The sequence below is a fragment of the Pelodiscus sinensis genome, chromosome 10, assembly GCF_049634645.1.
Source record: "Pelodiscus sinensis isolate JC-2024 chromosome 10, ASM4963464v1, whole genome shotgun sequence".
NCBI lineage: Eukaryota > Metazoa > Chordata > Testudines > Trionychidae > Pelodiscus > Pelodiscus sinensis.
Window position 1 is genome coordinate 31,709,574 of NC_134720.1, and position 71,659 is coordinate 31,781,232.

General features: G+C 43.6%; 2 protein-coding genes across 3 annotated transcripts; one reads left to right on the plus strand and one right to left on the minus strand.

Annotated features, from left to right (window-relative positions):
* Window positions 1–10,635: 10,635 nt before the first annotated feature.
* On the plus strand, window positions 10,636–50,144 carry MFSD1 (major facilitator superfamily domain containing 1). Of its 2 annotated transcripts, XM_075937797.1 has the most exons (17): window positions 10,636–10,897; window positions 15,170–15,222; window positions 20,109–20,221; window positions 25,578–25,620; window positions 27,530–27,597; window positions 29,904–30,012; window positions 30,566–30,668; window positions 31,818–31,916; window positions 32,892–33,003; window positions 36,728–36,784; window positions 37,249–37,405; window positions 40,146–40,243; window positions 40,786–40,898; window positions 41,460–41,507; window positions 44,900–44,960; window positions 48,351–48,462; window positions 48,745–50,144. In XM_075937797.1, exons 1-17 carry the CDS (start codon window positions 10,747–10,749, stop codon window positions 48,802–48,804), a joined length of 1,557 nt encoding a protein of 518 aa, XP_075793912.1. In that variant the 5' UTR covers window positions 10,636–10,746; the 3' UTR covers window positions 48,805–50,144. The 2 variants fall into 2 exon arrangements, with proteins under 2 accessions (XP_075793912.1, XP_075793913.1); XM_075937798.1 differs by lacking the exons at window positions 48,351–48,462; window positions 48,745–50,144 and adding an exon at window positions 47,343–48,182 and having other exon boundaries at window positions 10,639–10,897.
* A 4,316-nt stretch (window positions 50,145–54,460) lies between these two features.
* Window positions 54,461–55,431, minus strand: LOC102445320 (P2Y purinoceptor 3-like). The gene is made up of 2 exons (XM_075938367.1): window positions 54,526–55,431; window positions 54,461–54,478 (listed from the first exon to the last, which is right to left on the minus strand). The coding sequence occupies exons 1-2, from the start codon at window positions 55,405–55,407 to the stop codon at window positions 54,461–54,463; spliced, it is 900 nt and encodes a 299-aa protein (XP_075794482.1). The 5' UTR covers window positions 55,408–55,431.
* Window positions 55,432–71,659: the final 16,228 nt, after the last annotated feature.

The window sequence follows — 71,659 nt, forward strand, 5'->3', positions numbered from 1 at the left end:
CAGCTAGCGTCAATCTGTTTGACTGTATCATACAAAAGCAGGAAACAGCATACTTTTTATCTGTGCCTGTTACACAGTAAATGGATATAATGAACTTTTCACTTTAAATCTGGGAACACTCTTCGCAGCTTAAGTCTACAATTTTATCAAGTGCTGTTTATACTGACATGCTGTGGGAGAATGGGGACTCTGTGAAGCTACTGGGAGCCTCTTATTAAAATCTTATAACTAAATTATAAGGGAAATTGAGGCAATTTCTCTGATGCTGATGAGTGTTTGTCACTCCCTGAACTCTTTAATCTCATACCTGGAAATGGTGACGTTTTCTCAGATACATTAATATATTTCTGAAGAGCATCTATTCTCGTCCTGATGAAAACCTGGTGTACTGGTGCAAATGGAAGTTTCAACGGAGCCAGGATTTTCACCTCTGTATTATCAAAAGAAAAGTTTTCACTGGCGAATACTTGAAGACTATATGCTCTTTGGGACTTGGCCCATCTTTTTGTTCTGTGTACAGCAACTAGCACAATGGGGTCCTGGTCCAAGACATAGGCTCCCAGGCACTAATACCTTTAGTTTGTTGCAAGGGAAGGTACCAGGGTTGGTATTAGTGTGGTATGTCCTGTGGTTGTTGGTAAGAATAATCTTGAGGTTAGGTGGTTGTCTATAGGAGACTATGGGTCTGTCTCCCAGAGCCTCTCGGAGTTTAGTATCCTGTTCCAGTATAGGCTGTAGTTTATTGATAATGTGTTGGACAGGTTTAAGTTGGGGGCTGTAGGTGATGACAAGTGCTGTTCTATTGTTGGTTTTCTTGGGTCTGTCTTGAAGTAGATGGTTTCTAGGTATTCGTCTGGCTCTTTCAATTTGCCCCGTTGCCAGCTTTGTCCACATATTCACTCTGCTGATACCATTATTGGACCTAACCAAGTGAGTTATCAGATCAAGAGCACATATTCCTGCGCATCCAGAAATATAATTTATGCTATCATGTGCCGAAAGTATCCGTCTGCTATGTACATTGGACAAACGTCTCAGACACTTCGCCAGAGGATCAATGCCCACAAAACAGATACTAGACAGGATCACAAAGAAAAAACAGTTTCTTGCCATTTCAACCAGAAAGGGCATTGTCTCAACGACTTGATAACCTGCATCCTGCTTCAAAGGCCTTTTAAGAATACATTTGAAAGAGAATCCTCTGAACTGTCATTCATGCTCAAATTCAACACTTTACACTTAGGTTTGAACAAAGACTCTAATTATCTTACCCATTACAAAGATAGATTCCCCAATTATCACCTCTAATATCATTAGCTCACAGACATTTACCTTCCCCCTCCCCCATCTCCCTTCTGTTCTGAAATTTGATTTGTCCTTTTCATATGTGTTCATTTTTTAAAATTGTATCCGTTGGTATATATGGTTATGACAATTTTCTTCCACTATTTGATCTGAGGAAGTGGGTCTGGCCCACGAAAGCTCATCACCTAACAAACCATCTTGTTAGTCTTTATAGTGCTACATAGTCCTGTTTTTTGTTTAATCTACATTATGGTATTTTTGAGTGTTAATAGGCTACTTCCTTCCTCTTGCAGTAAAATCTACAGGAAAGGAGGGGAGGGGAGAGAAAATTCTGTCAAATGGGCAGGGAATCCTCTGTAACAATTAATGTTACCTAAATCCCCTAGTCTAATCTGTCTGGTCACAAATTACCCACTAGCTCCCCCAAGTGGATCAGTAAGTTATAAAGCTTTTTATGTTGCTTTTGTTATGAAATAGTGCACAATAAAGGTCAGCAGGGGTATAGTGAGGCCAGGGGCAGTTGTCCACAGGTGCCACGCTAGGGGGGCACCAATTTAGCTGCCTGTGAATAGCCCCTGCAGCGCAGTCTGGGCGAGACACCGAGACCCAACTTCTTTTTACACTGAGCCTCTGTGCAAGATCAGAGCAACTCTACTATGGCGACCCTAAATTCAGGGGATGGAAGGGCAGCAGCTGGAGCTCAGGGCTAACTCTGACTTCTACCCTCTCTCGGTCCAGTTGGAGGCTGGGGTGCAGCTGCAGGCTGGGTAGACCTCAGAGCTACGAAACCCCCAAGAGCTGCAGGGGCACTTTCAGATGAGGGTCGACCCCCTAGATCTAGGCCTCTCCACTTGCTGGAGGGGAGTAGATGGAAACCCAGGCCAGCTCCTGGAGTCCCTTGCCCCTGTGAGGATCCGCTGCGAGAGCTGTGTCACACTCACCATTGGCCAGTCCCAGTAACCTATCCCTGCCTTTCAGCTCCCTGCTTTGAGCCCTTCACCTCCCATCCCTGACTCCTGCACCTTTGCCCCTATCCCTGAGCCCGCCCCCAAACCCAACCCCCTGCATGACTCCTTAACTCCACCCTTGCCCCTCCAAACACCAACCCCCTGTCCCAAACCCCCCTTCTGACACCGGAACCCCATGCCCTGAGTCCCATCCCTCTGCTGGGGACATTGCTTGGCTCTCTACAGAGACTGGCTCCCACTCCAGCTACGCTGCAGTGGCTGCTCACAACGCAATGCCAACTGGAACCCGCACAGCAGTTTTAACCCGGGTCCCTTTGCAGCCTGGCCTCGTCAACCTCCTTCAGAAGCCCCGGGTCCCGAATTTCCCACGAGCCACCGTCGTGCTGCCAGGCTTGGCGCGGACATACTGGATGCACAGAGTGCACTGCCCCCACACAAGTAATTCTCTGGCCTTGGCTGCCCATGTGAGTGCGATTCATTTTCACCCCAAACCGCCGGGCCCCCGCTCACCTTGCGGGCTGCGAGCTCCTGCTTCCTATGTGGCAAATTCTGCACTTTGGCTGGACGGGGCAGCACGGAGGGTCCAAGACAATCCCTGTTCACACATTCCCCGCCCAGCACAGATTGGAATGTGTAAAGTCCCACAAATTATTGGGGGGTGCAACTTTTGCCTTCATCCCTGGGCACATAACACCCTCGCTACACCTCTGAAGGTCAGATCCTCAGCTGATGGAAAGTGATATAACTGCATTGAGTTTGGGGGAGCTATTCAGATTTACAATAGCTGAATATCTGGTTCAAAAATGTCATTCTTTTAATTACCATGTCCTGTATTTATATAACAACAAATGTTCTGGTAGCACTTTATAGACGTTTTGTTAGTCAATAAAGTGCTACCAGATCATTTGTTGTTTTTTAAGTTTATCCTGTACAGACTAACTTGGCTATCCCCTGAAGCTTCTGTACTTAAATATTAGACTAACCAGTTCTTTCTTAGCATGTATACAGGTTGAATCTCTCTAGTCTGCCACTCTTTGGTCTGGCATGATTTTAGTTACCCAGATATCTGTTTATCATGGGTATGGCCAAGTTTCATATAGTCCCATAAAGTTTGTTTACAGCCACCAGTCCTGGCTCTCAGTGTTAGTGCTAATTTACCCTAAATGTCTTTTAAGAGCTCAGTGAACAGCAGAAGTGTTGGTAATAATGCTAGACAATATTGACCATCCCTGATCTGACAAATTATCTAGTTTGGCGCTGGACTAGAGTGGTTCAATTTGTAATTCAAAAATGGAGATTTTTAAGTGAAATTTTAGTACTCTTGAAAGTTGGCAGATCAACAGCTGGAAATATGTATGTAATATTTATTGGCAGAACAGATACAACACAGGCAGTGTACAGTTAGGTATATTTAACAAACAGTAGCATACCGAAGAAGTATAAATAAAATGTGTTTTTAAGAAACTTAAAATTCCAGATGTGTCCTCCACATAGACTATGCCAAATTATAAGAAATGCCTTTATTGCTAGTTTTCTGAAGCAAAAAAGTGTCTTCTGTTTATAAACTAATGGATAATTTGTGTCATGAAAGTATTGGCAAAAACGGTTACTACCATATTATTTCCTCCTTCAGTACAAAGGCAGGACTTCTGGTTATGGTACTCATTTGGGACTCAGGAGATTTCAATTCAGTTCCAATTTCTGCCAAAAATTTCTTTGTGAATTCAAATAAAACACTTATTCTTCATGGGCCTGCTTCCCTATCTTCTGTTTGTATGTCACAACCTTTTCTCACACCTGTTCTGTCTGATCTCAGGCCCATACATGGGGGAGGGGTGTGAAACCAACCCTTCCTGGTCCCCCAAGTGAGTGAGATGGGGCTCCATGGCTGCCCTCCAGATGGCCCATGGCTTGAGCTCAGCCCCCCTTCCATCCCCTGCAGCGGGGAGCACGTGCTGGCGCTGCAGCTTCGCCCTACCTCCCCCCCACTCCCCACGAGGTAGGCTTCCTGCCTTGGGGGCTGGGGGAGAGGAGAGAAAGCCCAAAGCCTTGCTGCGCTATCTGGCTCACGGAGAAGAAGCACTCCCCCAACGCTGGCTGGAGGAACAGCAGTGTGTGGACGTGCTGCTTGGAGGCTTTCCCTGCTACTTCAGTTGCCCAGAATCCAGCCAATGGGAGCAGCGGGATGCGGTGCCTGGGACCGGCGTGGGGCCTGAAGGCAAGTAAGTGCCCCACATCCAGCCCTCTCACATATACCCACCGCACTGCGACCTGACACCCCAAGCCCATTCCTACCCCACAGCCTGCTTCTGTCCCGTCCCCTCTGGCCAGACATCTACCCCCAACCTGCTCCTGCCCTCTCCCTCCTGGCCAGACACTTAACCCCAGCCTACTTCTGTCCCCTCTCCCTGGCAAGACATGTACCCCCAACCTGCTCCTGTACCCATCCCTGCTCCTGTCCTCCTTCCCACTGGCCAGACACACTACCCACTCAGCCCACTCCTGCACCCACCCTTTCTCCTGCACTTTCCCTCCTGGCCACACACTGCACCTTCCTTTGCTCTTGCCTCTTCACCTGGCCAGACACCTTACTCTCAGTCTGCTCCTGAACCCTACATCCCATCCAGACCTCACCCCCTCATCTCCTTCTGTACTCTACCTCCTGCCTAGATCCTGCACCCCCTTTCCTCTCACTGGCAACCCTGTCCTGCATACTGAATCCCCCAACTGCAAGGCTTCGGGGAGTCCACAAAATCCACTAACCCTGGAACCCCAGAAGAGTAAACCTGGCCTATGGGGAAGCCTTGAACCTCAGTCCTCCCTGTCTCTACCTCCTTGGGACAGAGGAGTGAAGTGTTTCAGTTGAGGGCCATATCAATGAGAATTGGGAGGCTCTGGAGGGTTTTTTTTTTTTGCTTCTCATTTGTGTGGACTCCAGCTGATTTTTCTTTGGGTCAATGGCAGTGTTCCCTCTAAATTGCGTGGCAGCACAGCTTCACAGATGATTAATCAGCTCTGCCCAGTCTTAATCACCCATGAAGCTGTGCTTAGAAGGAACACTGGTCAGTCGTCCCCCTGACCCAAAAAAGGTTCCCCGTCCCTGCAATAAATAAAGAAAACATTTTCCCTATCTGCAGCACTAGCAAAATGGCTCAGGCATAATTGTGTAATTAATGGCAAGTTTCCATTAGCAACAGTGGTCCATGGAAAGGTTTGCATTGAGCCATGTGGGCCATGGGCCAAAAAGTTTGAGAACCACTGTTAAGGGGATGGGAGAGTGCTGTGTTACAGGGAGATAGGTGGGCAGAACGGTGTCCCCCACCCATGAGAAGTGGTTCGGGCCCAGCCCCGATGGCCAGAAGCCCAATCTGCTCTCACCTGGCGCTGGCCTTGCGGAGCAGGCAGAGCAGCAGCAGGCAGAGGTGGTTGAGGGAGTGGAGAACCATGGCAGCTGCACTGCCCGCCATGGTCCCAAAAGGTGATTTCTATAAAACCCTTATTACTGTGTAAATTTTTAGTGTGTTATAGTAAAATCATTTTACCATCACTGTTTGCACTCAACATTTTCATTAACCTCTCATATGCACACTCATTGCATCACTATTTTGAACTCCATTATCTTTAAAAAAATTGTGGTCCACATTTACAAAAAAAGCACATTTTCCCCCCTAGAAATTGTTACGTACGGGTCTGGATCTACATAGCATCTAACGTGTAAGTTCTACCAGACACCAATTACTGTGTACGGGTACGTCTAGACTACACCCCTTTTTAGAGAGAGGCTTTTTCAAAAGATAATTTTGAAAAAGCCTCTTTTGATAAAGAATGTTTAGATTGCACTAAGCAGATCGAAAAATCAATCTGCTTTTTTGAAAAAAGGGAACCTGGAAACACTTCTGCCAGGGCATAGGGGCAGCCTTTACTTCCGGGTCCTGCAGCATGCTTTTTGCAGAGAAGCGTACTTTAAGGGACCCCCCCCTGAACAGCCGTTCCTCTGCTCCTGCAGGTGGCTTGCCTACCTCCAAGAGGGACAGGAAAGCTTCTGTAGTGCTTGCCTGGAGTCCTCTGCTTTCTGGGACACCACAGATTTTTTTTCCTGGTTGGTTTTTGTGCTTTTAATTGTTTTTTTGCCATGGAGCTGGAGCTGTCCCCTGGGCAGGCGATGGCCTCACACTGTAGTGCTTCAAGTTCTGCTGCAATTCCATGAGACCTTCATGATGTTCATCAACTTGGAGCTGCTGAACAGGATTGTCTACCTTGGAGACCTGGACACCATCATGACCGGCTTTGTTGGGCTGGGATTCTCAAACTGTGGAGGAGAGCTCGATGGAACTCACTTCTCGATCAGTGCACTGCCCCATCGAGCAGCCTGGTATATCAACAGAAAAGGGTACTTCTTCATGGTGTTGTAGGCCCTGGTTGACCACCATGGACTCTTCACTGACATTTGTGTGGGGTGGTTGGGCCGGGCACATGATGCTCGGATCGTCCAAAATTCCTACCTTTACCGCAGGCTGCAGGCTGGAACATTCTTTCTGCAGTGAAACTTTGCTGTTGGGGACGTGGAGATGCCAATCTACATTGTGGCCAATGCGGCATACCCCCTCACGCCCTGGCTCATGAAGCCTTACACTGGGTATCTGAACATGAGCAGGGAACAATTAAACGCGCACCTGACATGGGCGCGCTTACAGGTTGAATGCGCCTTTGGCCGGCTGAAGGGAAGGTTTAGGTGCCTGCTCACTCGCCTCGACATGGGGGAATGCAATATACCCTAGGTGGTGGCTGCGTGTTGCGTGCCCCACAACCTGGTGGAGAGCAAAGGGGAGGCCTTCCTCCCAGGGTGGAGGACATGGGCTGATGTGGAGGGGAAGCGGTTCAAGCAGCCCTGGACAGCTGCCCTCCACCGAGCCAATCAGGTGGAGGTCCACATCTGGGAGGCTCTGCGTGAGAGATTCTCAGCAGGAGCCCAATGACTCTCCCCAGGGTTGTGGGGCCTGTTGGCCTGTGTCCCCCACCCCAAGAACTTTCTTCCCACAACCCATCACTGCACCAGTCTCCAGTCAGTTAACACACTGTACCGGTGCGTCCATACCCGCGCGTCCCCAGAGTACTCGGGGTTGCCCCCGGGGTTGGCGCGGCACCTCCCGGTGCCCTGGTGCCCCGCTCTCCTGCGGGGGCTCGGCTCCCCGCTGCACGCTCAGGTGCTTTGATCCTGCTCACAGCGCCAGTGTAATTTCCCCATGGATGGGTGGGGGAAAGGGGGGCCCGGGCCCGCCCTCACTCACGGGCCCCAGCCCAGGGCCCTAAGGATGCGGAACTGACTGGCTCCGGTCCGGCTGACGGGGCTCCGGCCGTAACTCGTCAGCCCACCAGCTCAAGTGAGCTCTGCCCTGGGCTGCTTCCTTTCCCCCTCCCCCCCCGACGTTCCCCGCTCGGGGTGTTTACCTTCGGTTTGTCCGACAGCCTGCCGGCCCTGTAGCACCTCCGCCCTTCCGCGACGGGGGGCTGTGCTGGCGTAGCGCGAGTGGGGACAGGATCCACGCTCCTGGGAGGTCGCCTGACTCACCCCCGCTCCCTGTTCTGCCCCGCTTCTCCTGCTAGCCCCCGCCGCCTCAATGGCGGCGCGGCGTTTCCTTTTAAACCTCCCGCCGGAGGCTTCCCCTCCCCCGTCACCGGCCGAGGCGGGACTGACAGCGCCTGTCTGGTCCCCGGTTGGTCCCCTTCCGCGTCCGTCAGGGCGGGGGTACTCCTCCCGCCCTCGCCCCGCCCCTCCTGCCGCGTCTTGGCCGCGCGCCGATGGGGTTGCCGGCGTTTCAAGCCCCGGCGCGGCTTGTGTGCAAGCCGCGCACTCTCGGGCCGGCCCCCCCCGGAGGCCGAGCAGCGCCTGCTCGGCGGCGCACAGGGGACGGGGAGGGGTCGCCCCGTCACACACACACACACACACCAGGTTTTATATCAAAGACATTATGTTTATTAACAAACAACGTGCAAAGAAATAACTTTTTGTAACAAAATAAAACTGCACAAAATGTTTTCAAAAATAAACTTTCTTGTTCAACTAGCAAAGTCTTTTTAAAACTGGGGAGGGAGGGCGGTGGCCTGGGCACCCGATTATGACATCACGGGGCGCTGGGGCACCCCGTGATGATGTCATGGCCATTGACGGCCGTGCAGGCAGGGGCGCCGATTGCGCCGCCCCACCTAGGGTGCCGGCTGCTGCAGCCGGCCTTGGGCCGCTCCTGCTCCCTTGGCAGAGAGGCAGGGAGAGCTGTGTGATCAGAGGCTTCTCTGGCTGCCTTCCTACCATAATGGCTGCGTAGGGTGCCTGTGCCTTTAAAACATGACTACAGACAGGAACAATAGAGGTTTTTCCTGCAGATGGACTGTCCACCAGGGCTTTTCCCTGGAGGTCTGTTTTAAAAAACAAAAAAAAACCAAAACCAACCCCCCCCCCCCAAGTCCACGCACGCCTTTTTTCGACAGATCTCTATCAAAAAAGGCGTTATTCCTTGTAAAATGAAGTTTACCGCTGTTGACAAAACTGCCGCATTCTTTTGATTTACTTTCGAAAGAATGTGGCAGTAGTGTAGTTTTTTTGAAAAAAGGCAACTTTTTTGAAAAAACTGTGTAGTCTATACAGACCCTTACTGTGCTGCTATAGTACCTAGGACAATAAGCACCCAATCTCAGCTGGGACCTGTAAGAATTGATATGCTGCAATTGTATAACAATATCTAATAATAACATATTTGGCCAGAGAAAGCATTATTTATATGGGCACATCCTGATCTAGTGGATTTTATTAGTGTTAGATGAGTTTTCAAAATGCAAAATGTTAAAAATACTATGCCTTTAGCTAACAAATTAATCAGATTTGCAATATCTCTCTTAGAAGCAGTTGCTAGTTTCTAGTAGAAATATTTCAAACTGATTTTATTGAAACCCAGCCTCCATTCACAGTTCTGTAATATGATCTTGTTTTTCTTCATTCATCTGCAGTAAGCCTCCACTCCTTTTAAACTTGGCAAAGATACACATTAAGGTTATCCATCACAAACTGCTACTTACTTAAAAGACTGCTGAAACAGTAAACAGAATGACTAGACAGGCGTATCAACTAATATTTCAACCTGTAGAATTTTAGTGGATGAAATTTCAGCCTCTTTGTTGATTCCAGAATTACATGAAAGTCTATCACAATTTTCTTGAATGGCTGCTGGGCTGATTAATGAGAGAGATAAGGTAATTCTATTATGCTGAGAAGGTAGTTAAAGACTTTGATATAAGCATTTCTGCCAACTTATAAACAAAATTTATTTTAATTGAATGGATCTATAATAACATCTGCTGTTAGTGCTATATCCATAGAGCCCAGAACATTTAAGAAGAGAGTGAAACTTCAGTGAACCCAAAATATCCAGTTTTTGACAGGAATATCTGGTCTGAAAGAGACCTTTCACCCTGCAAACTCCTCAATCTGAGCCCAGAGCCCCTCCTGCATTCCTAATTTCTCATTCCTGGCCCCACCCCAGAGCCCACACTCCTAGCGGGAGCCCTTGCCCCCCCTGAGCCCAACTCTCTGTCCCAGTCCAGAGTAGGGATGTGAATGTTTAACTAATTAACCAGTAAGCCTCACCCTTAACAATGGGTGGAGGTGTCTAGACCACTGCAGGCAGTGACTGCTCCAGCCCAGGAGGTGCAGTCCCTACCTGGGGGGGAAGGGGACGGGAAACATGGCGGGGGGGGGGGGGGGTCTGCTCCTGTTGGGTTGGATTGAGCCTCCCACCCACCCTGTCAGTCAGCTAACTAGTTAACCGTGTTTACTCACTAACCAAATAAATGGGATTTTACACCCCTAGTCCAGAGCCACCCTGAACCCCTCGTTTGTGGTTCCACCCCAGAGGCTGCAGCCCCTTCCCACACCCCACACTTCTGCCTCAGCCCACAGCCTCCTCCTGCACTTTGAACCCCCTTGGTCCCAGCCCTGTGCCCCAAACCATTCATCCCTGGCTTCACTCCATAGCCTGCACCCCCAGCCAAGCCGCACCCAATCCCAGGACACGAGAGTGAGCAAGGCTGGGGGAGCCAGCTAAGAGGATGGGGGGGCATGGAGGGAGCAGGGGGTGTGGCCTCACACAAGGGGCGGGATTAGGGCATAGCCTCCAGAAGAGGAAGGGGCGGGGCAAGAGGTTTTTCAGGGGATAGAAGGTTGGCAAACCCCGTGTTGCCATGGCAGCTCCTGAGCGCAGCTGCGTGAGAGCAGGAGAGCGACGCCTGCCGGCTAAGCGGGAAAATCCCCGATAGGGCCGCGCTGCATCATGGGTGACCCCCACTACCCTAAGAGGCGGGCGCCACGGGTGGCTGATATCATGTGACCACCAGCGGACAGGGGTCAGCTGATCGGGTCACGTGAGATCCACTACTGCCCCGCGGAGCCTGCTCCGGAGAGTGGCTGCCGAGCTACGCCGCGATGGGGGAGCCGGGCGGCGAGGAGCAGCGGCCGCTGCTGGACTCGGCGCAGGATGACGGGGTCCAGCGCAAGGCGCTGCCGGCCCTGTGCGACCCGCAGCGGCTGGCCCACCGACTGCTGGTCCTGGCCCTCATGTGCTTCCTGGGCTTCGGTGAGTCCCGCCACCGTGCGCCCCTGCCTGCTGCTGGCCGCGCCCGCGCTCTGGAGGCGGGACAGCGAGGCCGGGCCCCTTCTGTGCCCGCGACGGGCCCTCGCCCCCCTCTCCATTGCCCGCTCTCTGCGCTGTTGCCGCCTAGTGAGCTCCTAGCCTGTTGCTGCTGGGGCAGGGGCTCGCTGCAGTCAGTTGGTGGGAAACACGCTGTGCTGCCTTGGGTCCTGTCTCCGCGTCCTCACCCGGGCCAGGGTCACTGCCCCCCCCCCCCCGGCTTTGTTTTCTCTCGTTACCGGGGTCAAGTGTCCCGGGCTGTAAACACTGGTGCATGCAGCATTCCTCCTACAGCCCTGTCCCATCTGCCTAAGTAGGAGCCAGCCTGTTGCCATAGATAGGATTAAAAGTCCCCCTGGAGCCTAACAGTTACGTTTTATGGCAGGGCTCCGCTTCAGAGAATTAACACACTACATACCAATAAATATCTGTGTAGAAGATTAGGAGGCCAATAGGTTTAGCATCGGTTGTGATCTCTCTCACTTTGTTATTTTAAAAAACCCCAACCCTCTTGCTTTATTTTACTTCAATTTTTAACTGTTTCACTGACATGAATTTTGCTGTGTAGGCAGGCACTAAGCTTATTTTCTTTTGGCCTTCCTTGTTTTTCACCTCTTTGTGTCAGGAAAAAAGAAATACATTATCGATGCAAGTGTACTTTTCTTGACTTGAAGCCTCCAGACTCTCAAAACTAGAAAAATCAGGGGTTGGATCTGGTGCATGGAAATTATCGTTGCACACCCAAATCACTGTCTACCTTTCAGTTAGTATGAATCCTCACAGTTTGTTATTGTGATACAAGTCTTTCATATGACAATCCTCAGAGTTGGGCAGCTTCATTCTAAATGATTAATAGCTAAAACATGTTGTTAATAGTGGGTATTATGCACTGAACTTGATGCAAACAGTAGCAAGAATTCAAATTAGATACAGGCAGTCCCCGAGTTACGCGGATCTGACTTATGTCAGATCCGCAGTTACGAACGGGGCTTTTCTCGCCCCGGAGGACGGGAGCGGCGGGACGCCCAGATGCACCGCGGTCCGCCATCCCCGTCCTCTGGGGCGAGAAAAGCTGCTCCCCGTCTCCCTGGTCTGCAGGGAGACGGGGAGCAAAGCCTTGGAGCATGCCCACAGCGGGACAGCCCAGGTGCGCTTGGGCTGTCCCGCTATGGGCGTGCTCCGCAGCTTTGCTCCCCGTCTCCCTGGTCTGACCAGCAGACCAGGGAGATGGGGAGCAAAGCCTCGAAGCACACCAGCAGTGGGACAGCCGCGGCGTGCCTGGACTATCCCACTGCCCGCGTGCTCTGCGGCTTTGCTCCGCATCTCCCAGGTCAGCAGACCAGGGAGATGGAGCAAAGCCATGGAGGACTTGGGTGGTCCCGCCACCCCTGTCTCCCTGATCTGCTGGGGGGGGGTGCAGCTAGTGCCCCGCCTCCCCAGCAGACCAGGCTTTTCTTGCCTACCCCTGGGGTAGAGCAGCTGGGGTGCTGCCGGGTTGGTCCGAAGTGCCGCTCTGGACCAACCCGGCAGCACCCCAGCTGCTCTGCCCCAGTGTCCTGATTCAGCCGCTGCTGGTCAGTTTCAGCAGCGGCTGAATCAGGATGCCTGGGGCAGAGCAGCTGAGGTGCTGCTGGGTTGCTCCAGTAGCGCAGCTCCTCAGCGCTACTGGAGCTGCGCTACTGGAGCAACCCAGCAGCACCCCAGCTGCTCTGCCCCAGGCTTCCTGGAATCAGCCGCTGATCAGTTTCAGCAGCAGCTGACTTGGACGCCTGGGTTTCTTAAGTTGAATCTGTATGTAAGTCAGAACTGGCGTCCAGATTCAGCCGCGGTTGAAACTGATCAGTTTCAGCAGCGGCTGATGCCAGTTCTGACTTACATACAGATTCAACTTAAGAACAAACCTAAAGTCCCTATCTTGTATGTAACCCGGGGACTGCCTGTACTATTTTAATTAGCTTTTAGTAACTCTTTAAGTTACATGCATTTTTTTTCTTTGTTTATTGCCCAGGTTGAATGGAGTAGTCAGTTTTATTTTTCAATCTGACTTTCCTATGCACTAGTGCAGAGCTATAATATTTGAATTTTTATACTCTGCTCAGGGATATTTATATCCAAACACCCTGTTTTGAGGGTTTTAAAAAAGTAATTAAAACATTTGCAGTAGGTTTTATAGCTGTTTTTCAAAAAGTAAAACATGATAGAAGCCTAGGCATCTTCACTTTAAAGAACCATACTTTAAACAAACCACATTTGATTAGGTTTTGAAGGATCATTGCTTATTCAGTATGATTGAGCAGGTTCTAATTAACAGGAAGGGTTCCTTTTTATCAAATGAAAAATGGCTCCTTTGTGAGCACTGGTACTTACTGCAAAAAATACAAGATCAGGCTTTGGGTGTGGCTAGTGCAAATGCATAGAGCTCAGCAAATTTGTGGCTATCCACTTTGTATCTGCATCTGTGGATCATTTTAGTGGATGCAGGTACCAGTTCTGTATCTGTGCAGGACTTTACAAATGCAGAACCGTAGAAGTTCCTGAGGGACACTTATTAGTGACCCTCCTTTCAACAATCCTATCGATACCTTCATGATGCTGTGGAATAAAGAGTGATGTATACTGCATCCACACAATAACTTGTTTTAGTCACACACTTAGATAACCACCAGTCACTAATTATGTGAATCCCCTATAGTGTTCTCTTTAGGGATGTGAGCAGTCCAGTTGACTACTTGCATCTTCATCCCTCTCCCCACACCTTGCTTCCTCTGTAACAGGGGCAGGGGGAAGCAGGAGCTGGTGCTGGTTTTCTCCCCCAGCACCATCTCCATGGTGTTGTGTGCCCCCCTCTTCTCATTCCCCCTGCAGAGACAGCAGCACGGGGAGACAGAGGAGGCTGGTCCATCAGCAGCCCCTGTCTGTGGAGGAGGGGGTCCTGGCAGGAAGCGGGAATCCCTGTGGATGGGCTGCTGCTGGCTGGGCAGGCAGCCTGTGTCAGTCCCAGGTCATGCTGAGTCCAAACCCTGCTATGGCTGTGCAGTGCTCTCCTCCCCCTCCCCCCCCCCCCCCCGCTCCTACTGCATTTTAAATTGCAGAAGCACAGTGTGCTTTGGTCCCAGACCCATCGTGAGCCGGGACTGAGCCATTTGCCTTCCCCTTTCGACTAATGGAGAAGTTGATAGAATTTTTGATAGAAAAGGGCAACTAAAATGATTAAGAGTTTGGAATGGGTCCCATATGAGGAGAGGTTAAAGCAACTGGGACTTTTCAGTTTAGAAAAGAGGAGACTGAGGGGGGATATGATAGAGGTATATAAAATCATGAGTGGTGTGGAGAGAGCGGATAAAGAAAAGTTAGTTATTAGTTCCCATAATAGAAGAACTAGAGGACACCAAATGAAATTAATGGGTAGCAGGTTTAAAACTAATAAAAGAAAGTTCTTCTTCACACAGCGTGTAGTCAATCTGTGGAACTCCTTGCCAGAGGAGGCTGTGAAAGCTAGGACTATAACAGAGTTTAAAGAGAAGCTAGATAATTTCCTGGAGGTTAGGTCCATAAAAGGCTATTAGCCAGGGGATAGAATTGGTGTCCCTGGCCTCTGTTTGTTTGTCAGAGGCTGGAGAAGGAAGGCAAGAGACAAATCACTTGGTCATTGTCTTCAGTCCACCCTCTCTGGGGCACCTGGTGCTGGTCACTGTTGCCAGACAGGCTACTGGGCTAGATGGACCTTTGGTCTGACCCAGTACGGCCGTTCTTATGTTCTGATGTTTTATTGACTCACTGATTAGTAAAACAATGGTATTTTAACATCCCTAGTTATCTTTAACTTGATTCCTAAGGTTTGCTGAACAAACCTGAAGAATATCACTGGTTGAATTTTCTTTTCAAATTTTATAGGGAACTTCTTTAACTGGCAAGCTTAGTACTATTTTAAACAGATTTTAAAACTACTAATATATTACTGCATTTTTGTTAATGTATCATAAAGCATTGCAGTAGTCTCCATTGACTACTGAGGGAAGTGAACTTAATAAACACAATGGGAAACGTCTGTTATCCATGGCATGATTTTGCACAAATGTTATTTAAAATGCAATCCAGTTTGACTATTGTAAATGACACCTGGAACCTGGCTATACAATCTTTATTAAAATAATCTTAGTTTTATATTCAGTATTTCTAAATAGTCTGCTTATTTAGTGTCTTAACTTTTTTTGGTAGGTAGTTATTTTTGTTATGACAACCCAGCAGCTCTGCAGACTCAGGTTCAAGGGGTAAGTGAAGAAAATTCCTTACATATAATAGCTGACTCTTTTGGAGGGACTGTGTTTCAGAAATATGCTTACTTTATGTTATTCTAAAGACAACTTTAACTGTGCATTAGTAGAATGGAGAAATCATCCATGTAATCTAGTAAACGGGCATTGATTCTTTCTCTATAACAAGAACATTGTCAAGCGCTATAATTCAAGTTTTAAATCTTACTCTATTGTATTAGTTGAAACATTGATCTTCTTGAATGTAACTTTTAAAAACACTCTTACCATAACAATTTCAATTATTTTTTGAAAATTATGTGCCTATTAAAGTATCACTTCTTATGGCCTAAAGCAGTACTGCAATATTCCTCAGGCATAATTGTGAATAATCCCATTGAACTCATATGAAGGATTGATGTTGTCCTTCCTGTATCTAGAATAACTACCCATTTAGTCTATTTTCCCCCTTGTGTGATGTGGGTGGGGTTGGGAGAGGAATCTTTTGCAAGGCACTGGAGGGGCAGAGGGAGGTTTCTTTGAAGTAGGGGAAGAAGTATTGTAAAACTACAAGTTGGGATGGGGCTTGGAAGTAAGCTCTCTTTTTTTATTTCTGAAGTTAAGTACTTTTCAAGCTGATGTGTCTTTAATGGTTTGAACAATAAAGAAAAGGCATCATTTGGGTCTGTCCTAAACAAAGCTTCACTCATAGTCATCAAGAATGCTCAGAATTTAGTTTTGGGTCTACTTTAAGTAGTATCTGCATGCTCTAAAGGCTCAAATTAGTGTATGAATTGTTTCAAAGCAATGACTTTGTATTTATGAATAAGAGGTGCCACCTGTGATTCAAACCCCTACCTTCATACACTTTTATCTGAACATTTCTCATGCCATAAAGGTGATATTTAATAAAATAAATGACTGCCAGGAAGAAGAAACTGTAGTTAGCCCTATTGGTGGAATGTGTGCATTTGCTGAATTTGGAAAAGGTCTAAAATAGCAAAACTACTTGTACATGTGCAATATCTGACCTTCCTGACCAGAGTGAGAGATCATGAACTGGAGTTATGCACTCTCTGCATGCAAATACCAGGATACTCAGGAGGTGACCCTCCCTAATGGTGTTTTTCACATGAGCCACAACCTACCTGTCTGGAATAGCATAGTTGCATGTCCATTTGGTAGTGGTCAGTTGCACCTGCCAGCTCCTTTTTTGTATTTAAAACACAGGGAGGCGGAGTAGACTTATGGCTGAGACTGAGCTCAAGTCAGGATTTTCCCAAGAGAACCATCTCTCTGCCATGCTGCATTTATGAATGGCATTAAGACTGTTTGTGCTATGAATCTTAGTGACACAGCTGCAACTGTGCCACTAAGGTTTCCTCTGAAACTGCTTTGTGCCAGTGGGCAAGAGCTTTCCTGCCAGTATAATTAAACTACCCCAATGAGCAGTGGTGCCTCCTGCTGACAGTGCATTGTCTAGACCAGTGCTTTTTTGTTAAAGTAGTTTTCAGCATTTAGATAGATGAACTTGTGACACAACACTGTATAAAATTTACCCAATTTTTTATGTGATTGTAGTAAGCATTTAAAAGGCCCCTTGCTTTAAAGTCAAATTAGAAAAATGACTGAAATGTCGTATTTATATGGCTGTCCAGTTAAGGCTTTCAAACTAGAGAAGTGATGGCCATCTGAGAATTTATTTTGCAAGGAAGGAGTTGAGCACATGCAAAAAGTCTGGGCTGCTGCTCTGTAACTATCAATTCCTTGAGTTCTTGTACTGCATTTATCACAAAGGTACCTGCATACCTTCTAGTTGTGCAGTAAGCAATGGGATATATATCCATGACCCTTATTCTTGTTTGGTAGTGCATGTGCACAAAATAATCCAGTTCACTTAGTGGGGGCTAATCATATGGATAAATGATACTCACTACAAATAAGTTGCATTACAAATAAGAGTTGGGCTCTTAGTAAACCAAAACTGAGAGGAAATAATTACACTTCTACAGTTTGACAAATTGGTATGCAAAATACTGATGGATTTTGCATGCCTGAAAGCTTTTCATTTCAACAGCATTTATATATGTCAAAGTTTTGCATATTTCTTGTTTTTTTTAACCTTAATTTCCATACTGATCCATGTTGTTTTGCAAGGGACTATAGAAATCAGTTTGGGGGCTAGTTTATTTTTAATATTCTGTAAGAATGCAGTCAGTGTCTGACTGTTTTAGGGTATTTGCCTTTTGTGTTGGTTGTGTTTGACAATCCTTCTGCGTGTCAGTAGTAAAAAGTTTCACTTTTGCTTAGGAAGCCATAAATGCAGAAATTTACAACCGGCAGGAGCAGCATGACTGAAACCTTACAAAAATTGTAGATGTAAGCGGTTTTTAGGGGTAAATCTAAGGGCATGTCTACGTTAGTGCTTAAGTCAATATAACTTGCATCACTCGGGTGTGACAAAGCCACTCCTCCAAATAATGCAAATTACATTGACCTAAGCACTGTGCATGCCAGTGTTAAGTTGTGGGGAGATGCTCTCATGCCAGCATAGCTTCTGTTTGTCTTTGAGATGGAGTAATTAAGCCTTTGGGACTGATGCATTCATGGTATTTGTCTGGTATTCCTGACCCAATGTGGTTCTGTGTTTCTTTAGAGGCTTCCTGATAGGCGAAGTATTTGTAATATGGTAAACATGACAACAGTGTCCTCTATACTGAAAATGTAGATTAGGTTTTTCTGGACAAGAAGCAATGGGCTTAAATTGCAGCAAGTAAGGTTTAGGTTGGACATCAGGAAAAAACGTCCTAACTGTCATGAAGGTTAAGCTATGGAATCAATTGCCTAGGGAGGTTGTAGAATCTCCATCACTGGAGATATTTATGAGCAGGTTAGAGGTACAGTAAAACTCCAATAGTCCGGCACTCCTGATAGTCCGGCATCAAAATGGCAAGAGCCTAGTGAGTGAGCTTCGGCAAAAAATGAGTCACAAGGTAATAGCAGCAGCAGCTGAACTGAGCAAAAAGGGTAAAAAAGGCTTAAAACTAAAACATTACAGTATACTGTATATGTTATGTACAATAAAAGGGGTTAAGAACACTTTATATACAGTATATAATGTATACTCTGTGTGTGTGTGTGTGTGTGTGTGTGTGTATATATATATATATATATATATATATATATATATATATATTTAAAAAAAAAAAAAAAAAACCATCTTGTATTACCTCCTGATAGTTCGGCATATCTGATAATCCGGCACCACCTAGGTCCCATAGGTTCTGGATTATCGGAAGTCTATTGTATATGGTGCTTGGTCCTGCCATGAGGGCAGGGGACTGGACTTGTTGACCTCTCAAGGTCCTTTCTAGTTCTAGTATTCTTTGATTGTGTGGACATGCATCCACCTATCTAATGGCTCGATCCTTCCAAGTTGACATCCTACTTTTTTCACGAGTTTGAGTGTTTGAATGTGAACAAACTGCAAAATCTTCTGTTGGCACAGAATGTCTTCATCAGATATGCTTCAGTTGACTAGCCCTAAGACTGTGTGAAGAAGGCTGGATTTGGGGAGCTTATACAGAAGGCTTGCATTTTCTACATGCCATGCAACTGTGTTCTGAGTGCACTCCTCTATGCATGTCCAGAGGGGAAGCTAGGACCTGTTGATTTCTCTTTGAGACTGGAATATAGCCACAGTATAGTAGTTTGTGTCTCAAGCAGAAATCTCTTCTCCTGGATGAGCTTTCCAGGACCTGAACTATCTGTCTGGGCTAGAATTTAAGCCTTGGGTGATTTAAAATCTCTCATTTCGGACTAAGCGTGCATTGGTTACATTTGAAATGGTTTCTTCACAGCAAGTGCTAGAAACTTGGGGTTTAAAACCAACTTGGGGAGATTTTCAGAGGCACAAAGAATAGCTAAGAGCCCAACACTCACTATGTGGTGTCTTTGTGTGTGTGTGTGTGTGTGTGTGTGTGTGTGTTGCCTTTTAAAAACAGTCTTCTCATAGAAATTCTACAGCTTTATAGGTAAGGCTTACCCTTTGCCAGTGAAAGCATTCTAAATTACCTATGGCAGTTGCTTCAGAGGGGTAGCCAAGTTAGTCTGTAACAGGAAAAACTTAACAAACAACAAATAGTCTCGTAGCACTTTAAAGACTAACAAAAAAAAGATGGTATCGTGAGTCCAGATCCAAGAAGTATCTTGGTCCAACACTCCAGTCTTCTGGAGAAGTGGGCTGTGGCCACGAAAGCTCATGATACCATCTACATGTTAGTCTAGCTAGTAGCACTTTGAAAACTGTTCATTTTTTTAAAGTTTTTCCTATGGCAATTGGTAAGACTTACCTTGGGATTTCTAAACACTTGGTAGCAGTTAAAAAATGCAGGCTTCCTTATAAAAGAGTGTTTTAATTCAGATCTATTCAACATGCGGCCCATTTGTTTGCAGCCCACCGTGTGGTTTGGGTTTATGCAGGGCTCAACACACGGCCTGTGGGTGGGATCCTTTGAATATGGCCTCCACTTGGAACATGCTTCACAACGGTGAGGCGTCTCCCAGGTGAGGTGAGCATTGAAAGATGCAAGTGGAAGGGCTGGCTGGAACAGATGGGTGTACAAGGTGTCGGTGTTTCTAGCCCCCAGGGAGGAGGGGCACTGGGTCATTTTGGGAAGTGCTTTGTATTCATGCCCATCAGTATGTAAGAAGGTATTTGCATGTATATGCAACCACACTTAAGTGGCGGCCCTTGGCATGTGCTGTGAGTATCTCTGTGGCCCCTGGGCTTCCAAAGTTGAATAGTCCTGTTTTAATTAAGTGCTATTTGAGAAATTGTTACTTGATACTAATTTTATAGTGCTAAATGATTTTTTTTTGTTGCAAATTTTTCATATTCTTAGGATATGAAGGTGAACACTGCTACATTCATGGCATTATATGCCTGGTATTCCTGGCCCAACGTGGTTCTCTGTTTCTTTGGAGGCTTTCTGATAGACAGAGTATTTGGCATACGGTAAGCATGACAAGTGTCCATTTACACTGAAAACATAGATGAGGTTTTTCTGGACATGCATCCACCCAGCTAATGACTTGTTCCTTCCAAGTGGAACACACTACTTGCTTTCATGGAGTTTCTTTGAATGCTTGAATCTGAACAAGCTGCAAAATAGAAAAAAGTGTTTGTGAGATTTAAACGTTTTGATTCTTTTAAAAAAACTTTAAAATCAGGTGTGTGGGGCTTTTTTAAAACTAAAGTACACTTTTTTGTTTTAAACTTGCTTTACATGAATTTTGAAACTGACAATTTGTTAAGGCCTAAACTTGCTACAGGTTGAATCTCTTTAGTCTGGCATGCTTGGGACAGAGAGTTTGCCAAACCACGAGAGGCCAATAATGTCTAGCAGCATTCCCAACAATTCCACTGCTTACTGGGGTCTTAGAAGACATTTAGGGGTAAATTTAGATCTAAATAGGACGGGTGGCTGTAAAACTTTATAGGACTGCGGGAAATTTGTCCATACCTATGATAAGTGGACATCTAGCAATTAAAATCATGCTGGACCAAGGATCTTGCCAGAGCAGTGTGCTGTATTAAAGAGGGTCAACATAATCCTGATGAACACAAGGCATGTTAAATAGCGTAATTGAATAGTCATGTAACTGCATCAAATTTTAGCAGTAGTATGACTGTTCGATAAGCATCAGGTCTGCCTGATAGAATTACTGAGGGGAGCTGGCATAAATCAGCAATGGGGGTGGAAATACATGTAGTCAAACCCAGGTTTATTGCTTAATCCTGTTATCAGTTAACCGTGTAGTTGTCTGCACACTGAAATTCCTAATCACAATAATTTAAATAAAAATATTCTGTATCAGTGAGCAGCTTTTATATTTCAATGAGTTAGTGGTGTCAATTATCTGCAAAATCAGGGTACAATGGGATGCTTATGAACCTTAAGTTGACCTCAAAAGATAAAGGCAAAGTCATGTACTACATGAAATATAAATATTACAGTGGAGCAAATGCTGGTATCTTTTTCCAAATATAAGTACTCTGTCGTTATTGTGTGGAAACTTTTTTTTTTTTGCTTTAACCTTTTTGGGTTTCAGTTTAAGTAGCAAGTACAGATACTTTTCGTGTGGACTAATTTTTCAGAAACCAAAAAGCAGGACCGCTTGTTTTCCTCCTCCAATATAGGACTAAAAGCTAGTTACAGTAGTGTGACTGACTTCTGAGAACTAGAATAATGCAAGGCCAGATTTAGGTGCCCAGTGGGATCTTCACAAATGCTAAAGACCAATAGATGCATTTACTTTTGAAAATATCTACCAGTCTGCAAATTACAGCTGATCTTCTTTTGCTTAATTACACTTAGTTTAAATGCAAAACATTTTTGGTGAACCTTGTTCTATATTAAACGTGTAAGGTGGCTTCATATAGTACGAATATGCATTTTAAAATACACTTTTAATTGAATTCCAGTTTTATTCCAAATATAGCTTGACACACATGAAATATAATATGGCAATCTAGAAAATAAGATGCATGTCATGTACCATTTTCTCAAATAACAAAGTTAACGTGAGTACCTTAAATTAGTGGTTCTCAAACATTTTTACCTGTGAATCACCTGGCTCAATAATCCTGTCAGTGGACCATCCATTGCTAGTAGAACTCTCTGTTAATTGCATAATTATGCCTAAGATGTGCTGCAACTAAGGAGAATGGTTTCATTTAAATTATTAAACAGATTAAGTGTTTTTAACTTACTCATGTTAGGTTTTTTTATCTAACTTCATTTTAAATATATTCATTTATATCCAACACACAAGGCTTCAATGTTTTCTATATTTATGGCAGGGATGGGGAATTCTTTTTGGGTTGGGGCCACTGACCCAAATGAAAAGCAAAAAAACTCCTCCAAACACCACTCTTCTTCCCCCCTCCCCCCCACTGATGTGGCCCCCAAATGAGACACTTCACTTTACTGGCGCTCCAGCCCCACCACATGAGGAGAAGGGACAAGGAGAACTGAGGTTCAGGACTTTCCATAGGCCAGATGTACTTTTCTGGAGGTAGTGGATTTTGTGGATTCTTACGCTCTGGGGTAGAGGCAAAAATGAGGGGTTCAGTGTGTGGGAACAGGGCTGCCAGTGAGTGGGATAGGGATGGGTGTACAGGATCTGGGCAGAAGGGTGGGGTACAGGAGAGAGGGTGCAAGGTCTGGATGGGAGGTAGGGTGCCAGGATGGAGGGTGCATGAGCAGACTGGGGGTAGGGTGCCTGTCCAGGAGGGAGGGTATAGGAGCAAGTTGTGGGTGTGGTGTCTCGGTGGGGGAAGGGGACATCAGATTGAGGTATGAGGGTCTGAGCATGAGGGGAGGGTGGAAGGCAGGCACTTACGTGGCTTTGCACCCCTGTTACACCCAAGCACTGGCTCCTGCTGCTCCCATTGCCTCCTGACAACGGATCACTGTGCTACCATTCCCCTTGAGGAGAGAGCAGCTCAGCCTTCCTTCCTCCCTCATACAACTGGGAGCCTGCGCAGCTGCTCCAGTCTCTCAGGCCTAGAGCCATAGAGACCCCAAGAGGCCTTCTGGTCCCATCCCCTGTTCCAAGCAGAACCAACCCCAAGGAAATCAGACATCTCGCTGCCTCCCCTCCCTTCCCCTTTCCTTCCTCCTTCGAGCACTGTAGCCTTAGAGTGGCTAGAGGGGGACCTTTCCTAAGGGTCAGGCAGAGTCCTGATGCTATGCTGAGCTCTCCTGGGGGAAAGGTGATCCCAGGGTGTGGGGGTGTGCTGCTCTCCTCAGACTAACCTAGCTGGGGGAAGCCCAGGGCTCACAGCTGCACTGGTGCTGGCCAATCTGCAGTGCAGTGGTCAGTTCTTGTCCTCCTGCCTGCCCCATCTCCGATCCTCGCTCCCTTGCATCACTGCAAGCTCCCTGGCCTGGACAAGCCTGCTGTGTTGAGACCCGCTCCTGCCAAATGCACCAGATTTTGCAAATAGCCTGGTGCATCTGCCCCCGCACCGCCATTCCCTGCTGCCTTTTTGCAAGGAGGAGGCTCCCCCAAATTTAGACCCATCAGCCAGCACATGCAAAGGAATCTGAATTGCAAAGCGAAGGGAGTTGATGCTTTCCAGTCCCATGCTGAGCACGGTTTTCCAGGACTGCAGCCTGTTGACTCTGCCTGTTAGAGAAATGTGAATGGGCAGTGAGAGCCTGCCCTGAGCTTGTCAGCTGAACCCAGCACATGCAGCGCTTCTGCCCCCAGCTTTTGCCTCCTGTGTGATCCCAGCCAGTGCTGTACCCCATTTGTTTCCTCTCCTCCACCCCACCACATCCCTTAATGAGCTGATGAGAAGGATTTGAGCTGAGCCCTGCACTGCCAAAGTGAAACCAACAGAGCAATTGAAGGAAATCCTTTGTCCCCACCCCCTAGCCTCCCTGCCCATGTGGCTGGAAACGCGCCCCCCCCCCCCCCCCACTGGGCTCCACCTGCAGCCTCTTCCTGATTAAGTCCCTTCCTCCCCCACCTTCTCTAGGAGAGGGGAAATCCCTCCTTTGCACCTCCGAGGGAAACCAGAGCGAGCTCACCACTATGTTGGGGGGGGGGGGGGGGGGGGGGGAGAAGGGAGACCGGGGCTGAGCTCGAGCTGTGGTCGGTGTGGAAGTCAGTGTAGAACACACTTTGAGAACCACCGCCCTAAATCTATAAATGTTTTTTAGGCAATTATTTAAATTAAAACATTAATCCAGACTCTCTGTAAAAATTAAAGCATTGAATTTAGTGTAAAGCAGTGGTCCTCATCTGACCCTTCGGCACACAGCTGCTGCCCATGTGACATCCTCAGGGCCATGCAGGTAGGATTGGGCATGACCCACAACACACACACACACACACACACGGCCCACAATGGTAATAGGTTGAGAGTAAAGGCTGTACTTGTTGCCAGGCAACATGTTTTGCAGGAAGTTATGTAAGACAATCTACTGTTGTGCACTGAAATATTTTTTGTTTTTGAATTAACTGTGTGAGTTAACTGACAGCCATCCTTTAAATCAATCTACCCTCTTAGGAAGAATTCCCCAACTTTATTTTTCTGGTTTGTTTACTAAGTTGTACTGCTAAACTTTTCCAAAGGCAGGTAGGTAGATTCACATATCTAATACAAGAATATTTAAAGAGTAGTAGTATAGTAAAAGATCTACTGTAAGGGGGGGGACCCAAAATCCCACCATACTATTTTTTAACTTCTGGGTGTATATGAATCTTGTACATGTAGTAAATGGTATGAGTCTGTCTGGAAGTGGAAAACCTGTAGAGGAGCTCTGAGTCCTACAATCTCTAGAGTAAATTGAAAGTTAACATTTGTTGCAGAGAAACCACTAGGTTTAGTGGGAGTTTTAACTATGAAGTGTTGAATGAATACATTATGGAAAAAATACATTAGCTTAGTTGTGTTTTTTTTTTTTAACAGAATAATGTGAAAATTGAGCCATATGTATCCTTAGGTGTGATAGTTTCTTGCTGTAATATTTACATTGTATTCTTGTTACATCACTTCATTGTTAGGAGGAAGGCAGTATGACAGATAATATCATGAAGATTCAAGTTACAGGTTTTAAATGAGTTGGAACCCAACTCATATTACTTGAAAGCCAGAACATGTGCACTCCTATTTCTCAAATTTGTCAGATATGCATTGCTGGTGATATGAACGCCGAAGTCAGTGCACAATTAAGTATGGTTTGTAAACTAGAATCATAGGACTGGAAGAGACCTCCGTAGGTCATCTAATCCAGTCCCTTTATGTTCATATATTACATTTTAAAGTTTTGGGGAAGAATTATGGCATTAAGTTATGCCATAATTCTTAATTATGGCATTAGTTAAGATGTCACTTGGCACAAGGAACACTTGTGTGAAGAATGCAATGACCTTTTTTAAATAATAGTCAGATTAAGCAATATTTAGCCTTAGAGAACTCTGGCGAGTACATATAATGTGCAGCTTTATTTAAGAGAATTTAGATCAGATATCTAGAAGTCATGATCAATGCATATTTCAATGAACTGAACATATCTACTCTTCAAAATGACACTTATGTTTGTCACCAGCAATAGCAATTTATTCGTTCTGTAATGTGGTTGTCAACCACGAAGAAAATAAATCTTTAGGAAGGGGTGGGGGTGTGTGTGTGTGTGTGGGGGGGTGTGTGTGTGTGTGTGTGTGTGTTTAAAAAAAAATAAATCTCCAGACTTAAGTACTTCTGGTTTTTGTGTGTGTACTGTTAAATATTTTAGTGTGTATAGTACTTTTGGCTCTATTTTTAAAGTTTTTAAAATCTCAAATTTTCTTTACAGGTTGGGCACCATAATATTTAGCTGCTTTGTTTGTGTTGGACAGGTAAGTGGAAACAAAGGAGTGTAAGATGCCATGTGTCATGGTGAAGGGTTGGCTGAACAAAAGGCATAGCATAATTAATCTGTGCAAAACTAGTATGCATCGTGCCCTTCTGCAGCATGCCCAGTGATGGAGGGTTGCAGGCAAAACCTAGCTAAGATTAACAATTGTGGAGTTGCCTTTTGAAATCCAGCGACGTTTTCGAAGATGTCTTCCTACATAGTTCAAATTCACATAACTGCTTTGCAATAAGGAATCTAAAGTGTCTATGTGGAGTTGCAGTTAAAAAAGTTTGCTGTTGACCACATTTCTCCAGAATGGTTACTGTTAATGCATTCTCATGTATTTGATTTTCAAGGTGAATCATGCCATAGGTTGTCATGATTCTTCCCTTCTCCCGGAGATCTGCTTCATGTTGCCTAGATTCCTAATTATAGGAATTAGGTATCTTAAATATCAGTTCATTGAATAGTTGATTAACCTCATGAATTCTTATAGTCCCTGAGGTGAGACCAGCAGACAGTGCACTCTGGCCCCACTCCTGAGAAATCCCCTGCCACTGAGCGCTGCTGCTGTATCTTGTTTAAAAACCAGCTGCTTGTCGCCCTGTGCTGCTGCCTCTGATAAAGAGGCAGCAGCACAGGGTGGCAGCAGCCCCTGTCCAGGAGAGGGGGGAGTCTGAGCTCCCAGACCTGGCATGAGTCAGAACCTAGCCAGACTGCCAGCCCATCTGGCTCCTAATACACTTGAAATGCAGAGCAACAGCAGGGGTAGGTCCCAGACCTGGTGCAAGCTGGGACTATGTTGGGCTCCTGGCAATCCTGCTGCAAAATTTACAGGCAGGGTAGGGGGGAAGAGGGAAATGCTTTTATTCTATAGCAGTGTTTCTTAAACTGTGTTCTGTGTGCCGTGGACAACAGAATTCAAAATAGCTGCCCTTAAAGGGGCAGGCGACCTTCTTTGCTCAGTAACCTTCTCTTCCCCCCCCCCCCCCCAACTTTTTTTTCCTCAACAAAAAAAATCCTTGTTCCTCATTTAAAAAAAAAAATTGTTTGGTGTTCCTTGGTCTTAAAAAGTTTAAGAAACACAGTTCTCAAGCATTAACCTGTAAGCGTTTACTTATTGGTTAATCAACTACACCAGTGGTCCCCAACCTTTTGAGGCTGCTGGGCGCCCAGAGCTGTCACTGCTGCTCACGCACCGCTCATGTGCTACATGCCCGGGGAGGGGCTGCCCAGATGCTGTGGCGGGCGCACATAAATGCCTCGGCGGGCGCCGTGGTGCCCACACGCACCGCATTGGGTACCACTGAACTACATCATTACATCCTTAACAGGAATACTGCATATACATGAATTTATCTGGGTTTGGGTACTATTAATCAGACTTGCAAACAATATTTTTATAAAGACTTCATAGCAATTCTCAAGTTATTAGCTTGTTCGTATTCATTGAAACTCTAGTAACTAGGCTGTGCAATAATGTATGTTTTGTGCATGCTAACACGCCAAAAATAATTCCTAATTTAAAAATGCTTTCCACAGGTTTCAGTATTCATTCACCCTTTGGAGAGTCTTCAGGAGATAGTATGAAGGATACTCTCTGTATGTAGATGTTTAAACTTAAAAATGCTTGGATTTCAATCCAATCTGCATTAGTTAATAGGCATCTGAATACATTTCCTAGCTAGTGTTGTCAGCACTTAAAATGTTGTATTTAATATGCTGCTAACAAGCATTTAATCATTAAAATGTTGCAAGGCTTCATATGTTTGCTAGCTTTCAGGAAAAAAAATCAAAGCAGAATACAGCTTATTAGTTTACATATGTACCTCTTGCAGTTTGATGTTCCAGAATCACTTTAGTGTAAAGTTGAGTTTTTTGAACAAATTTTAAATGTTGCTATTTTACAGGTGATCTTTGCTATGGGAGCTATATGTAATGCTTTTTGGCTTATGGAAGCTGGCAGATTTGTATTTGGGTAAGTCTAGGTTAAAAAGTCAACATCCGATTGTACATGCTTACAGGCACAACCACCTTTTTCTGTGTTCTGCAGCATGCCAAGCACACTTGTGTTCCTCCAGTCTCGGTCTATGTATTTTGGTCTTGATACTACTTCAGTCAGGTCTGTGCAGAGTTGTAGGTGCATTTCTAAATTTTATTATAGACTTGGAACTGGCTTTCCAGTGCTTCACTGTTATATTCAGTAAATGTCTTTATTGAAATTTAAATACAGGCAGTCCCCGGGTTACGTACAAGATAGGGACTGTAGGTTTGTTCTTAAGTTGAATCTGTATGTAAGTCGGAACTGGTGTCCAGATTCAGCCGCTGCTGAAACTGACCGCCAGTTCTGACTTACATACAGAATCAACTTAAGAACCCCAAACGTCCCCAAGTCAGCTGCTGCTGAAATTGATCAGCAGCTGATTCCAGGAAGCCCGGGGCAGAGCAACTCTGCCTCGGGCTTCCTGTAGTCAGCGCTGGTCAGTTTCAGCAGCGGCTGACTTGGGGACGCCTGGGGCAGAGCAGCTGGGGTGCTGCTGGGTTGCTCCAGTAGCGCCGCTCCTCGGCACTACTGGACCAACCCAGCAGCACCCCATCTGCTCTGCCCCAGGCGTCCTGATTCAGCCGCTGCTGGTCAGAGCAGCTGTGGTGCTGCTGGGTTGGACCAGTAGCGCCCAGAGCGGCGCTGCGGAACCAACCGGCAGCACCCCAGCTGCTCTGTCACATGCGTCCGGAGAAAAGCCTAGTCTGCTGGGGGGGGGGGGGAGGGGCGTACTAGCTGCGCCCCCCCCCCCCCACCCCACCCCAGCAGACCAGGAAGACATGGGCGGCGGACCGAGACGCACCGCGGTCCCGCCGCCTGGGTCCTCCGCGGCTTTGCTCCCCGTCTCCCTGGTCTGCTGGAGGGAGCAAAGCCTCTGAGGACGCCGGCAGCGGGACAGCTGCGGGGCGTCTGGGCTGTCCCGCTGCCAGCTTCCCTCGCGGCTTTGCAAAGCCTCGGGGAAGCCCAGGCACGCCTGGGGTGCCCCGCTGCCCGAGCCCCCCCCACTCCCCCCCCCCCGCGGCTTTGCAAAGCCGTGGGGGGGGGGGGGGGGGCTCGGGCAGCCCAGGCGCCCCTGGGCTGCCTGAGCCCCTCCGCGGCATTGCTCTGCGTCTTCCTGGTCTGCAGACCAGGGAGACACAGAGAAAGCCCCAGAGTACACGGGCGGCAGGACCGTGAGGTCCCGCAGTCCGTGTACTCTGGGGCAGCCCCGTTCGTAACTGCGGATCCGACATAAGTCGGGGACTGCCTGTAATGGAAAAACACACAACCAGCAGACCAGATTGTTGTTTATAAACAACAGAATCACACCATGGTGCTGGTGCTCCTGGTTTCGCATTGTAAAAGTAATGGGTTTTAGTATATAATGCAATTTAACATGTAAACACAGTTGCTGTAGCTTTCCCTCAGCGATATTGTTTGATCACAAATAAGAAGTGGGCTATAAGATAATCTTTATTAAGCTGTGATTGACAATATGAAAGTTGCACAATCTGTGACCCATTATGAATAAGCACTAAGAAACATGTTTTAGTTTTGTGAAATCCTGGCTCTGTTAATTTTAGTCTTCTCCCCTTGGTTCTTACACTATTCTGTCTCTGCAGCCCCTTCCTAGCTATCGCATTTATTTTATTGTTTTGCATCTGCTTTCTTCATATTGCCCTCTTTATGCAATCCAAGGCAATTGCAATCCATTTTTTCCTAATTTTTCCTATAGTCTTACATGTTTCACTGGAATCATAATAGAAACTACCTACTCAAATCTATGCAAACTGAAGTCAGTTTAATGCAGGCATGGGCAATAATTTGTAAAAGGGGGGTCACTCTACCAATTTCTGAAGTGCCCCAGAAGGTGCAAGGCCTTGGGTGGAAGGGGCGGGACCTGGAGATTTCTGTGCTCCCCCACCCACAGACTCTAATTGGCCTGGGAAGTGTGTGAGGTCCCCCCCATCCCCCCCGAGAACTGTCAGCTGTTTTAAAACAGCTGGTGGTTGCTTCCAGCCATCAGGCATCTTGGGGGGGAGGAAGAGGAGACTTTGTATGCTTCCTCCTCCTCCTCCCTCCCCTGTCCCCAGATCTCAGTTGGCCTCAGGGTAGGGGAGCAGCAGGGCTGCTGTGGGCCGGATCCACTGGTGGGCCAAATTCGGCCGTGGAGGTGCCTTTGCTCACTGGTTTAACTTATTTTCTTTGTTCAATCCCAGCTGGTGGTAAATCTTAAGTATATTTCTCTTTCTCCTATTTAGAATTGGTGGGGAATCCTTAGCAGTAGCACAAAATGCCTATGCTGTCAGTTGGTTTAAAGGCAAGGAATTAAACCTTGTGTTTGGATTACAGCTTAGCATGGCCCGAATTGTAAGTATAAAACCCTATAACTATTTTTTTATTTGCACTAGTATTTTATCAATCTAGTATTTTATCAACTTCATATAAATATCTGACCTGACATTCAACCATGCTTCTGCTATTCATTCTGTTTGGGTTAGGAAATAAGAATTGGATTGATTCCTTTTTTGCTTCCTCTGCCCCCCAGCTTTCCCCTGATGGAGGACTGTATCTTCTGCTCTGGTTAGACATCTCCTCCTGAAGTCTGCTCTACTTGGTTTTAAATATGGTTGAACAAAGCATACCTTTAACATAGTGTGTAGAATTCAGGGTAATATGCTGCAAAACATCTAATTTGTGACTGGATTCTTATCTTTGTAATCTTGAATCTATTCAATTCTTATGCTAGTTGCTATTTTATTTTCATGCCTTGAGATGCATAAATCAAGCTTACTTTGTTCTCTCATTTTTAGATTACATTTCTTGGGCAATTGGAGAAATTTAAACCGTTCATTTTAGCTGATCCTTTAAAACTATAATAGAAGAGTAAACCGCAATATTCATGCCAATCCTTTCTTTCTAGGGGAGCACTGTGAATATGAATATCATGGGATGGATATACTCCAGAGTTCAAGGTCTGCTGGGCTCCACAGGTCACAGAACACTTGGGTTAACACTCATGATCGGTTAGTAAATATTTTTTTTAAAGTCCTCAGTTAAACATGAAAATCCTGAATGCTAAATGACATAAGCAACACTGAACATTTTAAAGAATATGCATGAACTAAAAGCTAAAATGAGTGGTGGTTATAGCCTCTCCAGTTGAAAAATTGCTTGGTATTACTGAAAATCAACTATAGATCAGTCTGAGATATTGCTGGCTATTAAGACATGCTTTGCTGCTAAGTTCAAACTTTAAGCAAAGTCAACATCTGAGTAGTTATCCCACTTAATTGACAATTACTGGTGTCTTGTATGTGTCCAGCTAGCAACTAAAATCATTGGCATATGTAATGATTTTCTTGTCGCTTATGTGCTGGGGGATGAGGTGTGTATGTGTATCATTCCATTGACTTGATGTACATCTCTTGTCCATCAAAAAGTCAGTATATCAAAATTCTTGTGTTCCTGTTTGTTCCTCTGTTCTCTGGAGAGAGAATATCAGTCCCACTTGGGACAAAGCCTTCACCCTCTACAAAACCAAACCATGGATATTAGGACGCTATTCCTGCTTGCATCTGAGCTTGAGTTTTGCTTCTGATATTCCAAGTAAAATTTCTGGTGCAGAATTGCTCACATATTCCAAGTAAAATTTCTGGTGCAGAATTGCTCACAAATTGCATGTATCTTTCTGAAACTGCAGATCTGTGGGTGTAATGAGGTCACTGTATTTCTAGATAAGTGTAGTTATCTGTAATACAGGCACAACTGTACTTGAAACATTTGTGAACTTAAGACTTTTAAACTTAAACAACAAATGGTCTGGTAGCACTTTGTAGACTAACAAAACATGTAGATGGTATCATTTGTTAGTCTACGAAGTGCTACCAGACCATTTGTTTAAGTTTATCCTGTACAGACTAACTCGGCTACCCCCTGATGCTTAAGATTTTAAGATGGTGTCCATATTGGGTAGAGTTTAGATAGCAGAAATATCTTTGTACTTCAAAGACTTTGAATTAGTCCACTAGTTTTTTATAATGACAGCAACTGATGTTGTTCATCGTGAACTTTGCAATTGTTGTTCTGGTCTGTTTAGAAATGTAGGGTAAAATATGTATGTTTTGAAGAGCTTGGTCTCTAAAGTTACTACTGTCCACCTCTTCTTCTTACAGGTGGAGTCACATGTATCTTTTCACTCATCTGTGCACTAATTCTTGCTTATCTGGACAAGAGAGCAGAAAAAATCCTTCGTAAAGAGCAAGGGAAAACTGGTGAGTGATAAAGAATTAGCATAATATGTTAACCTACAATATTATCGGTTACTGTAGGATTCCAGGTTATATATACATCACCCTTCACTCTAGAACAAAATAACTGGAATTTAAAGGGGTCTATTAGTCAATAAAAATGGCTTCAGGTGCTCTGATTTTACCACTACTCACCTTCTCCTTGCTGCAAAATCTTGGATAAAACAAACCCTGCTTCTAGCTGTCTTCTATTATCAAAGTGTGAAGATTCCCCTTCTTCTATATGGTTGCTAAAGTATGCATCTTCCTCCAACAATCTGCAGTGATGTGTTGGCTACATAAATATGAGGCATGCTAGAAACTGACTTTTTTTGCTCTGTTCCTACATTTAATCACTTTTTCTCCATAGTTTGGGGTTGCAGCAAAATATCAATATTAATTGAAATGAAGTCAGTTAAGATGTTCCACTTGGCTGTGCTAATCAGTCTGACTCAATGAAATTGCTAGTTTAAACTTGCCACAAGCTCCCTCTTGCACATATTTATAACTGAGTGACCGTATATATCGTACACAATCTAACTACATGAACGCTCACTTAGGATGTGAAACGTTAACTGGTGAGGGTTGGAGCAACTGCTGCCTCTGGGGCATCCTGGTCAAAGCAGCCTCTTTCCATGGTGGGCCCAGTCGCCCCACAGGCAGTGGCTGCCTTCGCTGCAATGCCGGACCAGCCCCTGCCTGTGAGGTACCCTGGTCTGCCATAGGCAGGGGCTTTTCCACCCCAGCAGTGGGGCAACTCCAGCCAGCCTGGAGTGAACCCTGCCTGCTCATGCTCTCCCTTAATTTCAATCAATATGTTTAACTGGTTAACCAATTAAAGAGGATTTTTACATCCCTACACTCCAGTTCTGCAATGCATTATTTATTTTTCAGCATTAAAATATTAAATATAAACTATAGAAAACTTGAATTGATCCCGGCATTTCTTTCTTTCTGAAGGTGAAGTGATTAAGTTAACTGATGTGAAAGACTTCTCGTTGTCTTTGTGGCTCATATTTATAATCTGTGTTTGTTATTATGCGGCTGTGTTTCCTTTCATTGGACTTGGGAAGTAAGTTTGACTCTGTTTTGTTTCATTAATTTAAACACAAAACCCTGCAGCAAAACATCCTGTCATAATCTACCATACAGTACAAGTTTGACAAAGTTGACAGAACTATTTGTAGAGACAATATAAACTTTTAAAGATAACTTTAAAATGAGAAACTACTGCTGTTAGGTTCTCTCACCTTTTGTAGCAGTTCTACATTTGAGTCTGCTTTTGATGTGCCTTCAGTGATATTGCTTGTGCCATCTCTTATTTGAGAGAGATGATGTGAATTTCTTATCTATTGCACTTTCTAGGATGTTATGTATCAGGTAATTTACTAGTCAATGGAATTTCCATCGACACTGCTCTACAGCCAAAATGCTTCTGAAATAAATTTAGCCAAACGTTACTAATTCTGGGTCCCTGAGAATGAAAATGATGCTTAAAATTGTTGATTGGCTCTAGTTTTCAAGATATGCTATTGGGTCAGTATATACGACCCTTGACTTGCGAATGGCAGAGGATAAGTGAATTATAAAGGGAAGGGATCTCAATTTAAACCAGAAATGACTAAAATACATCTTTGACTGGATCTATGAATAAATCTGACTGGGTTTGGACAGTACTTGCTTTTTAGGCAAAACAATGAATGATGCAATCTGAAGCTGGTATTGCGTCATACATGATATGAATTGCATCATGTTATTCCTAGAACTTATGGATGATGCAATCATAACGAAGCTTACATCACTCTGCTGAACAAATTGCCCTATATCAGCTCTAGAAATCATACAGTGTCATGCTCTCTTATTTGTCAGTGTTTGATTTTGCAAAGGGACACATTTGTTAGCCAAAGTGAGCAGAGATGCCTCGTACTTGTGTGAACAGTGCAGATAACTTCTGCTGTGTTTGTGGTGAAGTGACTTTTGCATCACAAAAGCGCAGTATAACCACTATGGTTAAGAGAGCCTATCACCTTTATTTTGGCTGCAAAATTGGAGATCAGGACAAGAGGTGGGCCCCACACATACGCTGCAACACTTTGCAACAAATCTTCGCCAGTGGTTGAACAGGAAAAGGAAATCTATGGCTTTTGCAGTGCCAATGATTTGGAGAGAACCAACAGATCATACCAGCAATTGTTACTTCTGCATGGTGCCTCCAGTTGGGAAAGATGTGTCAAAGAAGAAAAAGTGGACTGTGCATTATCCAAACATTCCATCAGCTGCACGCCCAGTACCCCATGGAGGAGGACTGCCGGTTCCTGATGCACCAGAATCATTCTCACTTGAGTCAGACGAAGAGGATGAAACTTCTGGTCCTGAACCATCAATGTCACAGGACCCACATTTTCTCCCATCTTCCTCCTCTGAACCACACCTCATAACACAAGGTAAACTGAATGACCTTGTCAGGGATTTGGAACTACCCAAGAGTAAGGCAGAGCTGTTGGGCTCCAGACTACAGCAGTGGGATCTCCTGGCAGGTGATGTTAGGGTTTCCATGTTCCATGACCATCAAAAGGATCTTGTCCCATTCTTCTTCATGGAAGGCGATCTTGTAGCCTGCAACAACATCGATGGTGTGATGGCAGCCCTCAACATCATTCACCATCCAGATGAGTGGAGACTGTTCATTGATTCATCGAAGACGAGTCTTAAAGCTGTTTGCTGCATAATGGCAATGTTTTGCCATCAATTCCAGTTGGTCATGCAGTCCATATGAAGGAAACCTATGACAACGTGAAACAACTTTTGAGGTGCATAAACTATGACCAACATCAGTGGCAGCTTTGTGGCAATTTGAAGGTTGTTGCTCTCTTGCTTGGTCTGCAGACTGGATACACAAAGTACAGCTGTTTTCTCTGTGAATGAGAGAGTCGTGCAAGAGATCAAGATAGATTGGCCACTCCGACGGTCATTGGAGCCTGGGAGGAAAAGTGTTCAGCATCCACCAGTTGTTGAAACAAGGAAGATTTTTGTTACCACCCTTACACATCAAGCTGGGTCTGATGAAGAACTTTGTCAAGGCCATGAACAAAACACAAGCAGCTTTCAAGTACCTCCATGGAAAACTTCCAAGGTTATGTGAAGCTAAGATAAAGGAAGGTGTCTTTGTTGGTCCTCAGATTCGTGAACTTCTTCGAGATGATGCATTTGACCACGCACTGCGTGGCAAGGAAAAGACGGCATGGAAAGCCTTCCAGTTAGTGGCAATAAATTTTCTCGGAAACAAGAAGGCAGACAACTACAAGTTGTTGGTGGAAAACCTCAAGGCATACAAAAGTCTTGGTTGCAACATGTCACTAAAGATACACTTTTTTTGCACTCTCATCTAGATTTTTTTTTTTTTTCCCACCGAACTGCGGATCAGGTGAGTGACGAGCACAGCAAGCGATTTCACCAGGACATTGCAACAATAGAGAAATGCTATCAGGGCAAATGGAGCCCATCAATGCTTGGAGACTATTGCTGGACAGTGACAAGAGATGCTCCATTTAATGAATACAAGAGACCAGCCAAGAAGCACTGAGTAGACACTGAATAGAACTAAACTATGTACATAATAGTTTTTGCCTCTTGTTTCATAATAAATTTTATTTATAGAACCCTTTTGCTGATTTTTAAAGTGTTACATAAACAGGACAGGTGAAATATTATCATGTAAAGCAACCATAAACACGTGAAAAGACCTAGGTTTACAATTTACGATTAAAACTCTAGCTGCACAATATACATAGACGTAAAATGTAAAAACTTAAATATCTTGGAAACAATAGCCAATCAGTTGTTTTAATTGTCATATTTGAATTCAGCACATCAAAATACATAATAAATAGTACTTTTTATCTCCTAAGCAGACTACTTCTAAAAAATTGTAGACCAGTGTTACTTGACTAGTCAATAGGCACTTCCTCCTTTGAAATGTACAAAAGCCCCAGCGGGAGACAGTACAAGAGGTAGCGGGGGTGGGGGATTCAACTAGCCCTTAACATCCTTAGTTAGCGCTGGTTGAGTTGGCGTAATACTTGTTACATTTGTTACCTGAAACTTGGAATTGGATTATGTGAAACTTGGAATCTAATGCAGCAAGAGCCAGGGAAGGCTGCAATTTAGTGGTGTCCTCTACTGTCAAGTGAAGATTTGACTCAGCGTAGCAGTAGCTTTAGATTGCAGGAACTTTGAATACTGTCAGTCCTCTTGATCTGTGCATGTAGCTTTTCTGAACCCTGTGCTTTGACCTAAGTAATCTGTTGCTAGATTCAAATCCTGTATAGAAATACAATGTTCTAATTCAGATCTTTTCCTTAATTAAATGGGAAGGGAGTTAAATGTCACTAACCATCAGACTTCTCCAAGCTAATATAGTTCTTTGGCTTCTCCGTTTTGCTTCTGCACCCTCCTCTCCATAACATCTGGCTTTGGATGGCCTAATACAGTTGTTTAATCCTTGTTTGTCCCATTGCTGGGTTAGCTACCAGTGAATCATGCTTTTGATGACTTTCAAAAATAGAACTTCTAATGTAGAAGAAAACATTTTGTGTAAACTTCTGTCCTAGAAGTCCATTTCCTTAAATGTCATGCAATTCTATATGTAGTATCTTTCTGTGTATCACGCCCGAAAAAAACTTTAGTAAACTTGCATTTTTCTTTCCTAGTTAGTTTTAGCTCAAGTTTCAAAATGAAACGCTTTTTCTAAACAGGTAGAGAAATATTCTAAAACTAATCTATGGGTTTTACTTTAGGGTTTTCTTCATTGAGAAATTCAGATTTTCTTCTCAAGAAGCAAGTGCAATTAACAGGTATTCCTGCAAATTTACTTTAAGTCTTTAACATAAAGCCTTTTCATGTAAAGTATGTCACTAAGGTCTGGGAGTCCAGGGAGAGAGGTGGGGAATCTTTTTCAGATCTTATCTTCAGGCATATTTGTATTGTATGACCAGCGTGTTTCACTGGAGCCTGAGTAGGCTATTCTGTCAAGGAGCATCAGTCTCTCCCTTGTGGGAGATAGACTATTAAAAACGAGCCATAGCACTTTGTTTAGAAATGCCTTTGTCAGGTGCTATGCTGCTTGGGTATTTATCGGGCGTGGAATGTATGAATTATGCCTTCTAGCATCCCAGAACAGTTCAATCGTGGGGTTCCAGAATGAAGAGGGGATTTGGTGTTGTAGATAGTGGTGCTTCATCATGGGAACGGCAGAAACTCCTTGTGGCTTAAAATGTAGGAGAATAAATGTTTTCAAACTTATCACTTTATTTTGTAGCATTGTATATATCATATCAGCACCCATGTCCCCTCTCTTTGGATTCCTGGTGGATAAACTTGGAAGAAATATTATCTGGGTTATGTGTGCTGTAGTGGTAACCCTTGCTTCTCACGTTATGTTGGCCTTCACTTTCTGGAACCCTTGGATTGCCATGGTAATTCTTGCTAATAACAGTTACTTTGTGTGTAATATATTAAAAAAAAAGTGATGTATCTTCTCTGAGGTGAAGAGCTCTCTTTTTTGCAGCCACTGACCCAAAACAAAATCAGTTGTGGGCCACATGCTGTCCTTTGTGGGGTATGTAGGCTCCATGTGCCTCAGAAATGAGGGAATTTGGGGCTGAGACAAGGAAGTGGGGTTTAGGGAGAGAGTTAGCACCCCGATGTGCCTATCCCAGAGCACCCAAGGGATTTGGGGTGCAGAAGAGGGCTCTGGGCCAGAACCAAGGGAGTTGGTGTGCGGGACAGAGTTCCATCCTGGGGCCGGAGAGTTGGGATGCAGGCTTGAGTCAGGTGGTGCTTACTACACTTGGCTCTGTTGGCCGTGGAATGGAAGTGGCAGTCACGTCTAGCTGCTCTGCATGGCCTGTGTTGCCAGTGCAGCTCCCATTGGTTACAGTTCCCAACCAATGGGATCTGTGGAGCTGGCAAAGCATGCAGAGCTTTCCTGCATACTAGGACTTCTGGCCTGCTGAGCGGTGATTTGCTGTGGGCTGGATGAAATTAAGCAGCAGGATGGATCTGGCCTACAGGCCAGCAGTTTCCCCGCCTCTGTGTTATCTGATAGCATGGTCAATACAATTTATTATGTAGCTCTCTTGATCCTATTTCTGGCGCTGTGCATATAATGGAGATGAGAGAATAGCGACTAGTGTAGAGAAAGATAATCAGGCATTCCTATTTACCCTTTATTTAAATAATACAGAAACAAGGGAATGCTATATGAAATAAAAATTAAAGGCGAAGTTGTGGAATGATTTACACAAAACTATCTGCTCAAAATTACCATCGAGGCAAAGTCCTTAGGACTTTAACATAGGCAATTTAAAACCAGATTAGATACCTAACTGAACTGTAGTGAAGATTGAAACATAAGGGCTTATAATAGACAAGCCAACCACTGTGGGTGGGGAGGTTAGCAGGACACTTGCCATGTAGGTAGGTCGTTCTAGAATGTAGGTAGGCTCGTGTCTGATCTGTTACAGTAATTCCAGTGCTCCTTCAGAATCTGGTAGGGTTCAGAGGGTGGGTTGTAAGACTGCGGTTTTGCAGCAGCTGCCTCTTACTTTCATGGCACTCTAGACTGTAGGAAGAAGCTCCAAGGGTCTGAAGCTTAGCAACTCTGCAAGCTGCCTGCACTTTTTCCTCTGGTATGGGCTAATCTTAAATAAGGTCATGGGTGAGATGCTTAACTGTTTTCTGTTCTGGAAGCTGTGTACAAACACTGGAAACTCCAAACAGCTTCTCACCAATTTTACTGGAGTGAAGAAATTGCCAGAAACCCCCACTTTGTGTTCATACCACTTTCTAGTCCTGCTGCATTAAAGCGTTCGCTCCTCTGAAGTCCTGTACTGTAGAATTCTGAAGGCACCTGGCTTTCCAGGTGATAGGAGAGGGGGGAGTTGAACTTATGTTTTCTTTATTGGTAGGAAGGTAACTTAAACTCTCCCAAAAATGTGGCATACTTTTCTATGTATTGTATCTCCACAAAATTAAGCTTTTTTTCCCCCTCTAACTGGCTGATTCTGCTTATGCAAAGCTCATCCAGAAACTTGTTGCCAAAATACAGGCCTGCTGATATGGGAGGAGCAAAGGGGGCAACTGCTCCAGGGCCCAGCAGTTTAAAAGGGCCCAGGGTAGTGGCAGCACCTGGAGCCCCAGGTCCTCTACATCGCCACTGAAGCGCTGTGCTCTAGGCAGTTCGGGGGGGCTGCATGCATGCATGAGCACTGCATTCCAGGTGGTGCTGAGGATGAGTGCTCCTGGCCTTGCCCCTTCTGGGACCACAGAGCTAGCCCCCACCATCCTCACAACCTTGGGGCCCAGCAAGGCTGTCAGTTCCCCTGTAGAAATGTCATCCTTTTTTATTAAAACTCTATACCACAGTGGGCAAGAGGCAGCTAGCCGCCCAGATCTGGCCTGCGGCTGCCTTGCTAGGATCCTTAAGCACAGTACAGCTGCTCTAAATGTTCCCAGCATAGAGCAGCTACAAGGAGGGAAGCTTTGTGCTCTGTTCCCGCCCCCAGCAAAATTTCTCGGTGCCCATTGACCAGTTTCTGGCCAATAGGAGCAGAGAGATTTTGCTGGTTGCAGGGGCAGCCAATGAAGCCTCTTCCCCTCCACCCTGCCTGGAGCAGAACCATGTGGAACAGCTTGCAACTGCAGCCTTCAGGTTCCTGCAGGGCTGCTGGCTGGAAGCTGCTTAGGTAAGCACCTTTCAGTCAGTCTGCCTATAGCACTCCTTCCCCTGCCATTGCCTCCCACCTACCTGTTCCAGTCCACCACCCAAACCCTCTGCACTCCTTTCCCCCACATCACAACTGCCTCCCTGTCCTACACCTCTCCCCTCCCCCAGGCTAGAATCCTCTGGCACCCATATCCCCTCCCTTTACCATGCATCCAATTCTCCTGCCATAGATCAGCCTCTCCCCTCCCCTCAAACTCAGACTCCATACCCTCTCCTGTGTCCCAGCCTCTGTCCCAGACCCCCTCTCCCTTCAGTAGAAATGCAGCCCTTGATCAGTTGCCAAAAATCATGGAGGGGGGGGCACACCAATAAATATTATTATCCACCCTTGCTCTATACCAAGTATTATATCTTAGTACTTATAGAGTGAGTTGTATATAGACTGGTTTTAAATACAATCTTATTTATTCTAATCTTGCTTTCAACAGTGTATGTTAGGAGTAGCCTATTCACTGCTTGCGTGTGCTTTGTGGCCAATGGTAGCTTTTGTTGTGCCAGAACATCAGCTGGGAACCGCTTACGGCTTGTGAGTATATTTATATCTGTCTCCCACGGGAGGCCTATAGCAGGCACTTCCAAACACTGAAGAACCACTTACATTTTGACTAGCTTATTCCTGATTGCAGTGACCATGTTAGCAGCTAATGAAACTATCTTACAAAATTACTTATGCTAGGAGCAATTCTCAAGTTCTTACTGTATGTTTTTGATAGCAAATAAACCTAATACTTGTTTCCGTTCTTTTGAAATTATTGTTTCTAAAATAGGTTTTGCTCTCCACATGTGAAAGATTAGTGGCAAAAGTAACAGGTCACAAACATAGGACTTGATTCTGCCCTCAGATTTGTGGATGCAGTTTGTAAAATCTGAGAATGTAGTTGTTGCATATTTTGCTTTTGTATACCTTGATTTAACTTGTGCCTGTGTAGACAGTCTTTTTTTAAGCTTTATTTATAAATGCAGATAAGGAAACTCTCTTTACTCTTCATACCATAAGCAAGTTGACTTCTTTAAAAATAATAAAATTCCCCATGTAATGTGAATAATATTGTATACTCTGTCTTTTAGTATGCAGTCTATCCAGAATCTGGGTCTGGCAATTATTGCCATAGCAGCAGGTATGATACTGGATTCTCGAGGGTACCTGTTCCTAGAAGTCTTCTTCAGTGCTTGTATTTGCTGTAAGTACATTACTGTGGGAACCTATTGCCCCTGAATATAGGGGAGCTCACATGACATTTTCCTTATTTCTTGGTGTCTTTGTAGACATATCCATGAATTGTTTTTGGTTGCATAGATTGATAATTGGGTGCTTGCTTGTTTCATAAACTGATGTTGAAAGTAACTAATTTTCACTGGACTACTGATTCCTTAGGTTCAAGGGACTTTATAATGAGTATGGAAGATAGCGGAGGTAGGATGAGACTAGATGGATATTAAATATAGTCAAAACCTTTGCAGGTAACACTGAAACACGCTAGTTATGCTAAAATGGGATCTTCCAGGAAAGTCTCTTTCCATGTTAAGGAATCTTTCTTTCCTGATCTTGCTTTAAGCACTGTAAGTGGAATGAAAGCAAAGTCAATAGGTCTTGTGCTCCTAGCTCACTTAGCAAGATTGACCGAAGATGGGATTTACAAATCAGCTATGTAAAAGATTTGACTGAATTGCATTTTAGAGTAAGAGTTTGGTTTTCCTCCCCTCTTAGTAACCTTGCTGACAATACTCTTCTGCTTTTCTAGTGTCCCTAATAGCTGTGGTTATGCTGTATTTTGTGAATCATCTCACTGGTAAGCACATGTTTATATTGTCTCTATTTTGTTCTGTTGAGTTGGTAATTACAGTTACAACAGTGATCTAAATCTTTCCTCTCTAACTAGTATTACAAGTAGGGTAACAAACTGTGTGGATAAAATTTTACCCTCTGAATGTAGCTATTTCTAAATTATCTCAACATAAGTTTTCTTTATTAAAATTCCCTCAACATTATCGGTATGAATGCTCCTAATAATTGGGATATGCAGAGGATTCAGGACCTTCTTGAACTAACTTGAGAACTAGTTTTAAAACACTTTGCACTTAATATAGTTCTTTCTTATGAAAAGAATACAGTACAGCTGCACATGGATATCAGACTTGATTGTCTATGCTAGGTCAGGGGTTCTCAGGACAGATTTTTTTTTTTTTTTTTTGGTGGCCACTCCTATTTGTTTTTCTAAAATACTTGGGGGCTGAAGTCCCATGTCCAGATCCCAAGTCCCCACAGGTTGAGGATAGGGCTTGGGGCTGGCACTCTAAGCCCCAAGGCCAGAGCCTGCCACCCCAATCCCTGGGACTGAAGCCCAAAGGCTGAGCCCCACTGCCCAGGGGAAGATAGGGAACTGACTGCCTGTTCCTCCAGCCTTGTGCCCCTGGGGTCTCTGGAGTGAGGGCAGGATCCAACCCCTGCTGGCAGCTAACACCAAGGTGGTGCATCCAGGAGCAACAAGGAGGGGCTTTTACTTTGCCTTTTTCTTATCTCCACCATCACAGCCCAGGCTGTTGCCGTATGAGAGCCCCTGGTGGCCATATCTGAGAAATGCTTTAGTAGGCCATGAGTAAGGCCATATCTTCACTTGCCGTGTTGGAGATCAATCTTCTGTCATTTGACTTAGTGGGTCTAGTTAAGACCCGCTAAATCGAACACTGAGCATGGCTCAGGTCAGTGCTGGTACTTCTGGCAGTCACGAGAAGTAAGGAAAGCCAACAGGAGTGTTTGCCCCTGTCATGGCTCCTTCCCCACTCTGGCATGATAAATGCAGAAATGGGGGCCAGCAAGTGTACCCCAAAGCCTTATCTACCAGGCTTGTATAAAACTTCCCCCAAAATCTTAAACCTAGATCTTGGGAATAAAACTTCCGCTGCCACCTCCCAAATCTTGATAAAGAAATTAGGGGGAAGATCATTTGGGAAATCTCACCCCTAAGATAAAAATCAAGGCACACAATTAACCACTGCCAGGTTAATAAAAAGAAATGAAAGAACTTTTATTACAACAATATTCCTGTTGCAAACATAATGACTAGATATGGAGGTAACAAAATATACTCATGGAGAAACTCCATGGGCCTAGAACTTAGTTACAAAGAAAAGCCAAAACATCTTTTAAGCAGTGCCAGATCTCAGATCCCATACCCAATCCTTAAAACAATAAAACCTAACGAAACTACCTAAACTTTACCCTTCTTACAGAAAATGAAGAATGGTGTCTTGGAGAGAGAGAGAGAGAGAGAGATGCTTGTCCCTCTCTGTAGCTGCAGAGAACTCCCTGAGAGACAAAGGGGAGAAAGGAATAAACCCAAGTTCCTTTGTCCCAGTTTGAAAAGTCCCACCTACATTCCTATTGGTCATTCCACCTGGCTAGGTGTAGTTAACCCCTTAATCCCCAGGCTGCTGGCTAACCCTCATAATCATGACCGCCCCCATTGGCTTATCTCTGTGAAGATGGTGCCAAGCTGGAGTCAGTTAACCTTAAGCCAGCCTACATATCTTGCATAGCTGAAGTTGTGCACCCTAACCTGACCTTCCAGGTCTAGTGTAGACTTTGGCCTAAGGCTGTGGGTATGTCTACACAACAGAGTGTCTATGCTACAAGCCTTTATTTCATGGAGGTTAGGTCCATAAAAGGCTATTAGCCAGGGGATAAAATGGTGTCCTTGGCCTCTGTCAAAGGCTGGAGAGGGATGACAGGAGACCAATCGCTTGATCATTGTCTTCGGTCCACCCTCTCTGGGGCACCTGGTGCTGGCCACTGTCGGCAGACAGGATACTGGGCTAGATGGACCTTTGGTCTGACCCAGTACGGCCATTCTTATGTTTTTATGAAATAATGTTGAGCTGGAGGACTACTTACTCTGACTCCTATACCCTCATTTTACAAGGTGTAAGGGAAATTGAAAGAAAAGCGGTGTTCCTTCAGCTTCCCGCTATGTAGACAGCTTAATTTGGCTCTTGATGCTATTTTGACTTCAGCTATGCAACTGACATAGCTGAAGTTGTGTAGCTTAATTCAACTTTAGACCTGCTGTGTAGATGTACCCTGTGTGACTATTTCCATATCCCTATTTGGAAAACACTCAGATTCTTTTCTAGACCTCATAGCAACTGTCGAAGTGCTATGTTTTTGCATATGTAAAATTTGTATTGGGTATTTGGAAGGCACATTCTTAGTTTCCCCCTTGTCTGTTCTTGCATGTCTAATTATATTTCCGACACCGGAGTTGGATAATGATAGAACTGGAGAATATTCAATCTATATTGCTAGTAATATTGGCTTTTTTCCTACCAAAGACATTCTAGCATTTTATCCAGTATATGTGTAAATGACCCAAGCTGAGTAGGGCGCTTTTTTTTAATTCAAGAAAGCCATTCCTGACGTCCAGCCAGAAACTTCACTTTTTCTTTACAACCTGCTGTTAGTCCTATCATGCTAAATTACTTTATCCTTTGTGTGATCTATCCCTTTTTAAATTTTTGTTCATACCACATTATAGCTGAAGTCAGGTGATAACTGTCAAAATTTCTTTTAGCACTGAACTAATTTCTTTTAGCACTGAACTAAGCTATCAGTCCTTTTCTGGGTGCTGTTATTTAACTGCATTCACTCTAGACCCTAAGCTGGTTACAGGTGGAACTCCTCTAGTCTGGCATTCTCTGGACCGGCGGCATCCATGGTCGGGCCTGATTTTAGTTAGCTAGATGTCCACTTAACATGCATACGGCCAAGTTTCCCATGGTCCCATAAAGTTTTACAGCCACCCGTTCTGTCTTTGTGTTCTGTGCTGTTTAGCTCTAATTTTACCCCTAAATGTTTAATAGCCCAGTAAGCAGTAGAAGTGTTGGTAATACTGTTAGACAATATTGCCCTCCTATTGTTCAGCACTGGTTAGACCCCGAGGGTGCTAGACCAGAGCAAGAAAGTATAGGTTGAACCTCTCTAAAGTGTCTGTTTATGCAGCATAGAATGACTGACTGATTTTTAATTGTAGTCTTATTGTCTAAAGGTGTCTCAATATTGCTAGTTTCCATATGTGTATTTACTTTCATTTTTCCAAGTTAGAGATGGTAAAGTGGTGTTTCTAGTTGCCTGGACCTCACAAAGTCAAATATTTCAGAATTTCCTAAATATAACTTCTGTTTGTAGGAGGTGATCTTAACTGGTCTGCAAAGAAAAGGGAAAAACTGCAAAAGCTAGCTGCAGCTGAGTGAGTATATAAAGCTGAGAACTGATCTTGATATTGCAAGATAAGGTAATTACAAAAGTGTGGATAAGGGCCAGAGTCTATAGAATCAAGTAGGATTCTGAATGACCAAGAATGAATGAGGCAAGAATAACTCTACTGCAAATAGAAATACTCTTCACACTTTCATTCTGCAAAAAATTGAATCCAGCTGGAATTGAAGATGTTTTGTACCTTTGGGGGGGAGGAAAGAGGCCATCTGCTGGCATCTAAGGTTGGGTGCCCACAATTTGGTCTGAAGTGTGCATTTTAGAGGATAATGCCAACTCTCAATTATCTGCAATTTTGGTTTGAAATTAGAGACAGGGTGGGATTTTTTTTATTGAAACAACTGTTGATGGACAAAGTTTTTTAGGGTTTTATTCAACAAATGTAGAAATCCAGCATGGCTTGGAAAACACAACCCACTTGTAAATTCACCCTCACTTCCAAAAGCTTTATGCTTTTAGATAAGTTTTTAAGTGGGGAGGTGGGAAATCTATCCTAAGTAGGACACTATATTGAGACTTAAAATCTTTCAATTCCTGGCTGAGACACAGACTTCCCATGTAGTAATGAGCAAGTTGAGGCATAGGAGACTAAGCAATTCCTCAACTGTAAAATGAGGTGGTTAATATTTGAGTGTCAGGAGTGCTGTGAGCTAGTAATGACTGAGCCATTCAGATAAAATGAAGATGACTACAGCAGTAGATCTAATTGGCTTTAGGTTAAGGCACATTTTTTGAAGCTTCTACTCAAGGATAGGACAATTATGAAGCTATAATGTCTATTGTTTCAGGTTTTATTTTTTTCTCCAGAGATAGTTATCTTAGAAAACACATTAAATACATTTTACAATGTTTTATTAGGATCTTTTAATGTCATAATATATAAATAAGCAATTCTAAATTAGATATTCTGAATACTTCAGATAAATATATTTATTTGGTACACTTCTTGTGAACACTGTTCAGATTTGGAATAGTTCTATTGAAAATTAGAATTTTCTGGTACCTTTACCCTCTCAGTGCGGTTTAGGGTTGTATGTTAACTTCTTAACTTAAAATAAAATTTCCACTTGTCTAAGCAGTAAAAATGTGAGGTGCTAAGCTTGCATTTATGTAATCTGTCTGATTTGCAACTAGACCTTTTTATTGCAGTGGCTACAGAACTAGCTTTGTTTTTTCAGAAAAGGTGACTGATAGAAAGTGTCTGTACATAAAAACATTCTTACAACATCTTACAGACTCATGACTTCGAAATGAAATCTCCCAACCAAAATCAATTCTCCAGTAGGAGATGAGGGTTTCATAGTGGCCTGTGGTATGACACTACAGCAGTGGTCTCCAACCTTTTTAAGCACAAGATCACTTTTTTTTAATTTAAGTGCAATCCAGGATCTACCTCAAACCCAAATATCCCCACCCCGTCTCCTTTGTGCTCCTTCTGAGGCCCTGCCCTTGTTCACTCAATCTTTCTCCTCTGTCCCCCATTAACCCTCCCTTTCACCAGGCAGAGGGTTGTGGCACAGGCTCTGGTCTTCTGCTAAGGGATTTGGAGTGTTAGGGGCTCTGAGCTGAGCCTGGGGCAGGGGCTTGAGGTTCAGGAGGGAGTTCATGACTGGGGCAGGGGATTGGAGCTGACTCCAGCTGGACGTTGCTTAACTCTGGTGGCTCTTGAGTAGTGAGGGTAAGGGCTTTCCTTGGCCCTGCACCACTCAAAAGCAGCCAGCAAACCACCTCCGTCCCAAGCCCTGTTGTGCCCCCCTCTGTTCTGTGGCGATTGGATACAGGGTGGGAGAAAGACACCCTGACATCAGCACCCCTCCTCTCCCTTCCCTGCTCTGTACCACAAGCAGGAGGCTCCCAGGCAAAAGGCAGGAGATGGGCAGCGGTGTGGGGAGGAGCAGCTGAAGTGTTGGCACTTGATAGCGTCTTGGCCAAGCCAGTCAGAATCACCTGTCAGAGGCTTCAAGATCAATCAGTAGATCCCGATCTAATGGTTGGTGACCACTACAGAGATGGGAAGAGGACACCCAAAACACCACTTCAGCAGTGTAACAAGGGAGGAATACTTGGTTCCAAAAGATATAGTATTTGAGCAAACAGTAACCAAGATGTGAAGCTTCTTTGGGTGGCAAAGGAGCAGAAGAGGCTATGTAAGATTTTGTCCGGATGTGGCGCATGCTGCATCACCAGAAACAGATACATATTTTTTATGTGACTTGCCAGGTCAATGCAAGATGTATGCAGTGTGGCTAATATTCAGCTGAAAAGATAAACTTTTGTGTTTGATAAAGCACCCTGAATGTCTTGGTTCTTTGTAGCAGTGTGTTTTCAATAATTCTCACTACAATGTTTTTTGCAGAAAAGAAATTTGAATAGCAAATGTCATCCAGAAGTTGAGAGCATTTGATCAGCAACTTACCAACTTGAAGAATTATAGTGTATTTAGATCTCGATGCTTAGCACTGGACAATACAGTTGATTGGAAAACATACTAACATGCCAAGGATTTTACAGTAAACTGTTTTATGACGACGCTTCTGCTTTGTAACAGTTTTTAATAGCTACCAGAGCACTTACACTGCATTGGGTCATAGCATTTTAGACTGAAATGAAATTGAATGGAATTGGAAAAGTGTTCTCTTTGACCTGAAGCCAATGTATATTGTAATATAAACTAGATAAAGCATCTCACACATAGGAGCAGCACTTTAGTATTTCTCTGGTTGGTGATAGGCAAAAGTTCTAATTAGTGTTAAGCAATTATTTGTCTTGTATTTTGTGTACTGAAAAGATCATTTGCCTTCCAAAACTTAATAGGTCATGTCACATTCTTAATGCAAATCACTATCCTATGTAGCGTAAAACACAGTTCAATCTTCCAAGACTTTTTTATATTCTTTATGGAAAAGGCTCAAGTTGAAAATGTGGGAGTGGGGACATTTGTTTCTAAGTACTGTATGGTCAAAAACTGGATCTTTGATCTCTGATAAAAACCAAATTCTGATTGCTATGCATTCTGTAAGACTGTTGAGCAGTCTCTAAGATTGTCACTTTTTTGTGTTATAATCTTAATATATTTTTAAAAATCAAATCTTAACTGATAATGGCATAATTGTCCGAATTTTGTTTAAAAAATGATTCAATGTGTTGTAATTTTCCATTGAAGTTCTAAATGCTAAATAAAAGCAATTGCAGAAAATAGTCTGTTTTTCTTTGAATATCAAATTAGTGTTGCTTGCTAGGCATTTTTCTCTTTAGCCAGCTGTCTTACATCTATAAACATTATAAACTGAGTTACTAGAAGAAAAATAATCATACTAACAGTTTCTGGTTTCCACATCTTAATTTAGTTCATTTTGTTTTACAGAGCAGAAAAGCGTGAGGAACTCAGACATCAAAATGAAGATGACTTGGCCAAATTGAAGCCAATAAATGACTTTAGTTTAAGGAATAGGTATCTCTCCAAACTAGGAGCTCAGGTATTAGTAGCAAAGCAGTTTTTCCCTACAGAAGACAGGACAGTTTAGAAAACCTGCTTCTGAAGTGTCTTCTCAAGCAGTATATTGTGTTGGGTTCTTTTTGGTATTTTTGAGAACTAAATTTACCCCAATGCTGTTAGAAAGGAATCTAACCCAGAATTTTTTAAAGAAATTAAAAAAACTGAAGAGGTAGACTAAACCTGTCTTTCAAATTAAAACTACTGGTAAGATAAAGAATAATTATAAATGATTTATCATTCTTTCATACTTATTTTTTTGCAGCTGCCTGATAATTACTCTTCCTATTTATCTTCATTGGCACACAGGAGTGTGCTGAAATAGCATCTTCACAAGTTTGTCAAGAAATGGAAGGGCTCTGAAGTTTATGTAGACAAACTTTCTTCTGCCAGTCAACTACACATAGAACAGAAGTAGAATAATTTTTTGCAATGTAAATCCTAAGTGGGGTTTCTCGAATATTTTTGGAATATTGGTTAAGCTCTTGTCAGTTTCTCATATGGTAATTAACTCCTCATCTGGGTCTATTTGAATCTATGTGCTATCATCAGCAACCACTTTACCTTAAAAATGTAGCCAATAGGTGGTTCCAATTGTAACGTGAAATACTACTTCAGACTTGAAGCATTGAGTTTTGGCTTCTGTGCCATATACAAAACCAAATCAGATACTTAAGCCTTGGGAAACAATAGCCTGTTCAGCCATTGAACTATTCTTCATGTAGGCATTCATCTGGTCATGGTACACTTAATCCTGGACATCCTTGTTAACCTCTGCAATAATTTTACTTTCTTTTACTATGGAAAATGTAACCATAGAAACTGGCTACTTTTTTTTTTTAAATTGTCAACAAGCTTTATGAAAACTTGGGATTTAAAAAAAAAAAAAAAAACATAGTGCAGTCTTTAAAGCCAGACTTAGAAGTTGCATTAATATGTGGTGGTGATGTTAATCAAAGTTGAGCCATTTTCCTGTGGAAAGACACGATGCAGTTTTTATAGCTCTTTACTCTAACTGACGTGTAACTTTCAATCGGTGTATGTGGGTGAAGTGTTTTTTAGTTTGTGCAATGAGAGAATTGGCTTTAGGATCAACTTAATTCCAAAGATGTCAGCTCCCATGTTTTCAATGGAAGCAGACCTATGCGTGCATGTAAGCTGAACTGGATCTTAAAATCTCATACAATGTGCATATTTCTTGCGAAGTGGTTAGTAATCTAATTTTTGAGTTTTCTACCTTTGACTAAATTTTCAAAGTGGTCTTAATCTCAGCTAGGTTGTACTCCAACCTTTATTGCTTAAAATTTATAACAGCATCTGGAAGGCAGTTTTTCCTAATAGAGTAGCAATCTATTAGGAAAAATCTAACAAATACACTTTTTTTGAGGAAGTGACTTAATGACTCCTTCTGTATCTTACAAACTTGATCAAAGATGGGACTGCCATGGTGAGGTCTCATGAAACGTATCCAGTAAGATAGTATGCGACTTGGTGGCTTATTGTTGAAAATTAGCACTAACAAGTGTAAATGCAAACTCTTTTCTTTTGCGGGAAGTGGGGGGGAAGTCTGTACATAATCCACCTACAGATAGCACAGTAAAAATGGATTTTGCATGTACACTTAGATGCTGATCTTTTTTAGTAAATAAAACTGAATGGACGAGGCTCTTGGCTCTCTGTTTTTAATGTAGCTCCTTAAGCACTTTTGTGTAGTAGTCCGTTGACATGATTGCTGTCTTCTGTAGAGGGGAGGGCTTGAGGAAACTTCTCCAGGAGAATGAGATCTGCAGTTGAGGGGTTCTCCCTCTAAAGAAATCATGGAATTTGTCTCTTCTCCCGCCCCTGCAATCTCATGCCTCTCTGCTATCCATGGCAGTACTGTATTGGTGAAGCATGGGCCAAGAAATAGTTAAGTTTCACAAATGACCTGACGTCTCAAAGGGGTTGCCATGTTAGTCTAACTTTAAAAACAAGTGGTCTTGTGGCACCATCGAGACTAACAAAATGGTAATCTATACAAATATATATTTTAATATTGGCATCCTGTCCAAATTCCCTCTGGTCTTGAAACTTTTGCTCTGAACACTTCACCATGTTGCTAGCCTCTGTTAAAGTCCAGGCTACTGGGTATGAACCATCATGCAAGCTAGATTAAAGCTAGCACAGTTATAGTGACCTCTGATGCAGTCCCATCTTTCATTGCAGTGTGGATGTACCCAAAAAGTGCTCTCCTGTGTTTATGTAATGTTGTCTCAACTCAAAACTCCAGGTTTCCAGTCTCAGTTCAATGATTTATTCTGACCTTTCTCTTTCACTGTGTTATATGGAGCTTTGGCCTCTCATTTAACAGTGCTAAACATTGTTTGGGGTTAGCATAGGGACCTCAGCCTGCTTACTTCCATGACAAAGACCCCATTAAAAACCCTTTTAGCTCTTTTATTAAGGTACATGAGGGGAGTGGAAAAAGAAAAGCCACTTAATGGATTTCATTTTAACCTCTCGTTCACTTTAGCTGAAAACTGTTTTTAAGAGAACCCCTTGTTTGCTTCTAAATGGCAGGAACTATCCTTTTTGTGTGTGTTGTGGGGAGGGATCAGTGGAGAAGGGCTAGTGCTGTAATAGTCCGATTCCAGTTCCTGGATGATAAAGCAAGGCACATTATAAAAGGGGAAGAGAATGCAGTTTCTGTCCGATTCTCACCTGCCGTTGAAAAACTTAGGCACAGCACTGTCTTATCAACCACTAGGAGAACTGACAATGGTCTATGAGACTCTTGAGGACATTGCACTTTTTGCTGCTCTTCTGGTCGAAGGCTTATAGCAGAGTGGCAATCTGGGATAGCTAAGCCAAACTCTTACAAGAGGGATTGGAAAGAAGAGGATGTAGTGTGTGCCAGTCTTGCATCCCAGTTGACGTTCGTGATTAAGTTGGTGGGGGTGATGTTATCTGGGCAGGATCTCAGGATCAGGATGGAAAAAGGTCCAGGGTACAAGACAGGAATAGGGTTGGGGTGATATAACTGGCACAATGAAGTTTATTCACATTGCCTTTTTAATTACCCAGTGTTATACTATCCAAAATCTCTTAGGTACCCCAAAAGGCAGCCCATCACGATTAAGTGTGTGTGTGTGTGTGTGGGGGGGGGGGTCTTAACGCAGTCCTTGAAAATTTTTGGTTTTTAAACTGGCTCCCCTCACGGACCAGTTCCCACCTGGCACCTCACGCTGCTGCTTCTGATACAGAGGCAGCAGCACAGAGTGGCAGGATGCTCCTTGGGAGTGAGGCTGGAGTGCACTAGCTGCTGGCCCCACCTCTGTGGATTATAGAATAGTCAAGTAACCAATAAAAATCATGAGGTTAATTGGCTATTCAATTAACCGATATTTAACATCCCTAACACTTACCCCTGCACTTTAGCCTTGAAATATGCCTCTAGCAATAAAAAGCTATTTCAACCTCTAGGCCCTTTTTATCATTGGATTCTATGGAAAATGGCAAGAGGAGGGATTTTATTCGATAGAGACACCATCTACCAGGAAGTGGACGGACTAACTCACTTGGACCTCTAAATGGCTTCCAGTTAAAGGGTGGACCTGAGTTACTCTATTCCTAAGAACCAGAGAAAAGAAACAAGTAACATATTTAAGTATTTCCTTATTCAATAATGCAAGCTGGCCGCTAACAGTTTAATGTAGTTTGTCTCCTAATTATAGGAAAGCCTTGATCTTCACTTGCGATTCCATGAGTAATGTCAGAATACAAATTTCCCCAGAACAATCTTCTCCCAGGTAGGCACACTTCAAAAGCTATTAGTTGGTGTCAGTCATGGGGGCGTGGCTCTGGAACTGCTCCCTGTGAAACTGTTGGGGACTCTGGTGCAGCATGCTTCCTCTCTCTGAGCCCACTGTCGCCAAGGTAAGAAGCTCACGCAACTTTGACCTTCATGGGACAGATTCATAGCGTTCAACATTCACTTCTGCACTGTGCGTTCCCTGTAATGTGTCTACTCAGGCAGGGCACTTGCAGAAACCAGAGGACTCTGCAGCCTCACTCCACTCCACCATAACTCTCAGCCAGCATGTAGGACAGAAGGTTTATTAATTGACAAAGACATAGCACAGAACAGATCTTGTCAGCACAGAAACCATGAACATTCAGTAAACTGAGAGGATTCTGGCCCTCCCCAAGAGAGCCAAGACTCACTTCTAGCTGCTTGGCTCTTGCTCTTCCTCCAGCCTTTGTCTTGCTTTGTAGGCCAAGAATCAGCTGGTCACATCCCCCTCCTGGTCTCAAGTTAGAGCTGTTTGGCTGATGGCACTGTACAACTTTGCCTTTTATTTCCAGGTAAGGATCCCTAAGTCTCCTCATACCGTATATTGTACAAATGAATAAAACAAAGCTTGTCCTTGTCCAAGAGAGCTCGCAATCTATTGGTTAGCTAAGTTTCAAGCTCATGTGTGTGACTAGTTATCATTGCAGAGTTTGGAAACAAGACTTTAATTACCGCATATGCTGTATCGTGTATGTCACTACCTTGCAATTATTTGAATATTCAATATCTATATACAAATGCTTTTCAGTGATGATAGACAGCTGGAAATAGATCAATAATCCCTTGCCAAGTTATTGGACAGATTTTTGGCCTAATATTATCAGCACCATGATGCTCTGTAAGGCAGTGAGGTTCAACATTTCCAGACTATTGTAGGCCTTTCAGCAGTCTGATTTGTCTTGCATACACCAAGTTGTACCTCATCTTAAAGCCTCTTGTTTACAAGATCAGACAAAATCAAAGTGTCACACCTGAAAAATTGCTTATTTTCTCATTGTCTGTATTAAATTTCAGTTGGTACTGACTTCGCTAGGCTTTTTATATAGGCTGCAGTAAAACAAGGCAAATCTGAGAATGTACCTCCTGGAAGACTTCTGCGTACCTAATCGTATGCATACTCCTGGTTGAGAACCATCTGTGTAGACCTGTGCTTTCTGCCTATTCAGCCAACAGTATGATATTATTTTTTTTTAAACACCCATCAGTAGCACTGTGGTGGCTGCAGGATTTTTTTTTTAAGGCAAACATTAGTTCTTGCAGAACTGTAATAATGTGGGGTTGGAAGAGAGCTTGAGGTCATCTACTTCCTCCTCCCCCATGGGCTGAAGCAAGATCAAATATAACCAGACCATCCCTGACCAATGTGTATCTGATCTGTTCTTAATTCCAGAGACAGGGATTCCCCAACTTCACTATATAAACTGTTCCAGCACCTAACTATCTAACTCTGCTTTTCATCTTAAAACTCTTGTGTATCAAGATTCCAGTGAAAGAATATTAAAAAATATTAATGTTGAATCTTCTTTAGAAAGATACATTTCCAGTTGTATACTGAAACAGCCAGAGGATTACTAAAAATGGCTTTGGAAATTTAGAGTGTATTAAGAAGCGTATATTAAATTTAGTGTATATTAAGATTGTATGAACTGTTGTCACAAATAACTAGTAGTCATACCTCATTTCAGTGCAAGTTTCTCAGCTATACTTATTCTTCTCCATATGTGTATTGGCTTCCCTTTCCATTGGGAAAAGAGTAGTTAGTAGGGATTTGGGGTGATTTACCTTGGGGGGGGGGTGTTTTAGTTTTATTTCTCAGCTGCAGCTGTTGCTTGACATGAAATGCTGACAACTTGCCTTCTAGTCTATAAAAACTTTAGTCTTCACTCTTAGCAACTCTATCAAAGCTTGTCTCAGCAGTAGGGTAACTGGTGCAGGTGAGCATTTCACAGCTTTTCTTAGTCATATACAATGTAACTGCTACCATCTCTCTTGGAGCAAATCTACAATAAAGGGACATTCTCACATTGCTTTTGCCAGGCTTCATTCCGCAGCAAGGGAACTCCCCCCACTAGGGATATCTGACTCCTTACCCTTCACTGCAGGCCTAGGAAGGAGATCTGCTTTATGCAGCCTCAGTTCCTGAATCAGTCTAACTCTGTTGGTCTGACTAGAAAGAAAATACAAGAGTGGGGAAAAACAGCTGTTAAGGCCTACCAATGGCCTCCAAATCTTGTAAAATAAGCTCGCTCCTTGTAAGAGAGGGCAGTCAGCTTTCCGGTGGACCCGGACATAGAGGTATACTGTACGAGTGATATGGAAAGGAGCTAAGCAGACTGCAAAAAGCCCACACACTAGCAGGATTGTCCGGATTGATTTAGCCCGGACAGCACTGCTCATGTGACTGGTCTTACCAGTAGTTTGAAGCAAGCTCCTGATCATCAAACAGTAGCAAATTAAAATGATAAGGAAAGGACAGAGGAAACCAGACACAGTTAGAGCCATCCCATAGGCGTAATAGTTCCTGAAGTTATCAGGGCTAGTCAGATCGTAGCAGACTGTTTGGTTATTGATGAAGCCAGTGCGAGCATAGATCAAGCTGGGCAGCAGTTGCATGAGCACCAGTATCCAGGATATAGCGGTGCCAATGACAGCTAGTCTCCTGGTCATATAAGCTAGTGAGCGGATGGGGTAGCAAATCCCCAAAAAGCGATGGACACTTATGCAGGTCAGCAGCAAGATGCTTCCGTACAGATTGTTGTAAAATAAGAAACGTACCATTTTGCAGAGCAGTTCTCCAAAAATCCAGATGTCCTGCATGGCATAACTGATGATGAGCAGGGGCAGAGAGAAAATGTAAAGCAGATCAGCAACAGCCAGGTTCACCAGGTAGATAGTGGTGCATGTCCATTCCTTGGTGCAGCAGCACAGCCACAGCATGGCACCGTTTAGGAACAGTCCTAGCACAAACACAAGGCTATATGCAAGAGGGAGCAAGATGTGTTTGTAGTTCTCTTCTAGGGGGCACAGTGCTGTTTCTGATGTGCCATTCAGTGTTTTGTTCAGCATCTTCATAGTGGATACAGCCTCAGTCATCATTCACTGCTGCTGCTTTAAAACCATGTCCTTCCCCTGCCACAAAGAGAAACAAGCACTCAATGGCTACCCTTGCCTCTCTCCTCTCAAAACAGCTCAAGTCTTAATTACTGTTTGTAAAGTGCCCAGAAGAGGTACACCTCTATAGAAATGCTACATATTTATTACCTTGGTTCCAGGTAAGCAGCAACTGTGGCAAAATGAACTTGCAAGACACATGCAGATACTACTAGTATTTGGTCAAGACAATTAAATGTAACTTGCAACAAATCTAGACTCTTAAACATTGAAGAAAGGGCTTCTGCTTTGACCTTGCCCATGAGTTGATGATTTACTTACAAGCACCTCTGCTTCTCAGAGTCCAGTTGATACAGTCAACTACAGTACTAATCACAACACTTTTCTGATGGCAGGAGGAATCCTTTCTGTAGAGGTGGGAATTCTTCACACAGCTAAGCTGAAGGACTACGTGGGACTAGTATGCATGGAGGAGGTATTGATATCTGGCAACACAGCAGGAATCCTATTTCAATACATTACAATGGAATTGTTACTGGGGGAAGCACAGATTTTGCATAGAGTCCTACTTGCAATTTCTGATTTGTGTTTTGGTTTAGTATTATAGATACCTTATTTGAAATGGGAAGCAAATTTGTAGCCAACCCATAACAGCTTGACTTGGAAAGAAAACACAGTTGATTGATAGCCACAGGTGGCTATAGTTATGATGCAGAAATAAAGCCACAGTGCTAAGGGATGGATAGGATTTCACTGTGGTTCAGAAATATGTTCTCTGCAGCCAAATAAGATAGGATATAATTGTTGTTATACCAAAAGATAAGAATTATTACTACTTTCCAGTTTCCTCTTAGTCTCTCCTCTTTGAAGAATATTCAAGACTAATTAGGAAAATTAAGAATACTTTTAATGTCTTATACCCAACTTAGCATTAGTGGTGAAATATCATACAACAGCAAATATTCCAATGATTCAGGAGACATGCATTGCTAATACAATCCTAATTATAAAAGGAGTAGTGGAAACCGATCCAAAGCAGAAAGATTATTGAAATAATATATGACCTTTTAGTTCATAATAGATTCAGGCTAAAGCTCGTTGAGTACTGATGAGCAAGGCCAAAATTGGCCTTTTCCTGTTGTGGGGTTTCCTTGCATGAATGATAGGGTTTGTTGCCAATGTGTACCATTGATGCTATATAGCAGTAGACCCAAATTATGGAAATCTGGGATGTTGACTTTGAGGGGTTGATGCTTTACAGAGCTTAAAAAAAAAAGACATTTAAATTCTGTCAGGTGAAATTCATCACATTCACCTGGAAGTTTTGTGTAAAAAAAACTTACATTATTTTGATCCATGTGAGTTTTTATCATAGATATTGGCAAACTATCTACTGAACCCACATCCATTTTCTTTTCATTGTCAGCTGAGCCATACAATTTTTTTTTATCAAATGTAAATCAGGAACCTTAATCAGAAAGGTTGCTTCTTTGATTTTGCTTTTTGCCATTAAAAATTCTACCAGTAAAACTCCATTGGTCTGGCACTCCTGATGGTCCAGCACCATCAGGAACCCAGAAGTGCTTCAGCAGCCAGACAATTGGAGCTGCTCTGTGCCCTGCTTCCCTGATTCAGCACTGCTGAAACTGACCAGCAGCTGAATTGGGGAAGCTGGGGGTAGAGCAGCTGGGGTGCTGCTGGGTTGGTCCCGTAGCACTGCCCCTTGGGGCTGTGGGACCAACCCAGTAGCACCCCACTACTCTTGGGGACGCCTGGGGCAGAGCAGCTGGAGTGCTGCCAGGTTGGTCTTGCAGCACCGAGGGGTGGCGCTATGGGACCAACCCGGCAGCACCCCAGCTGCTCTGCTCCAGGCCTCCCGATTCAGCCGTTGCTGAAACTAACCAGCAGCGGCTGAATCGGGGATGCCTGGGGCAGAGCTGGACTATCAGAAGGGAGGGCTATGAGGGATCTGGGGTGGCATCCCACCCCACACCAGACCCGTCATAGCCCCCTCTTCCGATAGTCCGGCATATCTGATAATCTGGCACCCCCTGGGTCCTAAAGGTGCTGGATTATCGGAAGTTTACTGTAGTTTGTTGTCTAAGCGCTGTCTCTACACAATGAACACAATCATTTTGGGGTCTGGCCAATACCAAAATGGTATGAATCAGCTATTTCTGGCTGTTCAAGCTCTGACAGTGCGGGAGGAGTGGGGATGGAATGGGAATCAATAGCTTTGTGGTTTTCAAAAAGTTCTGGGAGGGAAGGAGAGCAGTAAGTGTGGGGTCCAGTGCCCCAGTGTATGAGAAGAGCATGGGAGAAGGGAGCAGAGAGGTTGCCCACAGATCACAGGTTGCCCACTACTGCTCATGAGCCCACTGCGATGAAGGGCCTCTCATGTGGCCCAGTCACTGTTCTTGGTTGCCTGTCGCTGAACTATAGCAACAAAAAGTGTTTTTTCTTTCCCATGTATACGACTATGTTGCTCCCATCTTTGAAAGCCTCCACTAGATTCTCATCTACTAGAGTGTCAATTTTAAGTTTTTGTCACCACCTTCAAAATTCTACATAATTTTGCCCCTTCCTATTTCTATTTCCTTAGTGAGCTTTAAGTTACCCCATATGCCTTCCACTCTGGTAGTGTTCCGTTCCTGCCCTCTTTTGCCTATTTGTCAGCTTCTCCATCAATCCCCTCTGAGCTCTATGAAAAGTCTTTAACCTGAACAGCAGGGCTACTCAGTACATGGCCCATTTGTTTGCAGCCCACAGTGTGGTCTGGGTTTACGTGGGGCTCAACACATGACCCGGGGGTGGGTGTCAAACCAAAACAGTAATCAATATATTGGTCTTCTGTTGATATGGGTTTTAGTAGTTAAATTCCTGGACACTCATTGCTCATTTAAAAGTGCTGTCATAAGGGTGGAAATCGGGTAAGTATTGCATTTTATTAATAGCAGCAGAACTGACTTAAATGGGGCCTGTGTGTTTGTGTAGTTGAATCAAATGCCTCATTTCTGCTATTCTGCCCACACCAAATTTAGCTGACTTAAATAGTAAGTCACTTTATTTCTCCTTTTCACCTAATTTCTCTATGCCATGACTTTCTTTAGACTGTAAATCCTCAAGTTGGGGCCTCTTTTTTTTTTTTTTTCTTGAATAGCTAGAAAGTAGCTAGTACATAATTACCTTACGTAATAATATACATGTGTCTTTGGTAACTGATAACTTGACAAGAAAGATTATACATTTTCTTTGACTACTATTGTGACTTTGTTCCACTTAACAGCACAATATGATGGCTGTTGGAGGCAAAGGAGGAGCAAGGGCAGAGTTAAAATGGATGTTCTCTTTCTCACCTGTTAATGATGATGTTTGGTTTCCTAAACTGTTAAAGTGTTATCTGTTAACCTCCTATCCCTTCCCTGAGTGAGTGCAGAAGAATCTGAGGTAAACAGCAGGAGTAAACAACAGTGCACACGGCTGGAGCAGGGAGTGCACCCGGCCCAAAGAGGCCCAGAGACTCAGAAGCCGAGACACAGTTGGTTGACTATCAAGTGGAGCCTCCCAAGAACACTCTCTGCTCAGCTCGCCTGGCCAGCAGACCAGCTTAGGAGTCAACTTGGGACGTTCAATCAACATGAACTGCCTTCTGCTTGCCTTATCATCCTGCCTGAGACTAAGTGTGGTTGAGTGTAAGAATGAAATTCCCCTCCCTTCCCAGTTTTAACTGAATAAACAAACTCTTTACACTGTTTTGTGGTGAGCCCCTCTTCCTAGTGTTTAAAGCAGTTGCAATCTACATCCCCTTGCAACAATGGCAGCACAAAAGAGTATTAGACATCAGTACTTCATTTTTCAGATATGTACTGAATCCTTTCTAAGATGTTTTCTTTAAGGGACAAAACGTACTTGCAACCTCAGCTTTCATTTCTCAGACCAATATTTTCCTCTGACCATCCACTGAGATGTAATTTTGAATGATACATGAATTCCCTTGCTGCTATCCTTAACATAAAATACAAACAGACCAGTAATTAGACATATAACAGATGGAGTTCTCCCATATTCATAAGGCAGTTGAGACCAGGTCTGTTTCTAGACTGACTTAATTATAATGAAAGATCTCCAAGGGCCAAGTTATTCTAGAGAACACCTATCTGTTCTGTGACTAAACAACCACTAGATGTCACTGATGTCTTAATATACAGAAAATATTTTTTCTGCATCAATGACAATTCTTACTGTAATAACAATTACATTTTTCTAAAGCTGTATTTGCTGCAGTGGATAAACTCCATGTATAATTTATTTGCATGTTGTTAGAACGGGGGTCCTGATATCTCAATATTAGCACCAACAATATTAAACAGCTGGTGCTTCTTAATGTTTCTGTTGCAAAGGAAATAAGAGTGGGACAACAAACCAACCAAACTTACTCTAGCTCAGTGGTCACTAACCAGTAGATCAGGATCTACTGGTAGATCTTGGAGCTTCTTGACAAGTGATCCTGACTTGTTTGGCTGGGAGGCTATCAAGGGTCAGTATTTCAGCTGTCCCTCCCCACACTGCTCTGCTGCTCCTACCCAGAGCCTCAGAGCTGCCCCCAGGAGCATCCTGCTTGTTGTGCAGGGTGGGGGAGATGGAGGCAGGGGGCACTGATATTACTGTGTCCCCCTCTCCTGTACCCCATCTTTGCAGAGTGAGGAGGGCTAGGCCTCAACAAAGAGGTGGGTAAGGCCTTGGAGAAGGGGCTGGGCAGGGGTATTTGGATTTGATGTAGATCCTGGACTGACTTAAATTCAAAAAGTGATCTTGTGCTTAAAGTTTGGAGACCTCTGCTCTAACTGCTTCTGAATTTATTTACTCAATTAGTATTTTAGTGGTGTGAAAATTTAAATAGCTCCTGACTGCAATTTCCAGACCCAAGACAGACTTGAAAGTTAGTTGTAATTGTTTTTGGAGTGGCTGACTTGTTTCAATAAAGCCTGTAGATGTATGTAAAATACAAAACTTATTGTTAATCATGTTCCATAAAAAACATTTTCTAATTTCTCATTATTGTATATACCTTATTGTACATCACTAAAAATACCCAGCTGAGGGACAATGAGTATACCAAAGAACTCCTGAAAAAGGTTTGATCTCTTATTGTGAAGAGCAGTGTTTCCTAATACTTTGTTTCACTATCATTTTTGTTCAGTGTTGCTTCATAGCTGGAGCTTGTATTTAAGCCTGTGCGGGTTGGACCTTGCTGGTCCAGCACCCTTGGGATCTGAGTGGTCCCAGATGATGGAATTTACTGGCCCAGGGAAGGGCCCCTGCCGCCCCTCCCCACTGCTGGCTCCTTTGGCCCCACTTCCAGCCGGGTGACACAGCTGCTCCAGGTTCACTGTTGGTATGGCAGCATGAAGCACAACCCCACTGCTGGGCCGGCATGCACGGGCTACCCCTGCTTCACAACTATAGCTCCGCTGCTGGTCTGCTGAGGCCCTGACCCACTACCACCAGCCTTGCCTTTCAGGAGCTCTCAGCTGCTGGCCCTCCTGCACCAGGGCTCTTGTTCAGCAACATCCATGGTCTGAGAGTCCCAGTTAAGGAAAGTGTAACCTGCATGTTCAATAAGGTATTTATTCAAACCCAGATAAACAGATTTGGCCAAATCTTCAAAATACTCACCTGGAGCCAAGTGGGTAGAAAAAGATACCGCATCTTCTCTGCACCATTACTTAACTTGACTCCTGTGAGCTCTGACGATGGTCCCAGAGGGCAAGCAGCGAAGCTTGTATTGCTACTTTTGGGTGTAAAAGATGGGAAACCAAGTCACACATTACTCAATTTAGGGTTAATCTATTTTTGTCTTTCTACAATGTCTGACAGAATTATTTTAACTTATAGAATTGGTAAATAAACCCAAGTTACCACACTCTGGGGCACCAGGAAGTCCTTCCATCTTCCATGATAGTCATTGTTTTCTCTGATACCTTGGAATGGTCCTTCTTCCTTCAGTTTTTGGTCTGGTGTTTCTCCAGTGTGGGTCCATGTTTTCTTAGGTCTTGTGTATTTTAACAGTTCAGATAACTTAATTATTATCCAGTTGGCTTTTACACATTAATACTTGGGGGTTTAGGTAACCCATAGATAACACGTAGAAGCTTCAGTTGTGAAACACTGGAGAACATCTTATGAGTCTTTAATGCCAACATTTCATATTTTCTTTGAACATCAGTTTTACATTTGTAAATTATAAAGAAACTTAATGAGAAATTTTCCTGTGAATGCATTTTGAAGGGTTTTTCAATTTTAGGGCCAAGATATTTAGTTGCTTTTAAAGGCACCCTAGAACCGACAGTATCTGTTCTGCAGATGTATAGAAAGCTTCAAACCCTAGAATAGCTATTCTGTCACCTTTCAAGAATGCCAAATTCACACCAAATCAGTTTTAAAAGTAAGCAAACTTCAGGCCTGTGGAATACTGTTTTGCTTAACCCCCCCTTCCCCCCCCCAAAATCAAAACACTTTTCTGTTTATTAAATGATTCCATATAAAAATGCAACATTCCATAGATATGCAAATGAAATAAGACAATGGGAAGAAATGACCAATTTTTTTAAAGAAAACATGAACATTAAATTTCAGAATATTAAAATAATATTTCTAACAACATAAAGAGAAGAACCACCAACACCTAGTTGTGCTGACTTCAGAAAAAATGAAGGTTTCATGCATGGCTGCATGATCATGTAGTGGAAAGCTGGTTTCTTCTCATTATGTTCTTTTTCCACATTAAGATCCCTCTATTTCATTCCAAATAATCAGTAATCCTTTGCAGTGGTGGGCTCCAAAATAAAACCTGCTGCTCTTTGATATCCATCTTAGTCTATCCCCTTAAGTAACACTTAATACATTCCTTAAGAGATGTTCTTTACTACCTAGTGCCCCATTTTGTTGTATTCTTTTTTTTTTCCTATGTAAGAATCACAGAGCTGGAAGAGACCTTAGGAGGTCCTCAAGTCCAGCCCCCTGCCCAAGGCAGGACCAATCCCAACTAAATCAACCCAGCCAAGGCTTTGTCAAGCTGAGACTTAAAAACCTCTAGGAATGGAGATTCCTCCACCTCCCTAGGCAACCCATTCCAGTGCTTCACCACCCTCCTAGTGAAATAGTTTTTCCTAATATCCAACCTAGAGCTCTCCCACTGTAACTTGAGACCATAGCTCCTCGCTTTGCCATCTGTCACTACTGTGAACAGCCTTTCTCCATCCTGACAGTCTCCTCCATTCAGGAAGTTGAAGGCTGCTATCAAATTCTCCCCTCACTCTTCAATTGCGCAGACTAAACAAACCCAAATCCCCCAGTCTCTCCTCATAAGTCATGCGCTCCAGCCCCCTAATCATTTTGGTCACCCTCTGCTGGATTCTCTCCAATGCATCCACATCCTTTCTATAGTGGGGGGCCCAGAACTGGACACAATACTCCAGATGTAGCCTCACCAGAGCTAAATAAAGGGAAATAATCACTTCTCTGGATCTGCTGGCAATGTTCCTCCTAATGCACCCAAATATGCCATTAGCCTTCTTGGCTACAAGGGCACACTGTTGACTCCTATCCAGCTTCTCATCCACTGTAATCCCCAGGTCCTTTTTTGCTGAACTGCTACTTAGCCATTCAGTTCCCAACCTGTAACCATGCTTGGGATTCTTCAGTCCCAAGTGCAGGACTCTACATTTGTCCTTGTTGAACCTCATCAGATTTCTTTGGCTCGATCCTCTAATCTGTCCAGGTCACTCTGGATGTTATCACTGCCATCCAGCGTATCTACTTCTCCCCCTAGCTTAGTGTCACTGAGAGTGCAATCCATCCTCTCATCCAGGTCATTAATAAAGATGTTGAACAAAACTGGTCCAAGAACTGATCCTTGTGTCCTCAGCAAGAAACTAACCGCCAGCCTGACATCGAGCTCTTTATCACTACCTGTTGGGCCTGACAATCTAGCCAGCTTTCTGTCAATCTTACAGTCCATTTATCCAATCCGTACTCCTTTACATTTGTTCATTTGGCTGTGTGGCACAGAGAGGTGTTGCTGGCAAGAGTAAGTCTCAGGTCTGACACTGGGTTCTTAAAGTACAAAAAATGCTACACTGGTATCTGTCAAATACAAGCAGTTTATTTCCTGACCGCTATTAGCTGTGTCCCTTAACTAAAAGAACAACATGATAGGAAAAAGCGGCATTTCTTACATCCCTTCGGCTACCAGGGAACCCCATTTTGGCTGCGCATGAAGTGGGAGACTGTCTCAGCTTCCGAGGTGCTGGTAGCCAAAGCCCATCAGTGAGGTCCAAATTCCTGTGCTCTGGTGCAGCTTTAAATACTGTGTCTCTACCTTGTTTGTGGCTGTTTGGAAATTTCAGGGGGTTACTCATTGCTTGTTAAAGTATGGCTCAGCTGTATTGCTTGTCCTTTGACTTTGTTTACATGTATTGAGGTAAACAAGATTGTTACGTTCCCGCCTTTATCTACAATTCTTTCTTGATATAATGATGTATGTTCCTAGGGGCTTGCTTCTGGCTCATCAGTAGTAGGGAAACGGGGGAGAATGCAGGCCTCACTACCCCTATACTTCACACATACAGAATTCTTCCACAATTGACCTCCACATTCCACCCCTGGGTGGTAGGGCACTGCCCTCATATTCCCGAATGGGAAGTATACTGGCTGTCTGGGATAATAAATTAAGTCTTTACTTTCACTTAAAAAATTTGATCCTGCAGATAGTGGTTGGGAGACTAACACTTAACCATCAGCAGGGCAGCTGATCATGGGGTTTAATTACTTCCCCTTACTGGATCATATGTAAGAGTAGGGGAGCAGGCTGGCAATAACACTATGCTTTGCATAAGCAACAAGGAGTCCTGTAGCACCTTATAGATTAACAGATGTATTGGAGCATAAGCTTTCGTGGGCAAAGACCCACTTCGTCAGATGCATGTAGTGGAAATATCCAGAGGCAGGTATAAATATGCAGGCCAGAATCAGGCTAGAGATAATGAGGTTAATTCAATGAAGAAGGATGAGGGCCACTTCTAGCAGCTGATCTGGAGGTGTGAATACCAAAAGAGGAGAAGCTGCTTTTGCAGTTAGCTAGCCATACACGGTCTTTGTTTAATCCTGAGCTGATGGTGTCAAACTTGCAGATGAACTGTAGCTCAGCAGTTTCTCTTTGAAGTCTGGTCTTGAGAAGTTATTTTTGTTGCAGGATGGCATATATTACATTGGTAGAGGTGCAGGTGAATGAACCAGTGATGGTGTCGCTGATCTGGTTAGGTTCTGTGATGGTGTTGCTGGTGTAGATATGTGGGCAGAGTTGGCACTGAGGTTTGTTGCATGCATTGGTTCCTGAGTTAGAGTTACTATGGTGCGGTGTATAGTTGCTGGTGAGAATATGCTTCCGGTTGGCGGGTTGTCTGTGGGCGAGGACTGGCCTGCCTCCCAAGGCCTGTGAAAGTGAGGGATCATTGTCCAGGATGGGTTGTAGATCACTGATGATATGTTGGAAAGGTTTTAGCTGAGGACTGTAGGTGATGGCCCTTGGTGTTCTATTGGTCTCCTTGTCACTTTTGCAGATCCAGATGAACACGGCTGCCCCATTATAGTTTACACTATGCTTTGCATAATACATCAGGGAGTATTGACTAGCTGGCTGTGTTTCTTAACACTTCTTTCAGCTGCTGGCAAGAATTGAATCCAAATTGTTAAATGATGACGTGACAATTAAGGGTGCACACCTGTGGAGTCAGTCAATGGCTGCTGAAAATTATTGGATTATGTTTTACAACCTTCCCTCAACTTTTTCCTAAATGGAATGATCAGTTGGGTAAGTGATTCTTATTTGTCTAAAAGCCCCTATGTTATGTTTATTTTTGAGGTAAGCAGAAATGTTGCTATATGAACTGATGACAATTTTATTAACTAAATATTGAACTTGTGATCATTTCAATAAGCTGACGTACATAAAAAGTAAACACCATGAGTACCATTTGTTAGCATATATTACATAAAAATATGCCTTTTTATTTTACAGCTGTGAAGAGACTGTATTTTCTTCCACAATAATCTACTATATATTTGAGAGAGTTTGTCTTTGTGTGTGTGTTTAAGAATTCCTCCTAAATGGTAATAGAAATGTGGCCGTGTTAGTCTGGGGTAGCTGAAGCAAAATGCAGGACAACGTAGCACTTTAAAGACTAACAAGATGGTTTATTAGATGATGAGCTTTCGTGGGCCAGACCCACTTCCTCAGATCAAATAGTGGAAGAAAATAGTCACAACCATATATACCAAAGGATACAATTAAAAAAAAAAGAACACATATGAAAAGGACAAATCACATTTCAGAACAGGAGGGGGATGCGGGGGGGAAGGAAGGAAGGTAAGTGTCTGTGCTCCCCACCTCTAATATCATCAATTCACAGACACTTACCTTCCTTCCTTCCCCCCCCCCCCCCCCCCGCATCCCCCTCCTGTTCTGAAATGTGATTTGTCCTTTTCATATGTGTTCATTATTTTGAATTGTATCCTTTGGTATATATGGTTGTGACTATTTTCTTCCACTATTTGATCTGAGGAAGTGGGTCTGGCCCACGAAAGCTCATCATCTAATAAACCATCTTGTTAGTCTTTAAAGTGCTACATTGTCCTGCATTTTGCTCCTAAATGGTAAGAGCTAGGACCATTAAACTCAGTATACTGCCTCCTCTTATCATAACTTAAAGCGAGGTGATTGGATGTGCCTGGAATGAGAGAGCTTCTTATAAGAGACAGAATGACCAGGCAGATGACAGGGTTGTCTGAGGTTTCCCCATCCACCAGGTACCCTTCTGGGAGGGGGTGTGTGTGTGTGTGGTGGTGGGGTGTAGGGGGGAGGATGAAGCCCCCCCTCCCTTCATATGGAACATTGCTGACTGTTCCCCTTCATCAGGGAGTGAAGGGAAAGTGCAAAGATTGCTCTGGCTGGGGAGCACAGGGGACAGACAAACCTGGACCTGTCCCAGCTAGGGGAGATGTGCCCTTTCCCCAGCTGTGCCCACTGGAGTTGCAGTGGCCATGGAGAGGCACTTCTTATCTGCCCTCAAGCTGCTATGGTGAGAGAGAGAGAGAGAGCATTCCTCTTTCCCTGGGGCACTGTATACTGAACCCTCCATCTCAGAGCAAATATTTAAATGAAGCATGTACATTTTCATTCTATTCCCTTCGCCAAAATTGAAATAAGGACTTGAACAACACTGGGTAAATCTTCTAGTGTAAAATAAATGAATCCATTCTAGAGGCACAGATACGTTAACACTGAAATACAATAGATGTGAAAGGCCTTTCCCAAGTGGTTTTTAAATTTAGAGTTTATCAAGGCTCTCATTTATTAAACTTTCTTCTACTGAAACTGAATAGTGTTTCCCCCCTTTAACTATAAATTTTCCTCTTTCAATTCAGAGCTAATAGAAATTTATATTATTAATAAAAAGGGCGAAAAAGCATATTTCCAGTCTTCATAAGCAAGAATTAGTGAGAATAGATTTTGATGTCATGATCTATGAAATCTGTCAGAATGATATATTTGAGACGCAGAGTGAAATATTAAGAAAAGACATGGTATTGTAAAGTTTAATTTCAATACAAGGCCTGTACCTTGATATTTTATTTTACTGATTTATTTTTATGCCAATAAGTTCTGACATAAACATGCTGATCTGTCTACATCATTTTAAAGCCGATGAACCCCCCCCCATCTTTTTCTTAGAATAGATATCATAGAATCATAGAATAATAGCACTGGAAGGGACCTTGAGAGGTCATCGAGTCCAGCCCCCCGCCCTCAAGGCAGGACCAAGCTCCGTCTACACCATCCCTGACAGATGTCTATCTAACCTGTTCTTAAATATCTCCAGAGAGGGAGATTCCACCACCTCCCTTGGCAATTTATTCCAATAGTTGACCACTCTGACAGTTAGGAATTTTTTCCTAATGTCCAATCTAAACCTCCCCTGCTGCACTTTAAGCCCATTACTCCTTGTCCTGTCCTCAGAAACCAAGAGGAACAAATTTTCTCCTTCCTCCTTGTGACACCCTTTTAGATATTTGAAAACCGCTATCATGTCCCCCCTTAATCTTCTTTTTTCCAAACTAAACAAGCCCAGTTCATGAAGCCTGTCTTCATAGGTCATGTTCTCTAAACCTTTAATCATTCTTGTCGCTCTTCTCTGTACCCTTTCCAATTTCTCCACATCTTTCTTGAAATGTGGCACCCAGAACTGGACACAGTACTCCAGCTGAGGCCTAACTAGTGCAGAGTAGAGCGGCAGAATGACTTCACGAGTTTTGCTTACAACACACCTGTTGATACAACTGTGACGTAGTGGGGGTACCTGGCTGGTTTCTATGCTACTGGCTCTGGGGTAACCCCCACTGGGTACCACGACCCAGCAAAACAGGATGAGTCACTATGCAAACCAGTATGGCCAGATACCCCCCATGGAGAGGAACAAAGGAAGGTGGAATGCTGCCCTGGCTGGGGGGCAGGGCTGGAAGAGAGTTAGTTAGTGGCTGGCTGTCTGGGAACATGGAGGAGACAGCCTAGGGAAAGGGGCTGGAGTTTAGGAGCCCGGTCTCCCCCATCTCAAGGGGGCCTGAGGCATCCTAGCCCAGCTCTGTGACCAGATTCCATCTGTGCTGTACTGTATCCTGGAGAGGCAATAAACTTCCTCTATTCCACCGGCTGGTGCAGTCTGTTTGTGCCATTTCGGGGTGCAGGAGACAGGGAACCCCCAACGCGCCGTCACAACAACCTAGAATCATATTTGCTTTTTTTGCAACAGCGTCACACTGTTGACTCATATTCAACTTGTGGTCCACTATGACCCCTAGATCCCTTTCCGCCATGCTCCTTCCTAGACAGTCGCTTCCCATCTTGTATGTATGGAACTGATTGTTCCTTCCTAAGTGGAGCACTTTGCATTTCTCTTTATTAAACCTCATCCTGTTTACCTCTGACCATTTCTCTAACTTGCTAAGGTCATTTTGAATTATGTCCCTATCCTCCAAAGAAGTTGCAACCCCACCCAGTTTGGTATCATCTGCAAACTTAATAAGCGTACTCTCTATCCCAATATCTAATATTGCAATTCCCACTGAGTGATCTCCAGGCTGGGGGAGACAACCGTTGTGAAAGGTGCCTGCTGGTGGAATCTCTCAGGCAGCAGGTGGGAGAGCTACAGGAGGAGGTGGCCAGGCTGAGGAGCATTCGAAGCCATGAGGAATTCCTGGACAGTATTCCTGTGGAGTCCACGGAGGTCACTGTCCTAGGATGTGGGACTGTTGACCAGCCACTTATGGAGGAGGCGGTGGTGCAGGGTGAGAACTGGCAGCTGGTTACTTCCGGCAGCAGGCAGTGTTCCACCCCTGCTCCTAACCCTCCCACTGTGTTGTTACATAACCGTTACACTTTACTTTCAGCAGGAGACAAGGAGTCACCCCCCACAGTGGAGGAGACCAGGCCTTGCACCACCAAGGTTGAGCAGTCTCCTGCCACCACTGCGAGGAGGAAGCGTAGGGTAGTGGTGGTTGGAGACTCTCTTCTGAGGGCAACGGAACAGTTTTTAGTAATTTTTTCCCCTATAAGAATGTTCGTGTAAGGAATTTTACTGTTAAAATAATGAGATGGACTCTCAATCTTAACCTCATTTTAACAGTGTTTAGACTGGGAATTTCTTAGGATTTTAAAATGCATGCATAATCTTTGCTTTGTTGCATTGGTTTGCCTGCTTTTTTATTTTCTGCTCCAAGTTTTGGGTGGCAACACTTTTTGAAGTTAGCTGGTCCTGAACTTCGTGTTGCATGCTCAACTCAACATGGCTACAACCATTAGGAAAATGGTGAAAATTTTGCCTCTTTTCTTTCTTCTCATCTCTGGATGCCCGTTTAACCTGTAGACTCCAACTTATAGACCTTTGCAAGCAGAGCAAAGAAAATGTAAGCAATTACAAACTAAAGCACTGATTTGTGATTGATTTTATGTCTCGAGGAGAGAGCAAGCTAATTCTCACCACCCTGCTCCTTTTGAGTTTCTGCCCACGTGCTAGCTTTCCTTTTCCTCCTAATCTTCTTTATCTTCTCTCCTCCCACTCCAACTAGGATTCCATTAAAAGTGTATGGCAGTGTTCATAATTCTCAGAACATGACTCTACACGTGGGAACACATGGAAAAATGGTGATGCCAGAGACAAGGAGAGAGGTTTCTGGACCTTCTAAAACATTTCTAATATTGTGGTGAGATCCAGTGGTGGCATGAGGAGACCACAGTGATGGGAAGATGTCATGAAAATGGAACTGACTAGTTTTTCTTAACCAGTACCCTCTAAGACAACCAGCACTAACTTGTTTCCACCTTTCTATTTTTCTTCTCTCCATTCTCCTCATCTCTTCCTTCTGCAGCCTAGGCTTCTCTCAGAAGTTTATTCCATAAGCTTAATATATAGATGTGTGGAAATCAATGTGGCTTACTGTTTAGTGCAATGGCTTGAGAAGCAGGTGTCCTACTGCTAGGACCTGTTCTCGTCAACAGTGTCAAGTCACTGTTTCACTTTGGAAAAGTCACTTAAACCAAAGTTTTTCAAAGTGGCTGCTTAATTTTTAGTCCCTCTAATTTTTTATGCCTACCTTTGGCTTAATTTATTGAGGTGCTGAGCACATATTATTGTAGTTGATGTGTTTAGGAGTTACTGGTGCTGAGCCCCTCTGCAAATCAGTGGTAGGTATTTCAAATTGGGCACCCAGAATTAGTGGATACTTTAAAGAAATGTTAGCTTTAATTTCTTATTGTTTTAATTTACTCATCTTCAAAATGGGGATACTGATAATTATGATTATATAGATTACTGCACACAGTGCTCTGAATTTAAATTTATGTTAGTAGGTTGCCTTGAGATGAAAGTTTTTGTCTGTTTTCTCCTATTTTTTCCAATGTCACCTTATATGGGCTGAAGATAATGAAGAATTTATTCATGGCACTAACTTAATTATTGTCCTAAGAAGCAAATGATGTTGCTACAGTGAATATCCTTTTGAAATACATCATCTGAATAATATCCAATAAAGTTACTAAATTGACTCAGAATGAACCAAATTAACTTGATGTCTTTAGCAAAGAATGTGCTTTCTTCCAGTGGCAAAATAAGCTTTAAATCTCTTACCTTTTCCTTTAATATTGGCTAATGATTTGGGCTTTTTCCCATCCCAAGACAGCAGTTGTTTAGGTTTAAAGAAATGCAACATTTAAAAAGTTGAGTGACTCTATATCAAAATTGCCTTACCTATGAAATTGGCAGTTAACTTGGAAAAATCTTTAATTTCACTTTAAGTAGATCTGCTAAGATATTTATCACTAGTAACCAAAATGAGTGAGAGTTGCAAGGCTATAAGGTTTGAATGAAAGTGCCTTCATAAATTTTACATGCCTGACACAAAGGTGATATATTTTCCATATAAGATATTCTCTTTGGACTAACATGCTCTGTAGAGGTAATTAAAGAAAATCAATTTGTGCTCGTGGACTGTAATTTTACTTTAGAATACATTCCCTAAAGCCTCAACAATGCATTTCTAGTGGCTTGATCCCTGCTACTTATGGCTAATATAAACATTCTCTTTATTTTTTTATAGTGGTTCAATATTGTCTATTAATTGATTTTTTTTCTTATATAGGATTGCCCAAGACACTGTTAGTGGTTTGAAAGCCCATCTTTCTATTTCATACTTAGCTTGCTGGCATTACAGTGATGTCTACATTGTTTTCCATGCTAAGGGCTACTCTGCTGTTGCCATATCTCATTAATGTGCAAAAGTCTGTCCAGAGTTCACTCTGGCTCAATTAATTATCTCATACATAGTCCTCTGAAAGACTTCCATTAACTTCAGTGAGTTCAGGAACAGATCTAGAGCTCAACTCCAAAACCGGATGGAAGAACACTATTGCATAATTTGCCTCTTGATAAAAATTGTCAAACACTCATGTTACTGCTTTTTGGTAAAATCAGTAGTTTCTGACTTGGCTTGCCTGCAGACAAATGTTTTAGATTCCACATATTTTTTTTTTCTTTTTTGAAGAGATGGGGTCAGTAAAAACAAAGGCCCTCTAGAAAAAGCCATTAATCTCTCTTATATGCAGGGTTGGGTAGTGAATCATAAATGT

What these genes read in the sequence shown, in the direction of transcription:
- LOC102445320 (XM_075938367.1), bottom strand. Translation starts at nt 55,407, where the DNA reads ATGATGACTGAGGCTGTATCCACTATGAAGATGCTGAACAAAACACTG.
- MFSD1 (XM_075937797.1), top strand. Translation starts at nt 10,747, where the DNA reads ATGGGGGAGCCGGGCGGCGAGGAGCAGCGGCCGCTGCTGGACTCGGCG. An exon ending in GGAACCCTTGGATTGCCATG is followed by an intron (nt 37,406 to 40,145) that starts GTAATTCTTGCT and finishes TGCTTTCAACAG; the next exon opens with TGTATGTTAGGAGTAGCCTA. An exon ending in CAAAAGCTAGCTGCAGCTGA is followed by an intron (nt 44,961 to 48,350) that starts GTGAGTATATAA and finishes TTTGTTTTACAG; the next exon opens with AGCAGAAAAGCGTGAGGAAC.